Source organism: Thermobia domestica, chromosome 10 (genome assembly GCF_964235325.1).
Source record: "Thermobia domestica chromosome 10, izTheDome1.hap1.1, whole genome shotgun sequence".
In the NCBI taxonomy this organism is placed as follows: domain Eukaryota; kingdom Metazoa; phylum Arthropoda; class Insecta; order Zygentoma; family Lepismatidae; genus Thermobia; species Thermobia domestica.
The window spans coordinates 269,041,042-269,111,867 of record NC_137463.1 but is presented as its reverse complement, the minus strand read 5'-3'; the positions used below and the strand labels follow the sequence as shown (position 1 = coordinate 269,111,867).

General features: G+C 36.8%; 1 protein-coding gene across 3 annotated transcripts; it reads right to left on the bottom strand.

Annotated features, from left to right (window-relative positions):
- Positions 1-13,613: 13,613 nt before the first annotated feature.
- Positions 13,614-52,876, bottom strand: LOC145663217 (ankyrin repeat domain-containing protein 27-like). 3 transcript variants are annotated; one of them, XM_081729573.1, is made up of 12 exons: positions 48,156-48,281; positions 47,711-47,816; positions 44,719-44,755; positions 38,978-39,116; positions 37,936-38,051; positions 34,900-35,133; positions 32,929-33,094; positions 26,521-26,650; positions 20,763-20,910; positions 17,392-17,509; positions 15,034-15,227; positions 13,614-14,165 (listed from the first exon to the last, which is right to left on the bottom strand). In XM_081729573.1, the coding sequence occupies exons 1-12, from the start codon at positions 48,264-48,266 to the stop codon at positions 14,090-14,092; spliced, it is 1,575 nt and encodes a 524-aa protein (XP_081585699.1). In that variant the 5' UTR covers positions 48,267-48,281; the 3' UTR covers positions 13,614-14,089. The 3 variants fall into 3 exon arrangements, with proteins under 3 accessions (XP_081585699.1, XP_081585701.1, XP_081585700.1); XM_081729575.1 differs by lacking the exon at positions 48,156-48,281 and adding an exon at positions 52,630-52,716 and having other exon boundaries at positions 13,615-14,165; XM_081729574.1 differs by lacking the exon at positions 48,156-48,281 and adding an exon at positions 52,726-52,876 and having other exon boundaries at positions 13,616-14,165.
- Positions 52,877-70,826: the final 17,950 nt, after the last annotated feature.

Below are 70,826 nucleotides of genomic sequence, written 5' to 3'. Positions count from 1 at the left end.
GCATCTTAGTTCACATCTTTAGATTAATTAATCACGTGCTAGTTTTGTGCTGGATTTTGATCTGGTGCAGAAATTTTCAACCACTGAAATCAGAATTAAAAACATAAAATTGTAAAATTTGTACTGCTCACAATGACTATTTGTAAGTACAAATGTTACCATGTTATATACTAGTACATATTTTTAACTGTATTGGACATGGTCACACGGACAGTATTAAAGAATCTTAAAGCTTCTTAAATCACTTGGAAATGAGGAAATTAAAATTATATTTTTTAAAAATCTAGTTCTGATGTTGCAGTACACTGTAATATTAGAAATTGCTATTTAGAACTACAAACTTTGTAGCACTTTGTAGTAGAAAGTAACTTGTACATTATAAAACAGGCTACATAATTAAGTAAAAAATAAGAAAATACTTGACTTTGTACTAGAAATGGAAAAATGGAATTTTCACTAAACACTTCATAAAATTTATATAGAAAATTCAATTACACTAATTATCCAGAGTTATTTGTATTTTTTACTACACTTACTTCAGTGTATCCAGTTTGTTATTACATTCACCTCTCTTCCTAATCTCATTATATTCACTTCACTTCACATTAATAAAGTACGACACAATTAATAAGAAATCATCCAAATTTATATTGAATTTTAAGTGCTATTTTGTGATTTAAATAATTGATTACAATACGCATGATCTTTCGCAAATGCTCAAGAAGCTGGCATAGTAAGAACGAAAGTCCCTAGACGAACAACTTAGTCGAGAAGGCTGCGAACAGTTGGGGTTTCAGCACTAATAGTTTTTAATATTCTGATGGTCGTGAGTGACTCAGTCGTCATCAAAGTAGGTGGAAGCAGCCTGAGCTGATTTCATAATCTATCCAGGTTAAAATCCAACGAGTGAAGTCCCAATTCCTGCTTCAAATATTACCTTGAGAGAGGAGGACCACCAGTCCATATAGCTCCTTCAGAAAGTATCTTCTAGAGTTTTATGAGTTGTTTGAGGCCTGGCTGATTGAAACGACGCTGCACTTCATTCAACAAATAGTCAATGATTTCAAAGTTCATTTTTGGAGGATCTGATACAGGTTCTAGAGTAGCTGCTATAGAAGGATTATCAGTCTCCTCCAACCTAATTGATCTTGATGAAGTGGACAATTTTAAGTGTAGTCTGTCTGCATTTTCCTTTGCTTCCTTATAAATGTTTTCAAATGCACTGTTCGTTCGTAGGTTTCTCAGAGTGTCCTCTAGATAGAATTGCTGCTGTTCTTTTAGCTCCAGAAGCAGAAGCTTCAGAATTTTGAAGCACTTTCGCGAGTTGTCCGCAAGGTACAAAAGCACGTATACTGACTATCAGAAAAAAATATTCCGAATTTGTTCATTCTTTTCAAATACCCTTTTATAATTACTTTTTGATCATCATTTGGACCACTTGTATTACTGATGATTCTTTTCCAACGTGATTTGAATTCGTTTGTAGTAGTTTGAAATTTGATTCGAGATTTTCGCCTAACACACCAGCGAGTAGGACAAACAGGCAGCAAATGTTTAGGATTACTTTCGTTGATAGTTTTACAGGGTTCAAGAACAATGTCGGCGTGCGTATATTGTCTATCGTTTTGCAGAATCCAGGTTGTTGTTTCAAACGTCTTTCACTATGGCCCGCACGTCACACAAAGTTTCGCATTTTCGTGCTACTTCCTGCAATGGAAAATCTAATGCATGATTAGTGCAATGAATGTATACAGGTTTCGGATGTTGAGTCGAAGTTATTTTCTGCACACCATTCACTCGTCCTGACATGATAGCTGCACCATCATGACACTGTTCGCGTATATTTTCTGCATTCAGGTTAGGTTTCGTTAGAATATCTTTGATCGTGAATTCTGTTTCCGATTTTGTACCATGTGGGGTGATCATTTCTATAAATATTTTGTTAAGTTTGATGAATCAGAGTCAAAACAGCGCACACAGAGACAACTGTTCTTTCTTTGATATATCAGTTGTGGAGTCAGCTATGATTGTATAAAATGGAGGCTCTTTAACTTCTGGTACCAAGTCTCTCTATATTGCATGTCCCATAATCTTTAAAATTTCATTCTTTCAATCAGCATTAAGCCAGTTATCCTGTCGATTAATCCATTGGTTGAGAACAGTCACATCCATTTTTCTTTCATCCAGGAGTGACATCAAATTACCCGTACTATGCAAATGTCCACTGATTGCTTGACCACTGCGAGCTAAATATCTAACACTACTAGTTATAATAAGCAGTGACTGTCTTCCTTAGTTTACAAACTTGGTCTGAAAGGGGAGCTGAAATAGGTGTTCTGCTTCTGCACTCATATCTTAACCCTTTCATTACCACTGGGACATATTGTCCTAAGATACATTCTCAGAGGACCCCTGGTAATTTACCACATTTTATTGCTATGAATCGATGTTCCACTAGTAAAGAGAAGCCTGCTAATGGTTCACAGAATTCTTATTAACATTATCAAATAGACAGTAGTCGAAGTGGACGTGAACAATGAAACTGATAATGGAACAGATGGAAGTGAGGAACAATGTGCTAGTGATAAAGCAGTGGTTGCATGTACTGTAATTTGGAAAAGGATGCCGAAATGTAAAATATTTGTAATCATAAATACGACCCAATTGTTATTCTGGCAATATACGTTTCATAATTGAAAATACAAGATGATCATTCATGTCAGTACCACTGGGACATATAGGTCCAACGTAAAAATATCAGAGGGATACATATTGTCCCACCCTTCCCACATCAAAAAACGAAACGGTGGAAAATGTTTTTTAATATATTTTTATACATTTGAAAACAACTTAAAATAGCCATATATTAATGTTTCTCACTCCGAAAAAAAAAAAAAATGGCAGTGAAAGGATTGAACAAACGGAACGACAATAGAGTTCGCATTTTTCATATGCTCTGAATTATTAATCCTACCTTATACATTTTTCCTCTCACTATAAAACCTACTGCACTCTGCATATTGTTTGTAAGAACATTAATTTAACTTTATGGAAAATGTATTTAGGCCCTAATGTCCTGTTACTCATTTAAACTGTTATATTTTTCAAACTTTAAAATTTCGCTCAACGACTCGTTTCATATTGCAGACTTACGATTACTTAAACAACAATTTTAAAAGAATTTACAGTGTTTTGAGAATGTACACCAATGGAAATAAAGAGAATTTTCAATTCTTTTTCCTAACTCTTTCTGTCTAACATGGGGGCAGGAAAAGCGCCCGGTCCCTTGTTTCGAAGAGGAAGATGAATCTGGAATAGAGAATTTTTTTCACATTACTATAAAAAGCAAAACTTAGTTCATATAATCAGTGTTCTGTGATGTCTTTGCAGTCTGAAAGTGAGGGGGCAAAACTAGTATCTTGCCCCCTTTGAAAATTTCAGGAGGGGGTAACTTCCCCCCTTGCCCCCCGGTTCCGGCGCCCCTGAATAACCCTCACCATTTCAAGCATATGATCCCAGTTCTTATTCTTGATATCTGAGCATCATTCTTGATATCTCATGCGTGCGTGTGTGTGTGTGTGTGTCAGTGTATTTATGTCTGCGTATAACAAACGCTTCTGCTAACTCAAAATATTTTAAGGCGGTACTCTACTAAATATTTTTCAAAAGCTAACAATTTTTCTTTTGGTGGTTTTTCGTGAAAAAGATAATGAAATGTAACTTACCATAATAATAGATAATGCAATTCTACACCCGAAAATACGAATCGGGAGAATTTTCAGTGTTGCCATCCATAGATATGACAGTGTGACCAAAATTTGAATTACCCAAAAATCTAGGTTAAGGCAGCGACTAGAAGCATGAACTCAACGGTAATTGATGACTTACCATGTTGTCTATGTTCCTTGTACACTACTTTTTAAATAGTATTTGTATTTATTTTGTAATAACTTATTTATTTTGTAATAACACTACAGCAATAGGTTTTGGTACTCGTAATTATAACATTCTCTCGCAAATATGGTTATTTTACACAGCATTGCAAACTAACAATACTTATCATATTTTCGGAACAGTTGGTGATATCAAAGTTTTAAACGACAAAATGATTTATTCCTTCACTGAAAATTATAGAAATAATTAGATGTGATACTTGCCTAACAATTTCTTCAAAATAAAGCTTTTCGATAAACGTCAAATTTTCAACCCCTTGTAACTTCTTTCCCAGTTGTTTGAAGTACGTCACATTATGATCATGGCATCCAACACTAAGATACTTTCGATGTGCATTGCCCCGTCTGTCTCAGTTGTGCGGCAGGCACGTAGCCAGGATTTCATAAAAGGGGGGGGGGGTGTAGTCCGTGACGTGTGGTCATCTCACCAAGGGCTCGATCATTTTAAACTATTTTACTGGCAACATATATTTGTTAGTTTAGCCAGGATTTCGTAAGGGGGGGGCATGACATGAAATACTATGGTTATCACACCAGGGGCTCGGTCAATCTAAATATTTTATTTATTTATTTATTTATTTATTTATTTAATATACAACACAACAGGCTTAATACCCAATTACAGTGTTGTGTACATACAGCAAACGTTACATATATAAATTTCTTAACTATTACTACAGAAAATTTCTTGTTTCACATATGATCTGAACCTGTTTTCTGAAAGACTAAATACATCCACTTTATCAAGCTTATTTACAATATCATTGTATAATTTACACAGCCTCCACATAGGGGATAGAGTAACAATATTCTAATTAGAGTAACAATATTCTAATTTTGATCTAACATATGTAAAATAAAGTGTTGTAAACGTTGTCTCACTGGAGAAATCTTGCCCTATTCTGTAAATTAAACTTAAGTTTCTATATGCGCTGTTTGTTATCATATCTATGTGTTGATTGAAATTTAGTTCAGGATCAAAAATAACGCCTAAATCTTTGACAGTACTTGGTTTAGACAATTTAGTTTTTTTCAGTGTATAGTCAAAAGTGATAGGATTTCTTTTTCTCGTAAAAGACAGAGATTTACACTTGGATACATTTATTACTAATTTGTTGTCATCGCACCATGTTTGGACTCGCTGTAGGTCTTGTTGTAGTTGTATGCAGTCTTCAGTTGAATTAATTCTAGAATATAATTTGAGATCATCAGCGAATAGGAGAATCTCAGAGTTTTCAATAAAAAGTGGAATTTCATTAATAAGTAGGAGAAATAGCAGAGGACCCAGATGAGATCCTTGAGGAACCCCAGACAGAGTAACAAACTTTTCGGTGACATGCCCCTTGTATAGAATAGATTGTTTCCGGTTACATAAATACGATACAATATATTCTATTGCCGACTTTGAAAAGTTTAGGCTTGTTAATTTCGCCATTAGAACATCATGATCCACGACATCGAATGCCTTACTGAAATCGGTATAAATAACGTCTACCTGGCCGCCTTTGTCTAACTCCGTTGCTATAAAATTTGTTACAACTGCTAGGTTTGTTGCAGTAGACCTATTCTGTAAGAAACCATGTTGATGTATAGATATAATTGGCTTAACGTGATTCAGAATTCGTGTATATAAAATACTCTCAAGAATTTTGGCAAAAGGAGATAATATAGCTATAGGTCTGAAGTTTTGTATTTCGCTTTTATTTCCAGATTTTGGCACTGGACACACTAAACTTTCTTTCCATAAGTCTGGAAAAGTGCCTGTTCTTATGGACATATTGAATATAGTATGGAGCGGATGCTTGAATATATCAATACATCCTTTGACAACATACGGAGGAATACCATCCGGTCCACATGACGCTTTTGGTTTGAGTGCCTTTATAGCCACTTCAATTTCTCGCAGTTGAATTTCACCAAGTTGAAAGTTGTCCAACAGGCTAATGCATTCCGTCTTGTTAGATGTAAAACTGTCTACGTCATATTTTGCTGATACATTGTTATAAACAGATTGAAAGTAATGCGCGAAGGCCTGAGCAATCTCACTGTCCTTATTTAGTTCTTTCCCATTGTAAGTAAAGGAGGCTGATGACATATGCTTGGTTTTGCTTTTGACAAAACTCCAAAGTTGGCTCGGATCATTATGAATAGAAAGTTCAGATTCTAGAATGAATGTTTTATACACAATTGATATGTCGGTCTTTATCTGTTTACGTAACTCATGAAATTTTTCACGATGATATAGGCTTGCAGTTATTCCACTTTTCCATTTTTTATGATGATATGATTTGGATTTTATTTTTCTAATTATACTATAAGTGAACCAGCTCGGATAATTTCCATTAACATGTTTCTTACGGGGAATACACATACTAAATACATTATTAATCATGTTGTAAAAGTTGGATAGCACATTATTGATATCATTCATTTGCGAAAGACAGCCCCAGCTTATTTTGTGCAGTTCCACGTATAATTTTTTGAAATCAGCCTTCTTAAAGTTGAAACCAGATACTTTAGTTTCTCTGTTTTCTTTCTTTGTAACGTTTAATGGGATAGAGACACTTATTGCGGGATGGTGTCTGTCTTCCTTAGTAACAAGAGGACAGTCTCTTTCAACGAGAACCTTATCAATATTTGATAATACCAAATCTAAAGTTCGGCCGTTACTGTTACGAATATTATTAAATGACGCTAAATCATATAAGGACATAAAGTTATATAATTGTTTACAATTTGTTGTTGATGATAAGAAATCAAAAGCACAACCTGTTATTTCAGGAATATTGAAATCCCCTATGCAGAGAATGTTGCTACCTATTGGGCAATTAGTCTCAATAAATTGATAGAATTGTTCATATATTACTAAACTTGATTCAGGAGGAATGTATACTGCACATATGAATAATTTAAAACCGTGAATTACAAGTTTGACAAGAACACATTCAAAATACAAGTCATACGAATTAACAAGATATATATATTATGATTATAGTGTGTTGCTATTATTACACTCCCTCCCTTACATTGATTAAACAGTTCGAGATTTCTATCCTGGCAGAAGACTTTGTATCTATTTTCAAAGAACTCTGTATCGAAATGATTTTCGGTTAAGAAGCTTTCAGTGATTATAATAACATCATAATTATTTGAGAGTACAGTTGTATAAAATTCTTGAGCTTTGGAACGCAAACCAAAAGTATTTTCATAAAACACGGAAAACATACATATTTGCTTCAGAGACTTAACTTTCTGAGAGGAGGGTTCATGCATGTTATGTTTACAGAATCCGGATCTCGAATTACACTCAGTATTTCCTGGAATTTCTTTTGGTGGAGGAACGCTATTTTGGTTGCTACAGGTGATCAATTGTTTTGTTCTACTTACATGTTGCAGTTCCTGAAAACACAATTCTCACTGGTTTCTGGTCAGTTTACGCTTCACTGACGCAGAGGAGGAGGAGGGTTGGGTTCTGGAATTCTGTTGTTTTCCATGTTGAATGACAGGTGCCTCGGGGGAATTACCAGTACGATTGGGTGTTTCTTGCAGAGCAGTAGGGGGTGCGGTCACATCTGGTATTTCACTTTCAACACGTTGCCTTCCTTCTTTTTCTAGCATTTCTGAAAGTGTGTATTTTCTCCCGTCAATGTATAAATAGCGATAACTTATATAGGAAAGTTTTCCTTGATTGCGAGCTTGTGACATAAAATATCGAAGACTTTTCCTCTCATCTCGCACTGCATACGAATAATCTTGTTCTACATAGATATTTGATCCACGCAACTTTTTCTTATTTTGTAGAACTGATTCCTTTTTTTATCACTTAAGAACTTGCACACTATTGGACGACACCTGCCTGGAAGTTTTCTGCCTGCACGGTGACATCTCTGAATGTCCTCGTCTGATAGGTCCAGCTGGAAACGATCCCGTAATAAATTACGCACTTTATTTTCAGTGTTGCTCCAATTTTCACTTTCTTCCTCATCAACGCCATAGAACACTAAATTCTGCCTTCGACTACGATTCTCCAGATCATCCAGTTTACTCTGTAGTAATGAATTGTGCTGTTGAAGATTATTTAGTTCACTTTTCACTAATACGAGTTCATTTTCCAGTACACATACACGATTCACTAACGTCGTCATGGTTTCACGTAATTGTCGCACTTCAGACACTAAGAGTTCATTAGAGCCCCGTAGAGAGTTAATCATTTCTTTGATTTCTGTTACATCATTCTTTTGAGAATTAGTTGGTCCCGGATTTTGTTCTACTCCAGAAATGATTAGCAATGTCGCGATTACCAAACCGTAGGCATACAGCACGTTTGAATTTGTGGCTGCATGTAGCACTTTTATTTTTGTCCTTTTTATTGCTGTACTGGCGAACAAACCTATTCTGCATCTCCAGAGGGTTATTGAGATACCCATTCCACGCTTGAATGCACCACGGAGCTAAAGAAAAACACGTCCGACTGCTTCGACGACTGAGAAAGAGTTTACTGGCAACATATATTGGTTTGTTAGGACAATAAAATGAGGATATGTTAGTAAGTATTTTAATAATAAACTATGAAGAAATCTCGAGTAAAAGAATAAAAATATTTGTATCGAAAAAGATTTTACAATATTTACGTTCCTTCCTTTGTTCATTCAAAATTAACAATTTTTCCTTCATTATAACCTCAACTATTATGTTTTTTTTTTTTTTTTAAGTACATATCCAATAATGTCTTGTAAAATATTTTACAATATTTGCGTTCCTTTCTCTGCTGAATCAAATGTTAACTGAACTTTCTTTCTATATAGCTTTTTTGTTTTCATTGTTCCGTCAAGCGTCAACTACTGTCTCTTCCAAATGACATGTCAAAGGAGCAATAGAAAACTTTCTGAAATAACATGTTTCATACTGCAGAGACGCGATGACGAAAAAATATGATAAAGAAAAAAGGCCACATTCTTACAGAATGGCACTATGCTTTCGAAAGCTTGAAATTTTCCTGACTAGTAGCAGAAATTCTTAAAATTCCGTAACTTTTCTAGAAATTTCAAATTCCCTAACTTTTCCAAGATAGGCGCGCATTCGCCACCATGTATTGCAAGTACATATCTCCTCATAAGGAAGAATAACCAAAAGCTTGTTGTAGCTTTTTATTTTTAACGCTGATTCTTCTTTTTCTCGCTTCCTTTTGTTTCATCCATCCTTATTATTTTCATTTCTGGTTTTGTGGTGGTGGAGGCTTCCAAACTTGGAATGTTTGTGATATTGTAGTATCCTTAATTCGCAGCACTGAATAATGAATGTGATATTGTGACGTAGTGCCATTTGAAAAAAAAAAAAAAAACTTTATAATGAGTTGACAACACTGTTCATCTGTTGGTATTGCAAAATATATTAAACAATTTCCCTTCTTGATATTAGCTTCATACAAAATTCTAGTTTTTTATCTATTAGTTTAGGAGTTACAAGGTTGTCTCAAGTTCTAAAAATCTCACCCTGTCAAGTAAACTGGTGTTATAATACTGTGGAGCTCATTCTGTATCAACCTTCCCGCAAAACATGCAAAAGAAAATTATAACTGTGTCGCAAACTAAAACGCAGTTTTGCATTGCATGGACACAAATCGTTCCAGAATGGCAGCCTCCCTAGTTGCCATTAGTCAAAAAGTAAATATTAAGAGTTGTGTGTGCTTAGGGAAAACTGCAACGGAAAGATTTGAGGTGTTAAAATTCTTTATGGGTCCAACTACCTTTCCCGTTGCGTATTTTTGAATGCTGGCAGTGAATCTGTGGAAGATGACAAAGAAGTCACGCTTTCCGTTGCTTTAAACATTTCGTTATTACGAGGTAACCAGAAAGTTCTTGCCATTTTTGACGTTCCATTAATAAAGCTCACAGAGAAAAAACAAAATGACCCATGCGATGAGTAGTTAGTCTGACCACCGACCTTCAGTAATAAAGGACGTTGCGCACGTACAGCAGTCATAGCTCGTCTAGTGTCGAAGAAAAATTAAGGTATCAAAGCAGCTTGTTCGTGTTTGTTGTGTGAGTTTAAAATGGCTGCCACATCGTCACCGTATATGCTAGGCATTTAGGGAGAATGCCATGAACGAACGCACCTCCGGCTATTGATTCCAGAAATTCCATTTGGGAGATATGAGCCTTTCGGATGAAGCTCGTAGTGGACGACCACATGTGTTAGATGACAAAGGCCTGAAAGCAGCATCGAGTAGAACAGTGGTCTAACGTGTAATGAACTTGCAGAGAGGTTACATGTTTCTGCTGAAACAGTCACTGCACTTGCATGGGATAGGGAAGTCACACAACTTAAGCAAGTGGGTACCCTACACATGTCCTACAGCCAATAAGGAACAAGAGCGAGTTGCAGCCTGTTTGCCTTTGCTCACTCGGAACTTAAATACACTCATCTTTGATCGCATGCTCCGGGTCCTCTATGATACTCTCAAGCGTACCAGACACTGGTTGTCACCACATAACGCAGTTTCTCACACTTTCAGACCATTTCTGCGCCCACGAAATGTTACTAGAATTGTCAGGAAGTGCTGCATTACGAACTCCTTCCACCTGATCAGACCATCACTACTGACCTCTACACTCAACAGTTGCAAAGAGTGCACCGTGCATTGCGGCAGAGGGAGCTGGCATTGGTGAATCGCAATGGTGTGCTGTTCCTGCACGAGAGTGTCAAACTACATGTGGCAAAGAGGACCCAGGAGACTCTACATTAACTTAGCTGGGAGACACTGTGCCATGCACCATATTCACCGAACCTTCTGCCAACAGATTACCATCTATTTCATTCCCTTAACAACTATCTCCGTGGGAGCTCAAGTGACGAACACTTGCGGAACGCAGTCACGGAAATTTTTGCATCCACGACTGCCGAATTTTATCACCAGGGTATTTATTGTGTAGCTACAGGAACTTTGGGAAAAGGTGTTAAGTGCTGATGAAGATTACTTCGAAGTCTAAAGGTAGGTATCTTTACCGTCCACTGCATTGCTCTTTGTTTATCACTGCTCTAGAACGGCAGAAATGTTTTGGTTACTTTCTACTAGTGACCTGCACGAGCCGAATTTTTCCGCCTGAGTCCAATCCAGCCCGAATGTACCTAGGCCGGGTTTTGGAGATTTTCGGCCCGAGCCAGGCCCGGCAATTTTTTTAAAAAAAATCTTGGGTCAAGCCCGGCCCGAGCCCGACAGCTTTTAAAAAGTTTCTGGCCCGACCCCGGCCTGATATTTTTTTAAAATTAGCTCGAGCCCTAATCTTTCTCAAAATTTAGTATTAAACTCGACCCAACCCTCAGAAACATTTTCTAAACTCCGGTTCACAACTTGACACTTCCTCCCGAATGGTACCATTGCCTCCTAGAACTTTGCCTGTCATCGAGGGAACAAAAACTCTATTTTCTGTAACAAAAATCTAACTTAATTGATTTTTAGCATAAAGTGAAGATGGCAATATTCTTTAGCGACAGGCAAAACTTTCCCTCCCCTTCTTGTCATAGTTTGGGTTCAGTGAAGGTCAAGATCAGAGCTCAATTTACCGCGCAATGGCTGCAATCCTCTATAGTGAAAGTGGAGCCGCTAAGCAACACAAACTGTAAATAGTTATTGCATTCTTTGTAACAATTTTCACGGGCACACTTCTTCAACGTTTGGCTTTATTCTAATTATCGTTTAAGGAAAGTCAATAATTATTAAAGAATTACAATTAATCGGCCCCAGCTCGGCCCGACCTGAAGAGAAATCAGTGTCGACCCGCCCAAGCCCGGCCCGTGCAGGTCTCTACCTTCTACTTGGCAAAGAGACACCTTATTCATTCCAGGAGGTTCGATATTATCCGGAAATTTACGTTTCCGTCGTTTAAAATGGTATCTCGAACTTCGTAAATTATTTCAGTTGTTTTAGTGGACCCTGACATGGGTTCTCGCCATCTTCCGCAAACTCCCTTGTAGGGATAGATCTTTTATACTGTTCAAAAAGACAACAATGAGAAAGGCAATTGTTGCAAAAAAACATTTTTCAACATGCCAAATGTTTCCACTGGAGGTTCCCCTGCATACAGAACTTGATATTTACTCTCTTCCATTGTTGAGAAACGGTAACGAGGTTATCACAACACTAGTCCATACCCATTCACATCACGTTCCACACTACGAACCAGATGTAAGTGCTGTAGCACTAGTCCATCGTGTCCCGCCAACAGAAAAGAAAGTAAAAATAATTCTCATTTCCTAGTCGCCGCGATTCTATCTGTTAATACAAAACATTATTAGAAGGAAATGAGAAACGGTTGTATAACAATTTGTACAAAAGGATTTTCCCGCTTCTACCATCTGATTAAATCCTTTTCATTGCATCAACAATAGAATTATACTTTTGCAACAAGGTAATAGTATCGGCACGTTGTCTGCAGAAGTAGCGGTAGAAATGTCAACGGTATAAATAAGCACACGTGCGAATGTTCTTTTGCCTATGCTCTTCAGTTTTATCCAAATATTTAGGAAATCAATAAATATAAGAACCTCTATATTTATATTTATTGATTTAAGAGCATCTACTACTTTTATGAGTGTTCCATATCTCACACCATACCATCACCTTTTCCGCACCAATTACCCTCGAGGCATCTGTCCATGCAGAGTTTGTTTCTGACCTCACCGTTCACATGGAACAGACCCTCATTACTAAACAACACACTAAAAGGAAATGAGGGTCACAGCCCATTCTGCAAATTGCATTCTTTTATCTGGGTAATCCTCTATTCAGTGTTTCTTCCAGACATATTTTTGGGGAGAGGGGGCACTGCCCCTCGGAGCTGAAAGTGCCCCCTCGCCCTGGAGAAGACCAAAATAATACGTCTATAATACAATAATAAATAGAACAGTACCAGCAGTGTCCCCCGGAATATTGTTTCTGAAAGAAACACTGCCTCTGTTAGGTATTGCTGCATTTGGAGTTTGTATGGATGCCACTTGTTCGTGTGCAACACACGGAGTATCCGTCTCCTTTACCCTAGCCGGCATAACTGTGGGACGTAAAACTCAAAAGATTTTATTTCATTTAATTTCGCTCTCTGTCTTACACATGAAACTGCAGCTACGCGTCTGGTACTGCATTTCGGGCTTTTCACCAAGAATGCTACAACCCCGATAGCAAAACTTTCTTTGCCTTTCTGCGATGAGTTTTTTGTAAGTCAAAAATTTTCCGCAGAAGAAATACTTGTGATTGTTAAAAATACGCTTTACACGACGTAAAAAACACAGCTCAAACTATATTAATGCGAGTCGTCCGTGCATTTAAGGATCTACACATAGCAGGCATGTTTTTACACTTTTCTCTTGGCTATACTTTTTTTCCCCCTCTGGCAATTTTTCAGCGATCGCGGCACGTTCTGCTGTGAAGCTACAACCGCCCTTGCAGCTTCCTCATCTGTTGCAGTCCTCGGGCGTCCACACCCAAAGTCTCGTCATCTTCCCTCAAGCCGTTTTAAAAATACAATGGTAGTGCAGGACTTTTGCCTTATCCTGTATACTTTATTTTTCAAGACAACTGTATAAAAGTGGATTTTGCCAAGTCTGACTTGACATATTACTCAAGGGATTTCCATAAACTTTAAAACACCAACCATACAATAGAGAATGCCAGTTTATTAATTACTGCAAAACAATTTCAGTTGAGAAGATAAAAGCTTCTACATAAATTCTACAAATTATTGTAATTATCACCAAGAAGGAACTTATAATTTAATAATAAAACAACTATTTCGGAGGAAAATTATATTGTGTTTACTGTTTTTTCATCTTTGTTCCATAAGGTCCTCAATTTATATCATAAAATAGTTTTAATATAATCGTCGTGGAAGTATCAACAACTCTAACTTATATTTCTATTCTAATTAGTATCTAATACGTACAGGTAAGTACATTGTGTTATTAAATCTACTGTAATTTAATTGCTTCAAAAATTAAATTATTGCATTTTGAGGACGGTTTCGTCAACTTGTAATTTACTGTTTAATTTCTGTAAGATTACAGAGTGCTTGTACATCGGAAGGCTTTGAATTGCTTCCCGTAAAACTTCTATGGACGGATGCGTAGAGCAGCGCTGACAGCTTCTAATCCGGAGGCTCAATTACTTCCTGTTTGCCAAAACACGTTCCTAGGTTACTCTGAATACTTGTTAGGAATTCCCTGAAAAATAATACAAAATTATATCACATACACTGCTCGTGGCTTTAATCGTCATACTTTTTACACAAATAAAAAAGTAATGTTGCGTGAAGAACAACACATATATGACATTATTCTAATTTCGAGACCAACTAACTGTCTCTAATGGAATGGAACGCATTCGCTTGAAAATTTATATGACAAACTACACAGCAAAAAAGAGGTGTTGAGACAACTCAAAATGACTACCATGTCAGCGTGTAACTTGTGTGTTAATTCAACACCAAGGGCATCGTGCCTTGTTACTGGCTGTGAGTATTTGCATTGGTTTTATTGCATGGTGTGAACAATGCTACACACAGTATATTTGGCATTTATACCAAGTAACAAATAACGTCTATTTTCTGTAATCGATCACAATAATAGTTTTGTAAATTTGTGAATTGTCTGACAACAGTTATATGAGTAGCAGTTCTGCCATCTTCTTTTCCTTACGTGCTAACACATAAGAATAACAGATAAGGAAAACAGATGGTAGCACTAGTATCATGTAACTGTTGTCAGACAATACACAGGTGCGTGAAGCATTGCTCACACCAAACAATAAAAACCAATGCAAATACTCACTGCCAGTAACTAGGTATTTCTGATATGGTCGAAGGCGATGTCCTTGATGTTGAATTAACACACAATACGCTAAAGTGGTAGTCATTTTATGTTGTTTCAACACCTCATTTTTTGCTGTGGTCATATGGCACAATCTTTGCACAACAAGAAAATCAACATTACGAATAACAATCAATAAAATTAACCTGAAGCAGACAAAACGTTTATTACTGATAGTATAAAGTATAAATTATGTTAGAATGGAAGTGAAAAGCTGTGGTACCCTAGCTTAGGCTTTGGAGTTGTGAGGCTGCCTTCCTTCTTTTCAGTGGCGTTGATTTCGTTCTCATTTAACTCCCTGGTAGAGGCTTCTATCATCGCTGTTATTCTCTCTAACTGGCGATCCAAAGGCGACAGAGGCGTTTCAACCACTCGAGTGCCATCCCGTCCAAATCTCTGGTCCACTTCCTCCGTTACCTGCAAATGTAAACCTCAAGCTTTCACTAACACTCAGACTAATTTGTTGCGGAATTTTTTACTTTGAAAATGTAATCCCTTAACGAAAAGTTCCTGAAGACTTTGATAATGAAAATATTATTAAAATATGAGCAGGGTTACATTTTCTAAGTATGATACTTGATAGACGTAAAAATAGCAGTAATTAACTCTAAAAATGATTCAAAACTTCTCACTCCAAATTTCGCATTGGATTGAAAATGTCATATCAGTAATACAGGGTTCGTCCGGGAAGTAACGAGCCCCACTTGACTGTGAACCGACTGTACAGCGCCGAGCGATGCTACCGGTGAAAAGGAACGGGGAGGGACCTTAAGCTTTCCAGCGATCCCGGGGTTGGTCACCTTCGTGTTCTCGGCAAGACAGGAGGTGCTGCGGCGTGAACCAGTGCAGAAACCTTGTCGTACTTACGATGGAGAAAACGTTAGAGCAAAGTTACGCGTTAAAAGTTTGCTTGAAGCAGAACAAGACCCGACATGCTGAAGGAAGCCTTTGAGGATGACTGTACGTCCTATTCACAGGCAAAGAAATCTGTATGTCCTATTCACAAACCGTTCCGATGAGAAAGCCGGGAAAACGTCAACAAGGAGGCCCGTTGCGGACACCCGTCAATTTCGCGAACAGAGGAAAATGTCACCTGTGTGCGCGAATTTATCGCATTAGTGTTCGTACGATGGCGGAACAGTTAAACCTGCCAAAAACCGTTGTCCATGAGATTGTATCGGAAGAACTGGGCATGCGGAAAAATTGTACAAAACTTGTGCCGAAAGTCTTGACCAACGCACAAAAAGTGAATCGTGCGGAAACGTGTCAGGAACTGCAAGAACTTTGTGAGAATGATTCCAACGATTTCCTGGACAACGTAATCAGTGGTGATGAGTCATGGATTTTTTAATGTGATCCGGAATCCAAGAGGCAAAGCTCCGCGCCAGAAGAAAGCTCGAATGAGCAAATCCAAAGTCAAGTCCATGGTCATTGTTTTATATATATGCATGCAAAAGGAATCATGCACCACGAGTTTGTCCCCGCTAGCTAGACTGTCACTGCTCAATATTACAAGGGAGTGCTTCTGAGATTGAACGCCAGGGTCACTTGAGTTGGAAAGGGGCTCCAAGGGTCATGGAAACTGCACATCATGACAATGCGCCCTCTCACAATGGCTTTGTTGTGACGTCCTAACTGACCCGGATCGTAGTAGCAATGGTTCTCCGCCCACCCTACAGTCCCGACTTAGCTCCGGCGGATTTATTTTTGTTCCCTCGATTGAAACAGATGCTTAAAGGACATCATGTAGGAACTGTGGAGAACTTCCAAGCAACCACGACGGCTCTTCTAAAGGACATCTCGGCCGAGCACAGCTTTCGCAAAAGTGTATTGATATGGATGCTTTACGGACTAATGCATTCGTGTCTTTTTTGTATAACCAACTACGTTTCGAACTTTGATGTTCATCATCAGATTTTCTAAAATAAATAAATAAATAAAATAAAAGGGAAAAAGTAATTATAATTACCAAGGGAACTTCCACAGATCTGTGTCACATGTAGACTGACTAAATGTGAATTCTAACTTTTGAAAAGTATCTGCAATCGTGACGGACTTATTTTCTGTCTCCTTTTATTCCTTCAAAAACTTTGACGATGAACCACGTGTAACTTGAAAACGTAGTTGGAACATACAATGGTAAATACAATGATATTTCTATTATGAATCACATCAGCATATTAACCATTTTGCAGATGATAATATATTTTATTTGTCACACTGCAAGACAGATACAAAAAGCGTTCGAGACAAAATCAAATACTCGAAAGATTAAGACAGAGAAGTAATTGTTACGTTCTAACACTTCTTTGTTTGTGTCAACAATTTATTTGAATAATTAGAATCCCCGTTGACGAATATACAGCAGTTAGTTTTCCTAGACATCAGCACAACAGTTATTAAAGTAGATAAGCATTATTTGACACCATATTCTTCTAGCGCTAACCTTAAAGTGAGACACAAAGTACACGAGAAAATTTATTACGTTATGACTTTAACAAAAACATCACAGTTACAGGATAAGCGACAACTTTTTTTCTGAAGATGAGTGTATGAGTCTCTTGTGTACATGTATAATCACCTTAATGAGATCCTCCAACGCAAGCTCCCGGTGAACCTTCTCACTGCGGGGACGTAACTGATCAGGCTTCAATATGACTAGTTGCTGAACAGCTGCTTTAAATGTGACTAGACTGAAACTGAAAAGAAACAAAGAAAGAAAAAAAAAAAAACTTTATTCCAGACCAAGAAATACAACTATGATCAAAAGCTAAAGTTCCGTAATATTAGAATCGGGTATTATTAAACAATTTTTCTGTTCTTTAAATGCATCATAGTACTTAAACATTTTAACTACACTCGAAATGAACTTTTTCTATTAGCACTTACTTTGTTGTGCTGTGAAAACTACAGCCTAACAATAAGAAATACTCTGGAAAACACAGTGATTGTTTAGCATACAAGCGTCTTCACTTTTGAAAAGGGCCAATTCACCCCAGGCCGCGACGTGAGCCCAATGAGTATGAAGTATCTCATGTTATCAATTTTTCATTCCGTCATCACTTACGGTACTTCTCATTCTATTAGAGTATTGTAGTTGAGAAATATCATAGGTGTATAGTTTCCATTCCTCTCTCTTTTAACACTTTTTGATAATCAACACTTCATCGTTGTTTGTATTTATCTGCGCCTCATCCTTTAGCTTTCTGGACTTACCATGTAACGTTACATTAGATATCGTAACTAAGTGATTAATTTTAACATCCATTTTTAACACCGAGACTATAAGATATTGACTTATATTGTAACGTGCGATCCGAACTACATGCACTCATACCATGTAATTCATTTGAACTTATTCATAACTTATATGACTTGATAAGCAGAATATGAGTTCTCAATTAGAATACATGGCTTTCTATATAGGGTTTGTCCGGAAAGTAGTAGGACTGAATCTGTTTCAAAAAATGTATTCACAATGTTGACAGTTTTCAAAATATGTCCCTTCTGCATCAACACAGCGTTTCCAGCGAACTCTGCCAATCACTTAAGGCTCCCTGGAACGCTCTTCAGCTCCCTCGTTACGGACTCTTGAATGGTCTGGACTGACCCGTAGTGCCGTCCTTTCATGACCCTTTTCAGTTGAGGGAAGAGGAAGAAGTCTTCAGGAGCGACGTCTGGGCTGTAGGGTGGCTGGGGAAGCTGTGTGATACCAGGTTTGCTCAGGAAATCCATGACAACGAAGGCGGTGTGGCTCGGCGTATCGTCATGATGAAGCTTCTATGATCCAGCGATTGCTGGACGGACGCAGGTGACTCGTTTTCTGAATCCTTCAAGTACTTCTAGGTAGAATGCAGCATTCACAGTCTGACCAGGCGGTACAAAGTCTGTGAACCACTCCTGTGTAGTCAAAGATGATCAACATTAATTTCATTTTCGACCTGCTCATGCGGGCTTTAATCGACCCAAGAAGTCTTGATCATGTTAGGGGTCTCACTCGCAGCTTTACCCAGTTTGACGCAAAATTTCACCGCGTAATGCTGCTCTAACAAACGATTCATTGTGGAGAAGACAAGATACGTTGAAAGGGGTTCACCTTAAACTCGATCTACACTCCATGAAGGCTTGGAGACGACTGGCGACTGATGCGCTGGTAGCTAAGACCCCTCCCCCCCCCACACACACACAACCAGCACACAAACATCCCCATCTTTTACCACATTTTTGGTGGGGAAAAAATCAGTACCCTACTTCCTGGACAAACCATATATATATATTATTCAGACACTTTTACCTCTACAATACTGTAATTATTACAGGCCTCCCAGCAGGACACTGAAAAACTACAGGACAATTTGGTTTATACAATAGAATATTATGTTCTAAAGCACAAATAAATAAATAAATAAATAAATAAATAAATAAATAAATAAAAATAAATATAAAAAATGTATTGTAAGAAAAGGCCACACCCTTCATCACAATAGGCAACTGGAAACAAGATTTAGATTCATACAGAATAAGAGATTATAGAACCTTTTGCTTTTTAAACTTAATAGATCTGGTGTATTGTTTTGGAAAAATGAAATTGATTGAAATAAATGACTTGACTTACTGAGTAAAGAAAAGTGGTCACCATATTTCCCTCTCAAATAAACAATGCAAAAGAATTTCATTCATCATAGCTCTGCAAATTCTATATATACTTCTAACAACTGTTACACAACATAAATTTCAGACCTTTTCCGGTTCATAAATAATTTCCAGGATTTTCACCCTTTTTCTGCTTTCCGTAACTTTTCCCGGACGTTTTCACAATACACTTTTATTTCCAGGGTTTGCAGGACGCGTGGGAACTCTTCATATTATGTAGAACAATATTGGAAGGTGCTGCGAAAGTTGGTAAATACCACCACACCTCAATGGCCAGCCAATACTGCTGCAAACACTGCTGAAAGAAAACGCTGATACAGCTTCCGTTATAAGACATGACAAGTTAAGCTTCGCTGGGGAAGAACAAGAACATAGGAAACACAGAAAAAAAGAGTGGATATGGGAGGATAGGAAAAAGCAAATTTAAAATAATAATAGTGAGAATTAGTGACTAGTTCTCAGAAAAGAATGCTAAGACACATTTAGCATATTGCTAATATGTAGCAATTTAAATCATCACTGGAACTGGCCTTGGCTTGCATTTTTAATAATTCAATGACCGAAAAATACAGGAAATAAAGGACAAGATTAAAATATAGGACAAATATACACAAATTTCCAAAATATAGGAAAATAGGACAGCTAGAAAGCCTGTTATTAAGTTCTCGTTATCAAACAAGCAACACTTGTCAGAAAACACAATGTCTTTGGAAATTCTAACGAATAAATGCGACTAATACCAGTATTTAAGAAACGATCTCAGTATTTATGGTGTGGTTATGAAGAACTCTCTAAAACTTAGGTCAGCCCGTCACGATACCCGAACTCGTCGTTTACAAAGTAGACATTATTACCTATTCTAGAAGAACCTTTTAAACATTGCGTAAGTTTACGAGTTAATGAAAGAGTTTATTCGAACGACAAACATAAGAAGTTAATAACGTTTAACACCGTGAGGTTACTGTCCATTATTTGAACACTCTTGTCTATATGAACGAGACACAAAAAGGAGAAAATTAAATGCAAAGTTTAGTTTCACGACCTACGGTTATGCCTTGAAGGTTGAAATAATAATAATTTAAAAGAAAGAAGTGCATGATGAGCGAACTGATAGAATGAGAAAGTAACAGGAAACGGGAAATCTCTCACATAGCCTGGAGTTGAATCAGAAATCCCACACAGAAAGGAACGCCCTACCACCAATCAATCTTCCCCATTAAAAAAATATATATATATATATAACCAACATATTGACTTGAGAGAAAAACAACTACTTATTGAGGGTAAGAAGGTATTCACCTGACGGCATCGCTCGGAGAAAGTGTCCACTGGAAGTTCTCCATGTAATATAGGTTGGAGGCCATGTGAAGGGGCTTTGCTTGGATAATCACAGTCTCTAACAATGGAATGAGATCATCCGACGTCAGCTTCGGCACCTGACAATCATCTAAGAAGAAAAGGAGACTTATAACATTAAACATCCTCATTTACAGAAAAGAATTTAATAAAGGTTTCAAAAATTTAAGAAATACGTTTAGATTTTGATTCTACACAAGATAAAAGACCTTACTTATTTTAAGCAACCTTCTGATTGAATGCATATTCCTATTCCTTTTCATGTTGAAAGCGGAAAAAATAAATTGTCAATTTCATCATTCACATTAACTACGCAATTTCGAATACATTTCAAGGCACCACAGGCTTCTAATGCACTTATCAAGTAAAATTAATTAATTAACATTACGAGCAAGAACCAATAGGTCAGTGCCCTGGCCCGCAATTTTTATTTATTTATTCCGTTGTGATAAAAGCACAAATTACGAGTGATGATCGGAAAAAGGTTACAAAGCTTATTTTGGCTTGCGTGCGACATAGCTGAAAAATCAACACACTCGGTGATAGAGAGCACTCAATACAGGTCCTTGATGTTATCACCTTTTTTGTTCAAGAACTTGTAATAAGATAAATGAGGTTTTCCATTTCCATACTAGTTATACAGAAATCTGCGTCAAGTTCCGGTAGTTACCATCTGGCAGCGGTTTTGACATCATCATATGGCAGATAATGGTCGCCAGCCATGTTCTACTTTAGAGGAGGGAAAAGGTGAAAGTCACTGGAGACTATATCAGGGCTGTAGGGGGGTGCTCTAGTCGTTCTCAACGTAAATGCTGAATGCCCTTAACAGTTTTTAGTGCTGAATAGTCTCTCGTCCAGAAGAATCATACAACGACGTAAGACGTTTTCCTCTGATGGCATCCCACAACTTCGGAAGTGTCCTGGAATACTTTTCAGCATTCACGGTTTCTTTCTGTTCCAAATAATCGATCAGTATCATACCTGATAGGCCACAGAATACAACGCATTTTCTGGACGAAGCAATCACCCCGAATTTCTTCCGTGAAGAAGCTGCATGCTTTCATTCCATGAAATGAACAAACGTGATATTTTTTCATCACTAGTCACTGCCGGATGAGGAAAATTGTTCTCCTCCACTGCAGAATATTCAGCGACATTGCCTTTTGTTTGTTTTATGGTTCTTTAATAGTGCCCGTGACATCCATTTCGCGCACACTTCCCTATCCTTAAGGATATTGTCCCCAATGTTGTGCACAATACTATATGGTAGTTCTAGCTCAGCTGATTTTAAACGTAATGTTCTTCTGTCCACACGAATACACTCATCCACACGAGCACAGTCACGGCAGTCGTTGAGGTACTGGGTCTACCGACAACACTGGTTCGTCCTTCTTTGAAGGCACTACTTCGCTATACGTTGCTCTGAAATTTGAGTCCTCCCCACACACTTCCACAATGATGGCAGGTGTAGTGCTTTTGACCCACACGAACCGCATCACTGACGCAACTTCAACATTTTTCCAGATAACCCACCATTTTAAATGTCCGCTCAACTGAAAAACATACTCCGAATCCGAAGTGTTTAAACTTGTAACAAGACAAACATGTTACTAATCTACAAATAAATTTTCGTTACGTTATTGTGAATAACACAAAAGTTATATACTTTGTAACTTTTTTTTTTTCAAATCATTCTTCATACAAGACCTAATGTACATTGTGCTAATGCTTTGGTGTAACGTAAGGTTGCGTGGACCTAACTGCAGCGGATTTTCTAAATAAATCCAAAGCCGTAGCAGAATGCCTGTCCACATTCACATTGTCTCTTTGTTTAAATTAATTAAAAAAAAATTCATTTACTTTTCATTCAATATTATTATTAAATTTTAGCCAATATTTTACATTATGCAGAATGTTACTTTTGGAATAATGAGACAGTCTCGAAGTGGGAATCCTTGTCTAATCTCTGCTTGGTAGCACGTTTCTTTCTATATTCCAAATGTAAAAATCATTATACATGAGAGAAAAATTCTACTGTTCTGTAAATAGTCCGTAAGTTAACTCTTTAAAGCGGTTCACTGTTTTTCAAAGTTTTCACTTGGTTTAACGGTCATGTTAATGGTTTCCTTTTCTTTTAAACTGCTGTTGTGATTGTAGATATGAGATACAACTATCCACTTTTGCGATCGAAAACCACAACTTATCATTATAGAATGCCTGTGGTTTCTAGGGGTAAAAAAAGGTCACGTGATTTTCAGTCCTCTTTTGAAACTAACTTAACCATTCAGAGTGTTTTCCAGAGACCGAAACAAATTATAATATGACGGTACCAGGTCTGTGCTATCCGGTGGATGCATTAAACCTTCCAGCCAAGTTTTTTCAATTTCTGATGTGTCGTTAAAGATGTATACGGTCTGACGTTGTCTGCGTGGTGTACGACACCCTTTCTCTTGATAAATTCCTTCGAATTGTTAGGCGCACTCGCGCTAGCTGCTGACAATACAGGTCCAAGTCTTAAGTTCTTCCCGATGGCAGCAGCTCGTGATGCACGATGCCCTTCCAATTCCATCAAACGCACAGCACAACCTTCCTGGGCGTCAGTGTGGGCTTTGTCACAGAAGGTGGAGCTTTTCTTTGCTTCGACCACGATGTTTCTTGCACATTGGTGTCACAGGTTATTCACTTTTCATCACTTGTGATCAACAGCTTCAGAAATTCCCCGAATTCGTTACGTTTCAGTATTCACAGATAAAAATTCGATCGAGCAAATGTTTTGAGTCAGATTAAATGGTACCGAAACAACGAACTTCTTTTTCCTAATCAGCTTTCTCCAAATAGTTCAACACTGTTTGGAGATGGATGTTTAGGTCATAACTGCTTACATGCGGTCTTGCTCGACTTTTGGTAGAATATCGTCCACTTTTGCTGTAAGTCGTCGCACATTGAGAAGCATCTTCAAGATTGAAATTTCCAAAACGAAAGCGACTGAACAATTTTCTGATTGTTGCTTTTGTTATCTTGCCCATAAATAGGACAAATTTCTTCACGGGCCTCTGCAGTATATGTATCTTTTACGAAATAAAATTATAAAATGTAGCGCAGTTTTGCGGAAAATTTACTTTCCTTCATGGCGCAATATCTTACATCTGATTAAAGAATTCCAACTTCTTGTATATCTACTAGCTTCAACTGTCAGCTGTAAAATTACATTAAACCTGATGGGATTTGGGACAGTAACGCCACCTCATGCGCAAAAGGCTCAATATTTTTTTTAGACTACCTGACAAACGTTGTTACGAATGTTTATGTAATATTTTAGTATACTTGTTTCAATTTCTATTGTTTTAATTCCACCTATTTAGTGAACTATACGTAACTTGACAAACTACTCACGAACGTAGTAACGGCTAAAATTCCAAATGCTCCTTTTAAAAAAAAAATCTACCTACCAGCAGCATGCAGTAGCCTATCTTCAGTTTCTTTTTTGTAGGACATATATTTGATAAATTTTCCTGATTTTTCCTGACTACTAACAGTATCCCTAACTTTTAAGGTCTGCAGAAATACTCTAACAGTAAGTCAATAATTTATTCTTTCGCTAGAACAGCTATTTTTATCGAGTAACCCGTCCCTCTACGTTCTCTATTCCCTTCACTTTTCCCTTTGACGATTTTAGCAAAACAAAATGGAATATTACGGAAAAATGCAATTTGAATACGATCTAAAAACTGTGGGAATAAATTGAACTCTCTGTTCAATGAGAAATGATCAACAAACACATTTCCCTAAAGAAATAGACCGAAACTGCCACTGATTATTCAACTACGGTCAATCTGCAGGCAAAACATAATTATTCTGTCTCTCAGCACCTCAATACTTATTAAATCGATTTTAGGTTCTTTCCTGAAAGTAATTAATTCAACTGAGCATTAAATTGTATTTTAACCGCAAATGATTAACAAACAAAAATGCACTTTAGCCTTTAATTACTCTTGCATCAACTATTTCTTTCTCTATTCAGAAAAAGAAATTAATTGAGGAAATAGACAACAACTCTTTACAGATTGAGTCAGTTAATAACTAATATGAATGGGGCTGGACCGCCCCCAAAGCTCCATTTGTACTTTATTAGTAAAACTATACCTGTTTAGCAAAGAAGTGATTGATGCAACATAAATATTTCATATTCAAAATTAAAAGAAAGAAAAAAAAAAAAAAAAAAAAAATTGGCTACTTACCAATGAATCCTCCCCTGAAAAATTTAAAGATTTTGACGTTTCGGAACTCTCAGCTGGTTCCTTCCTCAGTGGCAAGGTAAAAAGGATTAAAACGGAAAGGAGATAAAAGGAGTAAAAACAGGAATACATACCACTATATAAAAGTAACGTACAAAAAAGATCCTGAGATGAACAGAGCAGAGTGAAAAAAGGAATGAACTGAATAAAAAAGAACGTGGTGTCTATGTTAGGCCACTATTGCCAGATCCAAGGTATGCATCAAAGGTAGGTACCCAAGCTCGATCAATGTTGCCAATATCAAGGTTCAATGCAGGTTTGTATTTATGAATACCTTTTATCTCCTTTCCGTTTTAATCCTTTTTACCTTGCCACTGAGAAAGGAACCAGCTGAGAGTTCCGAAACGACAAAATCTTTAAATTTTTCAAGGGAGGATTCATTGGTAAGTAGCCAATTTTTTGTTAATTTTGAATATCCCCCCATGCGACCATGTAATTATAATTTGATATTACGCTTCATCTGTACTCTTTCTTTTCTTATTTAAATAATAATAAAAAAACGGAAGAAAGAAAAAACAATTTAATTCTATAATTTAGGTGGCAGTACGTAACAATTACACAATTACTTATTGTCTTTCGGTGTGCAGTGTAATACTAATTTATACTACATAGAAGTACCGTCTTGAAGTATTGGACCGTTCCTCTCAAACTTGGGACCCTTCCCAACAAACATTTTAAGTGAACGCATAAGCTTGACAAATGAACTTTATTTGAAAAACATATAAGATCACCTTTCAACTTATTACTTACAACACTTTTTCAAATATAACTCTCACAAGTTAATCCCTTAAAAACAATAGAGAATTTTGAACAATACATTTAAACGCCCAGAAACTACTAACTGTTCAGTACTAAGCAAACTCTGTCTAATAAGAAATGATTATTACGCTCACAAAGTAGTACATTTTTTATTACTATTATTATATTTTTATTTTTATTGTGGGAGTCTCATCGGGGAAAAAAACTTTTGTCCATGAACCATAAATTGGTCAACAGTATTTTCAATTATAAGCTGACCTTACAAATATCCTGAACTTAATCTTGGATAAGAAGTCTGCATGTATGTGAAAATATCTCCCAAAAAGACGAAGATAAGCTTAATATATAACGACACAACTGAACCTTGTAATAAAAACAGAATTGTATTTTAAAGAAAAGAAAGACGGGTGAATGGTAGTTTCCGTTGTCATTTGATCGAGCACTATAATTTTGCAGGGCTGAAATATGAAGGAAAAAACAATACTGAATTTTAATACAAAAATAAACGCATCCACTCACGAGTCAAGGTTAGACTCAGATAAAATCAAAATTATATATGTAGAGACGAGCGATTGCAAAACATCATGTCTATTTACAAAAAAAGTCCACTTAAAAATGTTTCCTACTTATCTTAAAAGAAAACTTACTGAGTAGTTGGGAATGTGCATCCACGATTGCTCCTTTGATCTCTGCCAAAATGAGGTCTAGCGTTGTTCTCAAACAAGAAAGCTTGTCTACAGGGCACGTCAAGCTGTCCAACGAGGCAAGCTCCACCACCTACGTAAAAGCATTCAAACAGTAACATGCAACACTTCATTCTATTAGCAGAGAGAAACAAACAACATGCTATGATAGAGAACTACACGTTACACACCGATAACAGACACTTGAACAGCGATTTGGAGAAAGTGGATGTAGCCTTGGGTTAACTGAGGGAAAATAAACTGAAATTTCTAGAGTTACGCCTCAGTTTACATCCTTTAGAGTAGAGAAGACGGATGATCAATGAAAGTGAACGATTATGAAAGATTTAGTGGAATGAAGAAAGTGGGAGGAAACGGGAGAACCCCGAGAAAACCCACCCACACGGTGTTTGTCCACCACAAAGTTCACTTAGCGGGGGCGGGGATCGAACCCGGGACCCCAAGCACCGGAGGGTGGGAGGAAACGGAACAGTCCAACAGACACGATATTGTCCCCCATAAAATCTCGTAGCCTGTGATACCTCGCACTAAAAGTGAGCACTCTACAACTGAGGAGTTCCTTGCGCAGAGTGAGGATCTTTTACTTGACAAATTATTGGCTTTTTTCTTTCTTTTTTTTAACTTTTGTTAATTTGTGCTCAATGCAGTTCGCAATGTTTTTATCGGAAGTAGATTGCTGTTAGGATTTCGCTTTCTAGGCTTTCGGCATCTATGGCCATTTAGCCCGTCACGTTTGAGGGTTGACGTCCCTCGGCAAGCACATTATCTGGGTAAAGAGAAGGAAGAACCCTTCCCTATAAGTTGGGGTCCCTGGGACCTATAGGTTGGATACCACCCCGGCATTTGTCTGGTGCGAATGAGGAAAACCCAGGACAGCCTCATTCACGGTGGCTGGCCTGAAAAAGCTTTTCCACTTTTTCGACCGAGTGCTCCCACCGGGAATCGAACCCGGGATCACCAAAGGCGAGAGCGTTAGCGACTATGCTACGCGGAGCCACTATGGCTTTGTTGTGTGTACTCCATATTCAACTACCGATGATAGGTCGCAATAGAATGCTCCGTATTCAACCGATTTTGGATACAAATTGTATGCAACTGGGCAGCTACTTGAACAAGATGACTTACGCTGACTGAACTTAATAAAAGCTATCTGGCCAGATTTTATAGACTACATTGTAGGTTTCATATTCATGAAAAGAGTTTACGTTTCTCACACTGCGACTCGTGTGCAGAGTTCGCGAAATATATTGAAAGAGTAACAACAGCAAAATCTCACTTCTCAGAAGGAAACGATTGATGATTAACAGAGTACGCTGAAAATCTATTTTTCAAATATCAACGCATTCCGACCTTTAAATTTGAGATAACAGGGAAAATAATAAAACTTAGAAGGCAATTTTAGATAAAAAATCGCATGCCAAAGTTTCAAAATAACGCAATTTATAACAGTTATTTTAAGAAAATTGTACCTCTTTAATGCGCCATGTTTACTTTCACCAGGATTTCAGTTCTGTATGAGAAAACAAAATATACATACAACAATATTTGATCATATACATGAAGCCAATAGTTCTTTACAGAATTTAAAGACTCCATCCACACCATGTTATCGAGAAAGTGAAAATAAACAGATCAAAGTCCCACTTAAGCACGACAGTCTTTAGATGTTCTTTAATAATAATAATAATAATAATAATAATAATAATAATAAGAAGAAGAAGAAGAAGAAGAAGAAGAAGAAGAAGAAAGTTTGTTTTACAGAGACTTCCAAACTATACGAATTCAATATTGAAACAGAGCTATAACTCCCGGTTGCAAGACGGGGATAATGTTAGAAACCTCTTCATCTGAAGCTGAATTCATATCAAAAACAATTTCTTACAATTATTACTATACAGGAATTAATATTGAAAGGAACACCGTCGTCTAGTGGTTAAAGGGTTGAACTCATGTCCGCGTGGTCCGATGCTTCCCAATTTTCAGCGTCCACCCAGCGTCGTGAGGCAAACTGGGGAGTCACGTGAAAACAAGACGTGATGGCCATTAGGTCTAGAAAGCTCCTGATGCGTCTGTTAGTGACAGGGCGTCACAGTGCGCTGATCACGTGCTCGCCGCTAGAGTGGACGTAGTTCAACCAGTCGCTAGCAGATGGCGCTGGAGGAGGCTTAGGCCCACAAATGGGCCGTTACGCCACGTGGTTAGGTTTTTTAATTATTACTGAAACCCAAAACTCTACGATTTCTTAGATTTCTATGATTTCAGGAGACCAACAAAAGTGAGAGTAAATCTATTCACCAGATACTGAATCCATATTTTTAAGAGGGCAGCGGTGGCTCAGTGGTAGTGTTCACCTCTGGTGTTTGGGGTCCCGGGTTCGGCCCCCGCCATCTGAACTTTGTGGTGGACAAACACCGTGTGCGTGGGTTTTCTCGGGGTTCTCCCGTTTCCTCCCACTTTCTTCATTCCACCATTTCATTCATTACTCATCATCACCGTCTCCTTTAGCCTAACCGTGGAACGTAAAACTCAAGGATTTCATTTCATTTCCCATATTTTTAAAAAAATAGTTTGTGCCTCCTATCACAGTTTTCGCTCTATGGAAATCAATATTAAAACCGGGGGCAATTGTATATTTCTACCGTTTCCGACTGCAATAAAGGCGGAGATGGAAGTAACTTTACGGTATTGAATCTATATTAGAAACCTGCTTCTCACTTTCAATTACCGTTTTTCATCATGGTGATCATATCAAAATCGAAAATGAGATTCCCACCAGCTCGGTTTCAACAGAAGGATAAAGTCGGAAATGAAAACTATTCTTACGATATTAACTCCATATTAGAAGGAAGAAAAAAAAAAGAAAGAAGAACTGGTTTTCATCATGATAGTTTTGAACTATAGTGAGCAGTGTTGAAACAGTAACTCATACTATTTCCACCACGTCCAGCTGACATGATGGGAGATCAATATATAAACCGGAAGTAGCAGCCAACTTCCGATGTTAGCAGACAGATACAGGAGATGAAATCTTTTCTCAAGACGCTGAATCGATTACAAAAAGTTTGTCGCTGTCTATTATCGTTTTTGTTTTATGGCGATCAATGTTGATACCGGAAATGGTTGATTTTTTTATATTTTCGGTTTGAATAAAGCGTTAATGGACGATATGAAGCCTATTCCTGAGACGCTGAATCAATTCCGAAAAACCACTTCTCAATATCAGTAACTGTCTTTGCTGATACTGTTGACAGACAGACGGGTGGGCATAGCCATATAGGACTTCCAATACCCACGTGATCGTTCTTAAAGACAAAGACGGAATTACTGTTCCATTCAGTATATAAACAATAAGATAGATGTATGACGAAAATTCTACAACACCGATTCATTTTAGACAGTGAGTCTTGTCAAGATCCCAATGTATTCTAACGTTTTTGCTTTTTCTTGATGACAAGTGTGTGTGTTCACTCAAAATACAAGTATATTGAGTAAAAGTGTATTGTTAGTGACTGAAGGACAAAAGAGTTAAGAGTAATCTTATTTTCTTTCTATTAAGTTATCTAAATTTTGCAACATCAAAATTTTTGGAGTTTGCAAAGGATTCACAACTGTGTAAAAACTCTGGGTCTTCTTCGTCTGTTTTGGTCCGGGGCGACAGTCACATAATATGTTCAATATATTCATTATTTTCAGGAAGGTTCGATGTAGGAATCTCGCATTTTTAAAATAATGAAAATTAAACTTGAACTACGAAAAACTAGCTAGTAAAACCAATGCGTTCAGTATATCAAACAGCAAGCAGAATTTTCATGCAAGAATGCAAGTCAATATTTAAAATTACACGTAGAACTCTCTTCAGCTCCATATAAATTACCTATGTGGACTTATTATATACATACAACCTATATACATACATACAACCAGTCACACATACATATTAACTTAGCAAAAATTATCACAACAAGAACTTTAGGATATATACAATGCAAAATTAATTGAGATTTAGCAATATTTTCCGAACTACAAATTTACGAGATCACGAAAATTCTGGAATGATTTTGTACTTATTAGGTATGCTCATTTTTCAATTCTATAACAATATCTGAGTTGGATTTAAGTTTTTGTTTTGCATTCTTATGAAGTGTTGAGTTTACGAAAGCCAAACCCTACTATTAAGGTGTCCTTTGAACTACGACCAGGGCTTGAATGACATGAAAAAGATGAATCCTCACAGTACAGGCCGTTCCCCACTACAATATCTTACCATCAAAAGTACTAAATTACAGGACTACGTCACGGCTCCAGCAATATCATCTCATATACAAAACCCATTCTATCTAGATACTCTGATCAAAGTATCAAATGCGTTTAAATTTTTCGTGTTTATAAATTTCTCTGGTAAGTATCGACACACGAGAGTAAAAATTTGCCACTGAACTAAGCTTGCCAGACGTCCCGGTTTTCAACGAAATAATTAACTGTCCCGAAAAAGGCTTTCAGGACGCCTGTGTCTCCTGGTTTTCGTTCTTCAGATTGAAAAAACTTCAGCCTGCAAGAACTAATATGTATCACCTAAAAACGGAAGGTCTTCGGAAGATTTGTGCAGGCAATTGTTTACTAAGGAAACAACAAGTAGTTTGAAAATCACTTCCATTTTTTCGTCGTATAGGAGCTTCCAGAGCGGGAAAAAAGGATTTTAAAATATTCAAGAGGGGGGATATGTTATGGCAACAAATTCTTGAATACCACCTTGAATAGAAAAGAAGTCTTTCCCGGCGACGGATTTTAACTGCTAGTTACTTTATACTTCAATCGGCAGCGCAGAACTGCTTCATTGTTGGAACTCGAATCAACAATACCGATACTGTTCTCAGTCGCTACATGTTAACCGCATTTAAACTGTTTGGTATTGTAAGAATAATATGAAAGGTTAGTTACCTGAGTGTTTGTCGCATTTAGATCTGTAGTCTTACATCTAAATTTCACTTGAATAACCACTTCAATGATTACAGAACTGAGTTGCTTTTAATATACTTTCCCATGTGTGGATAAATATTTCTAAAGATGGTGTGCACGCATTCAATAATTTTCAGATTAAAATTCCGTAATAACTTACTCTAGCACAAGAAGTGGCACTTAAACACATACAGATGTGTGTCTTGTTTAATTTTGATATTAGATTTTTTTTCCTGCCGAACATTTGGAGAGCCTGTATAAGCCTTTAAAGAGATTTACTTTCTGTCTATCGTTCTGAATTTAGCGTAAATGTATCGTTCTGAATGTACTTTTTCTTGCTAAATGTTAAGTTTATATTTCTTTTATGATAGTGTTTCTGATTCAGGTGATGACGAAAAAAAAAAAAAAAGTATATCTTCAATCATAAATGGGAGGGTGTGTCGTAGTTGGCACAATATTTTGTACCTGTTAAACACAACAAATTGGAATTCGGAATAAGGGACGCCAGGCAGTTCTCGTTATGTTACTTTTCACATTCTTTATACATTCCTTGTGGATTTTATTTGTGTTGACTGTGCATAGAATGAACTGGAAAATTAGGATTAGTAACCTGAAAAAGACAGGTAATTGAATGATTCTGACCAAATGAGTAGGAACCCTAACCTTGTGTATAGCCTGAGATTGGTGTCCCGGTTTTTTCATTTACTAAATCTGGCAGCCCTACACTGAACCAAGAGTCAAAGCCTGGTCTCTGGCTTAACGTCTCGGTGCGCTAACCAACGTCACCCAGCCCCTTCATGTATCAGATACGTTTTACAATAACACTTAAGATCAAATCAGTATAAAAGTGTGTGAGAGTGCTGACTGGGCGGAGACTGGAAATCGCGTCGCCAAGCTTACTGTAACCACTACGTTACCACATCATCCCCATTTCCACTCGTTGGGTCGGTCTCTGCTGTTGACGTCACCTTACATCTGTTGCACCTGGACAAATCCACTAACTGATAATTGATGGTTAAACAACAGTACACAAACAGAAAAAAAAAAAAAAATAATAACGGATCGTAGTACATCAAATTCTCAATTATGGACATACGTGTACATAAAATAAGATTTAGAGTGAAAATGCAAGGCTGATTTCTAGAAGGACTAAGTAACGTAGAAATTTAGGGTGATGAGACAATCACTTAAATACCTGGGTTCAGCCTTTAAACTTAACTTTTTCCCCCCCTTTTAGCAATCCCCTACGGGAAAATGAGAATGAATACACAAAGAAATAATAATAAATACGGAAAATCATTCAGGTACGCCAGAGCTTCGTATTTGTTACATTTCACTCCATGAATATTAATGTTACATTCATAATAGATTAAACAGGTTGACTCTATAACTTACTGCAGCTGGAAGCGGCACAGCAAAATCTTCAGGTGCACCCAGTTGATCGGCTGTCACTCCCACTGAATATAATTCCTGAGTCTGGGAGTAGATTTCAGCATCCTCAGCTGAATGCTTTACACAGACCAAAGGAAATATATAATCGTGGATGTGGTCCATAATACAACTGCAATGAGAAGGAACAACGTTAACATCTATTATACTTTAAAAATATGGCTTTGTTAAGACTTATCAATTCACTCACATTCGTATAATAATAATAATAATAATAATAATAATAATAATAATAATAATAATAATAATAATAATAATAATAATAATAATAATAATAATAATAATAATAATAATATTATTATTATTATTATTATTATTATTATTATTATTATTATTATTATTATTATTATTATTATTATTATTATTATTATTATTATTATTATTATTATTTCAGATCTTTAGTTCAAGGTTCTCACGACGCTTGACTAAATTTAATTTCATTCAAAAGATCACTAAGAATTAAATTTAACTTATCTTTTCAAACAACTGTTTGCAAATAAAGAATCTTTTTTCCATACTAATCTTTCTAGTAAACTGTCCGAACAAACCAGGAAGATTCAAATATTTTTTCCCAGTAATTTCATGACCGTTGTCTGTAGTTTTACATGATTATCAATTAATTTATGACCAGAAGTAGTATATTCAAATTAGCCAATCACAAATGTCGAAATCACCAGTTCTTTCCCATAGGATAGCAACATATTGGCTGAATTGATTGATTGATTAGGTTTTAATGTTGGTTTTTCAGCGTTAAGGTGATATGAAGTGCTTATTTTTCATAGTTATGAAGTGCATAGGCGCCGATTTTTAAGTTCCTCAATGGGTGCTCAGGCTTCAGCAGTAACGCCTTATTATTATTATTATTATTATTATTATTATTATTATTATTATTATTATTATTATTATTATTATTATTATTATTATTATTTTGCTATATCCATTAAACCAGTGGTTGTCAAATTCTTCCTTAAAGGCGAGAAAGACTATCAAGACCCACTGGAATAAAATGAACCGTGAAATTACTTTAAATTGCAAAGGCTAAAAAATTTTAAATTTTATTTCATTTTATGTTAACACGATTTCCTAATCTTTATATTCAACAAAATTCGTAAAGAGTTTGTGAATTTCAAACGTGTTTAGTGAGGAGATAGAAAAATATTAAAATAATAATGATTACAATTAAACTTTTAAGAATATTTAAGGATAATTTGAATGAAAATAGAAAATGAAGATTCTAAAATAGGTATTGATAAATGATTAGTCAACACCTATCTATCCCTATGAAAGTGTAATTTCAAAGTTAATTCCAACGCTAAAATTCAATGGGTTCTCAGCACCCATTAAAAAACCTCGAATGGGTGCTTGAATCCCGAGCACCCATATAGTCGGCGTCTATGATGAAGTGCTTCATTAATACCGGATTTGCGCCAAACAAGACAAATTCTCATAAAACTGGTTTGCTTCACTCAGTTTAACGCCTCTTATACACGAATAGGATTTGTATTTGAAAGTGGGATGTGACCTATTACTCCGAGGCACGTCCCCTCACCAGGAATTACACCTGAGATCATATGTGGGATAGCCACTTGGCCACGAACGTTTATCAGTATAACTGATGTTAATGATAACAGAAATTTTCAACAATCTGAGCGTTTTCTTTCTTTTAGAACAATTCATTTTTCATGCCTCTGGCAATTTATTTTATTTATTTATTTATTAGAAGTTAATTATTGAAAATAAGGTTCTTACGTGAGACGAAACCTACTCCGAGGCTTTCTGCTTCTACACGGGACCGACACCGTCAGTCACTTGAATATGAAGGGAAGTAAAAAGCTACAGCATGAAACGCATAAAAAAAATGAGGTAAATATTCATAGTACTTTATCTTTCTCTATCAACCGAATAAGAATTCCTTACTTCTCCAACGCTGTTGAAAGAAGGATCTGAAAGCGAGCGTCTCTCTGATAGTCCAAAGGACGAGTCTTGAGCAATGTCATCCAATGTCTTCGCACCATGTCATGCAGCTTCTCCTGGACTTCTGGAAGGTTCTCAGGTAACAGTGAACACTCAGAAGGAAACCTTGACAATTCCTTCTCTATTTCTGCTTCTAATGTCTGGTGATGCTCGAATTCTTGCAAAAAACGATGAGCCCTACGAACACAAGAGTTTACAATTTCTCGATGAGACAACAAAATAATGTTACAACTTTTATAAGAAATCACACAGATATCAAAAGAGTTAAAGAAATGTGCCTATTGTTGTTAATCACAACGTCCACTTAAAGATGTCACAAGTAAACAGATCAGAAACGTACAAACTGAAAATAAAAATGGCATTATTTTTTAAAAAATATTTTACTTATTAAATTTCATAACGAGGAACTACATCATTTATACCGTTTACCGAACATTGTTAGAGTCATCAAATCTAGGAGGCTCAGGTAGGTAGGCCATGTAGCCAGGGATGGAAGAAAACAGGAACGCTTTCGAAGTTTTCACTGGAATTCAAATGGGAAAACTACCATTAGGAAGACCGAGGCGCAGATGAGAGGACAATATTAAGATGGATCTCACAGAGATAAGAATATAAAGTAGAAACTTAATCCAGTTGGCTAAGGATAGAGTCGATGGAGAGCTTCTGTGAATGCGGCATTAAACCTACGGGTTCCATAGGCCATAGAGTTAGTTAATTAGTTTACTTATTAAATACTGTTTTGTAAGACCTTATCGGTTATAAGCATTCAGAGAAAAAAATATTTAAAAAAAAGAGATTATACCGTTTATACGTATCACTTAACATAACACCGTTGTTAAATTATTTTTTAAAAAACAAAATAATTACGATGACAGAAATAAAATGATTACAAACCCAGAATATATATATAAGACGATCAAATATGATTACCAGATGTTAACACAATATTTATTGTCTGTAAAGTACTTTTATCTATACACCTTCACATGTTTGTTCTTCTTAATAATGACAATTACATGAAATGTTAGGTAAATCCAACGCTCATTCAAAAGTTTTGAAATTAAGTTTCAGATCGACTCTTGTAGTAAAACGGCATAAATGTCAGTTTTACAAGAATCGTGAATAAAAGAAATTTATTGAGATCATTGGCCATATTTGCCATTTTACGGCTGCTTTTTAAGTTTTGCTAACATTTCTACTAGAAAACAAGTCCCACTGTTCGCCGTTATCATGAAACGCTGTTCCTCTGAGAGATATAAAATATAACGCTCCTGAACATGGAAAGCACAGTCGTTGCTATGAACTGCAAGGTTGTGACGTGCTTCAAATATGATCCTGTCAAATAGCGAATTGGGTGTAGGCAGTAAGCAAAATGCTTTTGATACCATGCAATTAGAAGTGAACTATGTGTTGTATGAGTGCCATGGTAGGTTTTATCTAATACAAGTTGAACGTTCTTAGCATACTATTTGGTCATGGTATTCATTCACGTATTTTCTTCATAATTTTACATTTATGATAGTAATATTTCTATAGCTTGTAATATCTTTCTTTCTTTGTTTTCATCGGTCAAAGTTTTATTTATTTATTTATTAGGGTTAACAAAAGAAAAAAAAAATAATCAGAACAAGGTATTTATTACAAGTAATCTCGTCGTAAGTGAGCTTGCATACTGCATGTTTTATCTTTCAGTTCTGTGTTGTTTGTATTGCGTTCAGTGTTGCAATGTCGAGGGATAAATCTCACATCGTCTCGTGGAGAATGATTATACGAGGGACGTTCCAAAGTAAAATCCGTTACACAATATTTAAACCAAGCGAGAGCGTTTGTAATTTTCCGCATGTGCAGTGTCTTCCGCCATCTTTTGAGCACCAATAGAGGCCACTTAGAACAGTGTCGGCAGTATGTGAGTTCTGTGATGTATAATGTCAGAGTTCAGGAAGATCAAGCGGTCTGCCGCGTATGAAATATGATCTTTTAATGCGATTCTTGACTGCAAAAAACTTCTCCGGCAGAATAACTAAGTGCGTAAGTGGGTGAGACTGTTTAAGGAAAGGAGGGTCAATTCAATAATTAACCCCTTCTGCTCCAGGCTCTAATTGAGTACTCTGGCCCCAAATATCAGAACAAACGTCTTTACTGTAAATTTACGCTCTTTTCGTTTAAGTATAACAAATACGATAAACTGTCATATCGAGATTTCCAGTGATACCAGTGCTGAGACCATTCGCCTCGCAAAACTAAGTAAGAACAAAAGTAGATTCTTGGAGAGAACTTGTGACATATGCAAGTACGTCACTGGTACGGAAGGGGTTAACGATTTTGTGCATGCAATAGAGATCGATATTCGTGAAAACAGGCGATTCACATTTCCACGCCATCAGGTAATGTGCAAGCTTCACGTCCAGTTCTCTACAAAACTGTATCGGAAGAGTTGGTCTCTCAGGCGGAAAGATTTATGCCATGGGTCTGCAAAAACTTGTCCCCCAACACGACAAATGTTTCAACATGAACGGAAATTGTGCTGAAACATAGCTGCAAGTATGCACAATTTCCTAAAAGTATAATATACTCGAAATGTTTAATAATTTTTTTCATCTTATAAAACAGACCTTACTTTAAAAATGTGCAACGTATAATAACCCATTATCTCTAGAGATCGTAACAACATCTCTCTCTCAAGAGGCAACTAGGTTTGTATTCTTAGCAATGTACTGACATTTAATTTATATAGGTCATTTCTTACAGCGTACATCAATACTTAAGATGAAGTGACACTTTTATTAATTCGTGCTGTTTACAATCCTTAACACAGATTATTGCATTTAAGGTGAGCTTTTAGTAAACTGATCACATAAAAATGCAATGAATCTATTCATTTTTGAAACATAAACTGTTGTTTTTAAAATTTATTTTGTCATTTTTCCTGGTATTTTCGGTATTTTATTTTGCAACTGCCAGTTTTTACCCATTACTTACTCTTCTAATGATGTTATTTCTCTGTCCAGTTCAACGTGGTCTGCGTCTGGTGGCCTAGTCTTCAAATGAGGATTTAGCGGCCTGTCAATGACTAGAATCTTATACTGATTGAAATCCTGAAACAGGAAATAAATTTATATTATGACACAGTCAATAAAAGCTCCTACCACATATAACTTCATCTTAAAGCACATATGAAACTACCTCCTGTAAATATCACGGATAAAACTTACGGAAGAAGCTGAAGCGTCGTTTCTTTCTCCTAAAACAGTTATAATTAACTGAAAATATTAAAATATATATATATATATATATAATCCTCCTCGTTTCTAATCCAGAGAACTCACTCAGGTTAACATAATTCGTGTTAACTTATGTTCTAGACGTTAACCTCAACTTGCAGCTAAATGAATTTTTCTGCAATTGAAACTAGCTGACACGAGCATCCGGGCTTCCTACCATTCAATCCAACCTGAATTTGTTATGTATGTCTGTCTGTTCCATGCTTCAGGAGAACTTTCCATTATTAAAAACATTTTTATTTGCTTGCTAGTTAGATTTTTCAAAAATAAGACCCAGGTTCGATTCTAAGTGGAAGGTCATGTGTTTCGGATCCCATGTTAAGTTACAGGGCCGTCTCATACAGCATCGCTGCTGAAAGGGACACTACTGTCAAGTCCAACAACAACGATAACCGAAAAGTTAATTATTATCTAAGTGTATTTCTGGGAATATTACCCACATAGTTGACTGCCAAATTAACCTGGAACAAAATCCCTACACGATCAAAGCTACAGTGAACAGAATAGTTAATAAATTCTATATATTAAAAATTCCCATTTTCCCTATTAAATGAATCATAGAGTAGCCACGGAAGTATTTCAAATGGCAATACGAATACTAAATACATGTGAATTGAAAACAGTGCAATCAAGTAATTGAAGAATTTGGAAGCATCTTGTTCCAAAACTAGTGTTTTTGTCTATATGTATTTCTCACACTGACTGAATGAATGAATAAATAAATTCGAAATATACCGTACCTTATTGTATCCAACTTCTTCGCTCATTATTTTCACCACATGCCTATCTTCAATAGATTCCGATGATTCCTGCAGAATTAACTCATCACGTTTTAACTGAAAACAGAATTTGCTGCCTTTATCTATTGTAACATAGTGACTGAAATAGAACAACATTGAGCATAATTAGATACGAACCATTCACATACATATATATAATATATAATGTATTTACAGACACATACACACACACATTATATGGCGCCCACGGACTATACAGCACTATTCTACAGGACAAAATAAAGCGAAAATATTATATGATGGTATGCCCTCCGGGGCCTCCTTCAGCAGTTATGGGAATCAAAATTTCACAATGTGGCAACGTCGCAGATTAACTTGGAGCCATTAGCAGTACTCTACGAATACAACAAGCGGTTGAATCGATTGCTACAACAATAAGTGATGCTAGTGTCAATCAATATCGACTTTAGCTGCCATCTGGTAAGAATCGATATAATTATTTGATAGATTGATAGATCTCATCTATGTTTTTTTTGGTTTTTTTTTTATTTGCGACGTTACCACATAATGTAATTTGTGTCTCCAGACAAGGACTCGAAAGGTATACAAATATAAATATATTTTGCTTTATCTCGACTTGTACAATAATAATAATAATAATAATAACTACAATATAAGATCCTTGTAAAATCAAGGAAGATTTTTCGCACTTATAAACAGAACATTCTACCAATTATTAAATACAGTTAATAATAAACAAAACACAGTCTTACTTCTATTGTATTATTATTTTCAAACTCCGAACCTCCCGACTGTGAAGAAAGAATATTAACCAATCAACTATGCCCCCCTCCAGAAAATAAAATGTTTAATTTTACGTCCCACGAATACTCCATTTAGCCTAAAGAAGACATATAATTAATAAAAGTATGAATATGAAATTATTGGTGGAAAGAAAGTGTAGTAGCATGTTGTTCCATACAAACTCGCTGGTTGTACGCCCACTTTTTTTTCTTTCTTTCTTTCCTGCTACTATTACCATTCTAAACTCTGGCGAAATAAGATCACATTCGAATATGAAATTTGTAACATATTCCCTTCTCCCAACAATTCCCGAATAAATTTTTAAAAAATGAATTGCAATTTATTTTAGTTTAGCGTCTCACACTTACGCCCTTTACGGTAAATGAGGATCAATAAAAGATTAAATGAGTGTGAAATTCAATTTTTGTGAAATCGAACTCGGGACCGTATGCACCAATGACACACTTTCTAGTCATTAGACCAGCAGAGATGGTTTCGTTAAGATTTTCTGTCACTAAGGAAAAGTAACAAAGAACATCTATTCAGTAGAAATCCACTTCTGAAGGTGGGTGTACAAGTTTAGTTAACATACTTGAAATCTACACTATCTTACATCAATATGCTAATAAGTTCACAAATCTTCCCTGCCGTGTATTCATATATTGTAGGAACAGAACTTCGGATATCAAATTCGTGTTCATAGAATTTATACACGAACTAACCTCCTTGCCTACCGAAATAACCATTCACATATAGTTCTCTAATAAAAGCAACAGATGATTTTATTTACGCTGGAGGTTGACAACAACTCATCCTTGAAAATTTTCATCACTAACAAACAAAAAGTTATTCTCAAGCCTCCAAGGAAACTTACAATATGTTCCTTGAATATTTTCTTAAAGTTGAGAGTGGACTCTTGCACTTAACTGATTACACTAAGACATACGTCCTATTGGGAAGAGTCAAAAGAAAAGACGCGCCACGTGCTATAAAAATCCAATAATGTCTACAAAATTACCCATACGCAAGCTCTTTTTCCGAGATGGAGCGAATTCGTGCACTTTTACTTCTCACCAATTTTAACCCCATTTTAGTAAATCTTAATTCTTACACACATGCTATGTTTCATAATGAATAACGAGGGATCTATTTGTTTCAAAACTGAAGCATCAACTAACAAACTTACCATGGACTTATGTTAACTCTAAAGCAATTTTCTCCATTTGAAGGACTCGAAAAAAGCACATGCCATGATTAATGAAAATGTGATGATTTCTACAAAAGATGTTTTTAAAGATTCAGAAATTCCAGGCTTTCCAATGCTAATGGAAATATATATATATATATAAGAAAACAAGACGAAAAAAATTTAGGAGTTTTCGTGAAGTTGTGAAAAAAGAACATTTCAATTATGCAATAGGTAGAAATAAAAAAAATCACATGGAAATTACACCAATGAACATACATTCTACACTGAATATAACTAAATTGGTAACTATTTGGTTGCAAAATTTTATACGAGTTTTTGTACGTAGCCCACTAGTACTAAGCAACGACCATAAGGAAAGTGTATAAAGGATCTGCATCAGAAAATCAGTGTTTGTAAGTATACGTCTCCAAGATGTGAATAATTTCATTTTTTTTTTTTTTTTTTTTTTAAATAATATACCTAAGTTGTAAAAATCAATACACAATTCATTTTAAAAAATCGCAAAACACATGATACAAAAAGTTGATTTGTTAAGTATCTAAATACACATTTGCACACAGAACTTAGTGCATCTAAGGAAATATATCCAACAGTAAAAGTATCAGTTACACTTTTATTTTCTTCAGTACCTGAATATGCTTATTTGCCATCTTCCGATTCTCTTTGTTCTGATTGTAACGTGAATTTTCGTTGATCTCAAACAAAGAAAAAAGAATGTAAATGTATTCAAAGAGAAAATCTTGCAGTATGTTTGTGACAGTAACTGCTCGCCTTAATTATTTGGTTCGCGTTTTTAACGCTCGAGTGAGCGGTATCTTGGCCTTGACTAACTCGTCACTGATTGACCTGCCATCTTCTGGCTGAGTTATAGACCTCGTGTAGCGGGCGTTTGCAAGCCAGTTCGATTTGTCAGGCAAGACCTGGAAACACGCATTTTTTTGCTTCCCTTTAGAATTTGTTGAAAATGAGTTAAATTGAGAGAAAGTAAAAATGGTTTGAAGACAAGGAAAGGAATATTCATTACAATAGGATGCTAAGTATTTAGGCTAACGCTTACAACATTTTAATGTATTCTTCTTTTTCCTATTACTAGTGAAATTCTTTTTTGTGCTTCAATAACTTGTTTGGACATGAATGTTTTGCGACGAATATTTAGTAATACTTTAACTACGTTTTGGTTCAGATTTAAAAGAGTAAAAATTAAACGTAAAATATATTAAATTATAGTATATTAGTTGCCGGCTTAATACCAAAATAATCAACGCGTGCAATTACTGCAAATATGATATTTCTTGTCCTGTTGAGTGACTCAGAAATTTTGCTCCTGAATAATACGTTGTCATGATGACACTTTCTATATTCTTGTTATTTGTGTGTTATTTGGTTTTTATATCAGAAATTTAATTACATATATAGTTATTGTTGAATTGGCAGTTAAAAAAAAAAAAAAAAAAAGACAATCAAGGTTAGACACATGTATTCGTGGAGTTCTAATTTAACTGAACCGAGGTCCTATGCACGCGGGTAAATTATGCTGCATGCTCGTCTTAAATTTTCTGTAGTTGATTCATCTTCAAGAATGCGGTCTGGATCATTCCCTTGTCTGAGCATCTATCATCAGTCTAGTAGCTACTTCCATTTCCTTCTGTACTGTTTACTCCATTTCATTTAATTTCTTCAGAGACGATTCATTCTCAAACTTCCTTTGATAATGCTTCTTGCTTTGCTTTCTTAACGCACTTTCTTCTCTGGAAATCTCTGCCACTGCGGCCTCTTTGGATCTGTACTCTTCTAAGTAATCTTTATACTTTTTCCAGGTGTTCTGCATAGCATCTATTAACTGCTTTGTAACAGCTATGTTTTCAACTTTTCTTCCATAGATTCTAATGCTGTCCTTTACAGTCCTCAGAGTCTTTATACAAGATGGAATCGATCACTTCCTAAAATGTGTCCGTTCTCTGAGAAACCACGTTCCACATCAGCACTATCATGAAATACTGACAAGTAAGCTTTGACCACTTTAGGCCACTGGATATTTAATTGTTCCACATGAACTTCTTCTATCACATACTCTTGCCCAGTATTGATCCACGGACAAGTATCTGAAATCACCACACTCAGGATTTTCCATAAACCAAGAATCTTCGATAAGTGGCTCCACAGAATAAGAGTTTCCACTCGTCCATGAAGACATTGATGTTCTTATAATTTGCAAATACATGCTTCACTTTTTTTTTGCCAAATTCCGTGCAAGTAATCTCCTTTCTGAATAGTGGATGCAGACACTGCAGGTACTTCAACAATGGTTTCGATATTGGTAATTTCTTAAGCAATTTTGAAACCACACAAATGTAGAATCGCCTCACATCCTCCCTGAATTCCCTCTTTTGTAGCTCTGAGCACTTAGCTATTACAATTTGCGCTTTCACTCCAACTTCAAGTTGCCGCAGAGAGTTCTTGAAATCAATTGCAGATAAATCAGTACCCTCCTTCTCCCCCAACACACCTGGCTTCACAAACCTCAATAGCAGCATTCTGACTAGCTCTGAGCCGTAAATGTATTAGCGGGTCTTTGCGTTGAAATAAACACCAACATTTATCAAAAAATAACTGATGTACAAATGATGAAATGCAGTTTTTGGTTTCAAACAATTTCTCTTTCAGAAATTGTTTAATCCTTCTGGAACGATTATTTTCATGACATGCTTTATCTTGTGCTGGCAGATTCTCCAGAAAAGTACTTACGCAGCCTTGGAAGTTGTTCCGCGATGCGTTTGAACACAGAAGGCAAAGTTAACCATCGGCTTCAAACATGACGCATAAAGAAGTGGCTTTCTAAATCTAATACTGACTGGACAAGGCTCGCTAACTGTATATTGTTTGGTGTTATTATCTTTAGACAACAAGCACAAAAGAATGAAATAAGAAGAGTCTCCATGCAGTCACTCTACTGTGGAGACAAAAGGCCCTGTAACCACCCACACCTTTTTTCCTTATGTTATTTTCACAAGTGGAAGTAGCAATGCCACAAAAATATAGGAGGTTTCGTTAAAATATAGGAAATATAGGAGCATTGGAAAGCCTGAAATTCACTCTCTCCCTTTGGTGTAATGTTAGTTTTAGACAACTGGGACAGGCCTTGAGTTTCAAACAAAACATATCATATGTTCCACAAAAAAACATGGAGTATATATCGTGGAAACCATTTATATATTTTAATTGTTTGTCTCTATAGAGGGGAAAGGGTTAATGTATCGGCTCATACTTGGCTTCTTTCAACCCCAACCAGCGAGAATGATTGAGGAACCCGAAAAGAAAAAATACTTCATACCTAATCAAAAACGACCATTTTTTATGAGATTTAAGAAAATCTGATAATTTCTAGACAAGATATACTCAAATTCAGAGAAAGGGGATGAAGTGCATTTACTCCTTTGTCTCTAATTCAAACCTAAATACTTTTTATGGAAGTTATAGTCTTGTCATTTTATGTACACGTGGAAACTTCTAAGTTGGGATGAATTTAATCCTTTTATCCTTTATCCTTGGCCGATTTCAGCCGCGACGATGAGAAAGTCCTAAAGGAACTATAGAGAAAATTGCGTTGAAATCGAACAATTTTTATATCTTTACATGAATTTGATTTTACTCCCTTACTTCTGACGGATCTCAACCTCAAACAAAAAACTTGATGTATATAATTCCATATTCAGAGCACTGTTCTTACCTTTGGCAGTGAGGGGACGGTTTCAGTATATGAGTATCTGAAATAAAGAACAGACAGAATAAGAATAATATAAAACATTTTTTCCTACATACAAATGGTTATTGATATAACATCGACTTACGTACGTTAATACTTTTACGTTTTCTGAGTATAATTTTCAAAAAATATTTCGTGTTTTCAATACTGATTAGTTCTGATTTAATCCTTTAATTATTATGCAACCGATTGATCATGAAGTTATAATCACCTATCTAATGGCGTCTAATATACCGTACAGAAATTATTCGACGTGACAGGGACATACGAAAAGCTGCAAGTCATCCGCTAGTACGGCCAACGAAACTGCCTTGAAGCCGAGACGGAGGTTCCTCGCCAGACGGACGACTGCACATGGCATTCCCACAGGTTCTCAACTGAGATTCCGAAACCTTGGGAATGCTTGCAATGGCTAAATGCGTTATCGCCTTGGAGCATAACTCTCCATAGGGCACGTCTGCCAGAACACCAACCATGCGTTCATCTACCACTATTTTCTTCTTACCATGTAAAGTAAACAGACCCTACACCACTAGCCTATACTGTTGACACCACGCACGATGACTTCAAAGCGTCATAGGATTTCTGCTACACACGCACAGAGTGAATAAAACTTCGAAATTCAGGAGACCACCTTCGGAGATCTTCTTATATAGTCTAAGTTGTTTGTTTCAACAGGTGAGTCGACGCGCGCTAAATCAGGACCAGATGCGGGGAACGTTGGGGCCATCTGATGAAATATATGTGCGAGTATACGGCGCACTGCCATAGGAAATATGTTTTCCGGTTAACTACGGTTGTAATTGGCAGTGACGATTTTATAGGGTGGACGAAGGAAAATTTCCCCTGGGTATTCTACCGATTGGGATGAACTAAGATCAATAGGGTTTTCGCAATACTACTTTCAACCGTTTATGCAAATTCTCCAGGAAATATGAAACCATCACTAGAATTGAGTAATTAGCTCCTCCAGCGGACAACACCTCTGCCTTTGTACTAATAGTTGAGATGGTCAACTTGATAAATCAGCATTACGCCCTCCCTGTAGTTTTGTGGACTATGCGTCTCTTACTTCTGATGACTTCCCTATGACTCCTCTCCAACCTCTCACTAATGCAGCTGCTTGTGCAGTCGAGGCATGGTATTTACACATCACACGCGAACTCTGATTACTGTTTGACTACCTAGATCAGCAGCTATGCACTACAGGAGTATGAATCTCATGTGGGAATACGTTCGAAAATGAAATTAAATTAAATTTTTTGAGTTTTACGTCCCATGGTTATGCCGGTTAGGTTAAAGGAGACGGTGATGATGAGTAATGAATCAAATGGTGGAATGAAGAAAGTGGGAGGAAACCCACGCACAGGGTGTTTTGTCCACCACGAAGTTCACTTGGCGGGGGCTGGGATCGAACCCGGGAACCCAAGCACCAGAGTGAACGCTCTACCACTTAGCCACCGCGGCCCCTGGGGAATCCATTACTCGAAAGGGTGGTCATAATAAGAGATCGGCCGTTATATATATATCGTGTGTTTTAAAAATGGCGTCCACAGCCAACAGAGCGCTATTCTTCAGGTCAAATATAGTGAAAATGTCGTACAACGGTACACCCTCCGGTACCTCCATCCGCTGCTATGAGGAATCAAAGATTTCATTGTATTGCAATATCGTAGATTCATTTGGAACCGTTAGCATCGCTCTATGAATCCACAAAGCAATTGCATCGATTGTTACGCTAATAAATGGCGTGAGTGTCAACGTCTACAAATTTTAAAGAATCGATGTAACTACTGGTATTTGATGAATAGGTAGATCCACTCTATGATTCTTTATCTACGACTTTGTCACGTAGTGAAACTGCGTCCCCAGGCAAGGAAACGAAAATATACAAATGTATATTTTTTCACCTTATTTTGACTTGTAGCTTAAGGCTCTGTAATTAGTGAGCGCCATTTTTAGAACACCCGATATATATGGTTTTTCTCATATTTAAAACTCGTTAATATGGACCTTTCGCAGTCACCGGCAAAAATGAACTTATTTTATCAAAAAAAACTTTGGATTTGTCAGCCGATTGGAATAGAGATTGTTGTGTTTTGAAAGGAATCATATCCCGTTTAAAAGAGAGTGCCTTTCAATTTCTTGAAGAAAGAAATCATGTACATGGATATGGGCTTTCATACCAGTTGTACACTTAATTGTCTATCTGAATTAAAATTATTGTTGGTTTTCGGATTTGTCATTGTTGGATGAAGTTTAGCGTTTCTTTTCAGGACTGACACTGTGTGAAAAGTTGACCTATAGTCTAAGGGGGAATCCAAGCGACCGTAATGTGCTCAAATTTAAAAGCTCTCTTACACCAAGAATAAATCCGAGACCCCGAGCACCAACGTGGTTTCCAAATTCATGTAAATATTTGTAAAGGTCACGAGTGCACAATAACACACAAGAGTGAAAAAGTGAATAACTGGATTGGGATTCGAACCCGGGATCTCCGGCATACCATGCCGACGCGTTAACCACTACGCCACGCAGTCGTCTTCTCAGAACAGCCACACACTCTCATCTCGACTTCAGCAGTGAGAAAATCCCTTTATTTAATATATATTCTGGATTGTACTTTGAAGTTTTAATCATTTATTTTTTAAGCATCTATATTCAAAAGCCCACACGATCATTTACCATGGAACTCTCTTTGGAGAACCAATTTTGCTTGTATTTAAATATCGTATATTAACTCGATTTCTTTGCGCTTTACTAACTGTGAAAGTAACCCATGAAATAAGCTAAAGATGACGGATAATTAATCAAAGTGAATAATTCGGAAATTGAACTTTTTGTGCTCTCCCTCAAACTCCGGATTATAAAGCAATACATGTCAAGAAAGGAAAATTAACTTTGAGTAACGAGACAAGTAATAATTACAATTGCAAAGCTTTAGAAAATGATTTACCTGTAAACTCGCTGGTAATATCCAATCCATGTAAAGCTGAAGAACATGGAATGCATATGATCCAACATTTCTCTTGAGCTAATTCGTATTTTCTCCTGAATTTGTTCTGTAAATTAAAAGCATTTCATTATGGTAATATATTGTTAACAGTAATTCTCATATGGATACAAAACATGAAATAAAGAAATATATAAATAAAAGTTGAAATCAGTCAAATTAAGTAGATAGTGTCAACAGACACCAGAAAAGTCCCAAAAATTTAGTCTGAATCATCAAATTTAATATATCCTTATGGAAAGGTTTATAAATGACTATCTATAAACAAAAATACGAGCGTTTATATAGGATTCCTATCATTTATTTGGAAAATCTGGCAGGTTACGGATAATATTTCTGTGATTCTTACATGGTTATTGAAATTTGTTCACATTTACAGGTACCTTACCTCAGCAATTAACCTTGGGGCAAGGTGGGTCACTGGTAAAACGTTTATCTCTGGTGTCTGGGGTCCCTGATTCGATTCCTGATCAAGTAAGTCTGTGCTGCACATCATCATATTCCTGTTTTTTTTTCTTTTTTTTTTTTCGGGATACACCCGTTTCCTCCTATATTCACATTCCACCGATTCTTTCATCATCATTTACTTGCAAGATTACTGTATCCGATACCATTTTCCACCGTCGAAGTATTTCTGCACAGTGTACAAAAGAAATATCCTACGTTCACAAATATAATGTTATTAGTGTGAAATCACACTTGCTCTAGTAACCTAATCTAACTTACGATACTGTTCATTGTACTCTAGCACACGTTGGTAAGTGCTTTTGTATGAAAAATCAATTTCGTCTTTCGTGGTATATCAGCTTGCACTTATTCTGGTAGTAGCAATCTTAAATTTTATTTCGAATCAAATCTTATTCTCATTTTAGTTAATGAAACATAAGAAAATACAGAACTAAGTCTACTTGTAAACGAATGTGAGTAAAAAATTAAACCACGATGTAAACTCTGTTACATAATCATGTCTTTGAATTCGACTTACACGCTTATAACAGCTTTCTTACATAATGGAACTCATTACGAAAAGCTTGCACACACATACTTCTTTCTTTCTAAATTCCGAAATTTCTTCTGGAACTTCTGAAACCAGGACTCGGAATACTTTTATTACTACATATGGCTTTACGTACGTCCACGAGCTTTTAGATTATCAACCTCAGCAGAGATCCGCTTATAGATATAATTGTTAAACTTTGTCCGTGATTGTACTTTTAACATTAGGTAATTTTAGATTTCAGGCAGTTCTAGCAGTTGTGGCAGTTCAATGGATCTCAAAGGATAAGCAATGTAAAAATATATGTCCACTATCATCATGGACATAACCTAAGTTCTGTACTCTTCGTTTATCTAACATCAATTTAAAACAATATTCATCCTAAGTTTAACGCCACCGAAACGGAGGGTGTTCGGTATAACCACTGCAGAACTAATAAAAGAATATTAGTTATCAGTACTTCGTCTCCAATAAGAATCCGCTGCCTAAGACCGGGGCTTAAATGACAATCATAAGCGTGGAACTGAATATTCATCCTGACCCCGCGTAGCGTAGTCGCTAACGCTCTCGCCTTCAGTGCGAGGATCCCGTGTTCGATTTCTGGTGGGAACATTCGCTCAAAAAAGTGTAAACCGCTTTTTCACGTCAGCCATACTGAACAAGGTTTTTCTCATTCCCACCAGGCAAATGCCGGGATGGTACCTAACTTATAGGTCCCAGGCCGCTTCCTTCCTTCCCTTTCCCCGGATAGTGTTTTCGCCGAGGAACGTCATCCCTCATACGTGACGGGCTAACATGGTTATAGATGTCGAAAGCCCAAAAATCTAAATTCTAAAAACATCCTAATCCTGAATATTCATCATCATAATGATCAATCACTATGTGTCAGAAAAATCTGTTTATGCTTGGCTTTCCAAGTGCATAAGACGATGCACTAACAGACACCAGAATTATCATTCAAAATTAAAAACCTATTAAAACTCTTTTAAGATTAATTTATACATTTTCATTATTGTACCTTTCGCAAACATAACAAATTAAAATCTTAGAAATAGAGATAATTTCATATTTCAGCAATATTATCAATCTGTACGCAATTATTTAAGCATGCGTCATAAAAGAAATAGCTATCCAGAAAGTCTTTTACAATCAATTAAAGTAAGAAAAGTAAAAGGGAAACATTTGTTTGATTATAACGAACTATTGTAAACCTGCATGTAATAATAATAATAATTAATAATAATAATATAGCTTGTCAATCACTTTGATTCCGTATGACTTTCTGGACTATTAATACAAACGGCTCTTGTGCAAATAACTGCGTACAGATTGGTAATATGCGTGCAAGCTTACATGTCCAGAAAACGATTAAGTGTTAACCTATTATATGACATTATTTCATCACGAAATTCACTCCTACAACCTTAGAAATTGCTTCTTAGGTTTACAGTTTCATTAATGGGTGCAGATTCACTTCACGAGGTCTTCCCTTTATGGTTATAAATACGCGTCCGGACATATGCCCTAATGACTACAAAACCCGAAAACAACTTGTGCTAGATGGCCACTAAAAGCGAGAATGCTATAAAACAGAGGAGGGCAGGAGCGCATAAACAAAGGCCCCGCAGGAAGCAGGCGTGTCAGCGACAAAAAATATGTGCATAAATGAGGATAGTGAAAAAAAAACTTGAAACCTCATAAAATAACATACATCAGAGCACTTGTAATGGTAACAAACTTCTTGCTCTACGCTTGTAAACATAAAATAAAGATTTCCTACTTCGCCGATGGAAATTAGGATGCTGGTCAAGTTTAGGCACACCACATTTCGCAAAGAGATGTGTTAAGAAGGAGCAAATATCTGTAGGCGGCAGAAGTAAATACTAAGAAATACAGTTGTTTTGTGTTTGCAGGTGTAGAGTAACTAGTGCAAAATCATCACAAATGTTTTATGACATTTAAAATGAAGGAGTGCACATGAAAAATGACTATTAGATAGATACAATCGTGGCCAACCTAAGTTTTCAGTGACGTAATTTCAATAGCCCCAAATCACTAACCATAAGTAATTCCAAGTAATGTTGGAACGCAAAGATTATGAAAGTTTCCTACTACAGAACCTCATTTTTTACATTTACCTACATATCGTTAAAATTATTAGTACTTTGAAGTAACAAATCGTTATACATAATGCATGCTCGCAAATACGCAATGATGTTGAGTTATAGAAACGAACACAAGGCTGCAACATTTTGTGTAACAAGCAATGCAGTTTGTCGATGCGCGCAAACAGATAATCCCACATTTCAAAGATTACTCTTTATGTAGAACAAATTGTGCAGTTATGATGGGATAAAATACCTACAATATATTTGTGAAGTACAATATTTAATACATATGTATAAAATAGCTTGTTTTCTGCTGTACAGGTGCTATATGGCGTCGTGTGTAAGGGAAATTCAGTCTGTTCACCTGAGTGTTATTTTCGATTACATAGAGGTGGCAGTCCATTAAATAGCCAAGCAAGGCAAACTGTCTTAAACGTGTATTCATATTTACGAAGTGCCAATCCCTGTAAAGTGTGAGTGATGTTGTTAGCCTTACAGCTATGACAAATGACTTTTTTCATTGAAAATTGAAAAAAAGAAATGAAATCTTTAGCTTTACGTCCCACGGTTATGCCGGTTAGGCTAAAGGAGACTGTGATTATTAGAAATGAATGAAATGGAGGAAGTGGGAGGAAATGGGAGAACCCCGAGAAAACCCACGAGCACGGTCTTTGTCCACCACAAAGACCACACGGCGCAAGCTGGAATCAAACCAAGGACCCCAAGCACCGGAGGTAAACGCTCTACCACTGAGCCACCGCACCTACGGCAAACCGAGAGCCTTCATGTACCGAGAGAAAGGTGCTAAGAACTTCAGAAGGTGGGTCCGTGTCTATAAAAAAATCCTTCCCAAAATGGTTCATGGTCGTTTCTGGCTACTGTTACCGAGGTAAACTGAAGATTCGTAGGCTGGCGAAGAACTTGAAAATAAATTCACAGTATTTTCAGGAGCAGATCATGCGGCCGATCTACGACCATGAGATTCCATACACATGCAGACATAAAGTACAAGTACGTCCTTTTTTGTTTTCGTATCAATCGATAAGTAAATAAAAGTCGCTTTGTTACCCCTTTTGTAAGTTCGTACATACTCAATGAATAATCGGTAATAGTATACATGAGAACCCCTGATCTGCGTTTCTTCTGTGTTCTATTACCACTTCTACATGAAATACCATAAATTTTCTACGTAGTGCAATAGTAAGAAGTATCCATGTGCACAAGAAATGCGATATGCGTTAAATCTCCCCACACACACACACATAGTTATAGATAAAGTACAAGGGCACTACATATGCAGATATAAAGTACAGGTACGTTCTTTTTTATTTTCGTATCAGTCGATAAGTAAATAAAAGTCGCTTTGTTACCCCCTTCATAAGTTCGTATATACTCAATGAATAATCCCTAAAAGTATGAGCGTCCTGCTCCTTCGGGGACTGATGCAGCTTCATGTATACTATATCCATGAGTCGAAACTTGCTTAACCTTAAGCTAGCCAGTTTTTACTCCTACCCTATTTATCCTCTTACTCTACTCTACTATACCAATTTAAAGCGGCTCTATTTATTGATGCGCCGCTGGAGCGTGTAAAGTTTTCCTCTGCACCCTTTGCAGGAGTTCATTTCCTGCCAGAAGAAGTTTATATTTCATGAATATAAGCGCGCCCCCATAAAACAGGATAGAACAAATAATAATGATGTAATTGTAAAGCAGTTTCTACTGCAGTCATAGCTTTCACCCGAATTCAGCATTACCTTCAAGGTTAGTAATATATGAAAACAATTCTTTGTAATTTGAGCCATCGTAATATAACTTAATTTCTACATGACATATTATATCTATATAAATACCTGCAAGATGTGATAATAGGTATTATTCTGCAATTCGTCAGCTGACATTTTCTTCTTCAACTATTTCGTATACAAAGTTGCCAGCCCCCAAACATTAGAAATATTATCCCTTTTGCAAGAATGAGGGGCTTCATTCTGTGTGGGATTCACTCTATACCAATGTTCACAATATTCTACGTACAGCAACGCAACGAAAAATCATGCAAAAGGTCTTCATAACTGCTATACTGGTTATCGGAAATTAAATAATTGCATCAAAATGTTATACAAAGGGAATGCTGAAGTTGAATTATTTGAATTCATGCAGAGTCATAGCACTGAAATCAGTACCTTTTAAAGTGCTCAACCAGAGGATATGTAATAAGTAAGGCCCGGATTTGTATATAAAAGCATATTTTTTCCCAAACATGTACAAACTCAAAACAAAGTTTATTATCCGAATTAAGAGTCTGCAAGTGTCAATTACAAATTTTATTTCGCATAAAAATACATATTTTCTTAAAAAAAAGTTACGTAAATAAATATTTTGGACATTTTTGTAACAAATACATATTTTTAATAATTTTAAGTTATTTTTTCTAAATTTCACAGCGAATTGATTTTTCCTTTCTCTCGAAAGAAATTAACATGGAAAAAAATGGGCTACATAAATCTATCCATCATATTTGCAGGAATTTCCTGCCTGCAGAAAAGCGTCATCATAAATTCTGATATCCGTACTGGGGTAACTTGTGCCCAACCAAGAGCTTATAAAAGAGTGCTTTGTACCTTGAAGCCAAAACTGAGGGGAGGACGAGTGACCGTAGGTGAAGGGGAAATTTGATATTACTAAACAAGGAGAAAGGTTTCGTTGAAGCAGGAGCGTCATTTCAGATTTTGCTTGGGGGGGCAAAACCCCTTGATATAAGTAAAATTTCGCGTATTTCACTGATTTACTACTATTTTATTGATAAAATCTATAGAAATCTCAAACTCAGGGGGACAATTGCCCCTCCCTGCCCCCTAAATGACGCCCCTGCGTTGAAGTGCTTTATCATTGCCTTCACCAACGTGTAATTTGTTAGTCGTGATGATGCTAGGGCTTCCAGTCCGGCTTCAAAATCCCACCTAATTGTCGCACTTTTACCACAAGCTATTTGCTGCCAAACGTCTTTTTCCTTCGTAATATTATCGCGTTTCAGTCTAGAAATTTGACGCCAGTGCCTTATATACAGATCCAAGTTGTGGAACTCCTGTTAATTGAGTCATTGTTATACAGTAGTGAAGTTTATATTTTTGGATCTGTGAATTAACTATGTCCAAAGTGAAATCCAGTGTGCGTGAACGTTTAGAAAACTACTTACTGGAATTTAAAAACATTTTTACCACTGACGGTAAAACGTCTAAGTGAAAATTAACGTTTCCAGGCACTGCAATACTTGTCAGGTAGTAAACATATCGCTGCTGCGTCACGTGTTTCATCGCGACAAACTCATCGGAGAACATACTGCACCCTCACACTGCAGGGTCCCTCATCTTCCAGTGTCACAACAAATATACAGTACTATTTAGATTTATGTAAAGCGTTCGTCTCTGCAACATGCCCCTATATAAGATAAATAATCCTGAGCTCCGAAATTTTCTTAACAATTATACGAACTTAAGTTCTCCAGATGAGTTCAGGGCCGGCGCTAAAAGTTTTGCCGCCCTGGGCGATACTTTCACATGCCGCCCCTTTATTATTTTCTTTTTCAAATTTTGTCGCCCTGGGTTTTGGCACGGCTCGACCCCCCTTCGCGCCGGCCCTGGTTGAGTTAATGCTTCGGAAAAACTATCTAACTAAATGCTATGAAGAAAATTAACATATTAGGCCCGTATATGAAAACGAAATAAAAATTAATGAGCATTGATGAAACTAGTGATTCTGTTAGTGTTAGAAAAGTGGGGAATGTTACAGTAGGTGTACTGAAAAATTATGAAATAATTTCCAAAAAACATTTCTTGCTAGCCTCTAAAGAACTCTCAGTTACGAATCACGTGACAATTGCAAGCTGTTCCAGTGGCGGATCCAGGGGGCGATCGGGGCGATAGCCCCCTCAGAAGGGGAAAGTTTTTTATTTTATATATAAATTAAACCCATCCCAGAGTGTGGAGCTCTTAAAAGTAGCTCTAAGTAGCAGTATTACAACCCACCCCCAGAAGTCCGTCCTGGATCCACCTCTGGGCTGTTCAATGAATATTTATACACGTTGTGGCCGAATGGTGTGAAATATGACAATGTTTTGTTTTTCTGATTGATGGTGCTTCTTATATGAGGAAAACTGGTGAAGCTCTTTCTGTATAGTCGAGTCAAAATACGGTTTGACCTGGGAAAAATTGCAACCTTTAGTTTTACACCTGTATTTTGTTTAGGTACCCCACCTGATGAAAATATCCAAAATCCGACAAAATCGGACCACGGGAACACCTCCAAAAACGGGTTTCAAAATGGCGGACCATGGTTTTTCGAAAAAATCGTAGACCTTTACGTTGGCGGCTCTAGTAGTCCTCTTATTTGACACAGAGACATGAATGATACCTCGTTGAAACGCTCATAGACAACAAATTCCAACGAAGTGACTTTTGTACCCATCATGTCCAACCCCTAGAAAAAGAAGAAGAAGAAAGTTGATTTTTTTGTTTTTTCTCTTCTAAATTGATATTTCTTGGACCCTTGCAACACTGTACGTCCTCATACGCCTTCACAAAAATTCTCACGCGTAGACCAGATATTGGTAACAACAACATTAAAAAATGAAGGACGTAGGTTTAACAGTAAGGGAGATAAAAATTCGGAACCACGGACCAAGGAGGGTCACTCTGTATATTTTTTACAGCGGTCTAACTTATGTTTCTTAGATCTAGCATCCTCCCTAATTGTCACAGGGACATGAAGCATACCGCATTGGAAAGCTTACAGAACCCCCTTGCCAACGACGTATCGTTTGTGCCCCCTGTGCCCAACATGCAGAAATAGAAGAAGAAACCTTGAAAAAATTGGGAAAATCTACACTTTTACCTTTCTTGGGCTCTGGCAACCCTGATAATCATTGTACGCTAGAAAAAAATCTTGTTTCTTTCTTTAAATCAAAGGTCGCTTTAATATAAGTACTATACATAAAACAAAAATATTCTTAAGCAAAAGAATGGGAATAACGAAAGACTTTGGGAGGAAAATTACACATCTACATCGTCATTGCCTAAGCTAACACTGTCCTCACCATATTCATTTAAACAGTTAAAACATTCAGTTTCTTGGCACACACCACAAGAAATAGCAAATAGAAGGTCTTACCATAATACAGTGTACAAGACAATTCGTTTTATAGAAACATAACACCTATATATAAAGCAAAAATATTCGAAAGCAAAAGAATGGGAAGACGAAAGACTTTTGGAGGCTAATTACACATCTACATCGTCATCGCCTACGCTAACACTGTCCTCACTATATTCATTTAAACAGTTAAAACATTCGGTTTCTTGGCAGACACCACAAGCAATAGCACATGGAAGGCCATGCTTTCTGCAAGTACAATGCGTTGTTGCACACCCGGTAACACAGTTGCAATGAACAATGGTGAGCAAATTCGCTGGAGCTGGTGGTAGATCACATAAGATTGGGTGGAGCTCACCATTCCTTTCTTGCCAGCCCCATTCTGTAGCGTTTGCAGGTTTCGACTTCCACACCTGGACCTGGTGGTAGGTGCGAAGAGAGTGGAATTTGGTGGAAGACGCAGTTGGTGGCAGTCTTTCTGGAGCTACGAAACATTTGACTGTTGTGACTTTTGCACTGAACATGCGATGTCTAAGACGAGTGAGGTCGATGTGATCATCACCCCCAAACAATAGAACCATTGCTTTATGCCCGGCTTCGATTATTGCGCTTGCTGGCTGGCCAGGAAAACAAAATGCAGAAGCTATTTCTCGAAGTCTAGAGTCTTTCTGCATTTTTATAAATGCCTTCTGCTTTCCAAGCCCATACACTCGTGATGTGCTGTCGCAACCAGTAAAGGCATGCAACAAGAGGAGATGTTCACACAAGCTGGGACTGAGACTTTCACGAATTAGGTGTATGTCATAATCGGGCTTAACGTTTTTTCTTGTATTTATGTCACTGCGGTAGACGAGGCGGAATGGAGTCGGTTGTGAGTAATATAGGAGTAAAAGTAGTACGTCTGTGTCTTCTCCAATCACAAAAGTGTGATAGGTTTTGGAAGCTGTGGCTGCTGTTGTGGCTATCAGAACATCAGCATCTCCGTCAGCGTGAAGCACTGTGCAACCTACTTTCTCTAGGTGGACTGTTATGAGGTCGATCATTTGCTCCTTATTACTTTTGTTGGACAAGAAGCTGTCCTTTTTGCCCACGAATTCCATCGATGGCATAAAATGCACTGTTGGATCAGCACAGGATCCAGCTCGACGGTGGTGTGTGACATCTTTCGTTGATCGTGATCCATGGCCATCAAACACGATGGTTGATGTGCCATATTTACGAACTATATACTCAGCAAATGATGCAGCGATATTGTTGTACGAACTGCCTTTACACCATTGTAGTCTATGTAACAAAGATCCTCCGTCTAAGACATACAGAATATTGTCTGGCTCCGTTTCCTCAAACTGTGCGGTCTGCTGCTTGCTGAGCTCTAGTATCACATGGGCCAGTGGGGCTTTGTCTGCCTTACGCATCATGCTGGGTGACTTAAATAAAGCTGGTGGGTGGGCACATAATTCATGAGCTAAGGTCTCCTCTAAAGATGTGCTGCCTGCATTAGCGACAACTAACAGTCTTTGAAACAAAAGATTCGAATCGACGGAGATATCGTTGCTGATTGTAACACTACTCGCGGATGCTAGAGTTTTGACTTTATCAGCACGCTTCCACTTCACAGTGAACAGGTCTTTGCCAGATAGTTGCTTCGCAAGCTCTTCCCCAACTGAAAATAAATTATGGACGTTGACGGAGGAATCCGCTATGACGCCAGTGACAATGTTTCTCAATGATTTATCTCCGTCAAATGGTGAGATGGGCTGCAGTCGTGCAAGAATGTGACGTGTGTTACTGATATCACGTGACATTCTTGACGTTTCGGCTTCTTTGTGTTGTTCGCTAGTGACATACGCTGTGTGAGTAAGAGTTTGCATCACCAGATTATACTCGGAGCATGCTGGCATTGAGAGCACCCACAAAGATCATTGCATTTCCGACATTCCCTCCCATGGGTTAGACCTCCAGTGGATTTTAGCGATCTCATCAGAACCTGCTCTATGACTAGATCAGAAGACAACCCAGCCCAATAACGGTTGCTTCTTCTAATAACTCCGAACCCATTTTGAAAGCTTTCGTGAACTGTTGGATTAACCGATGGCAGCGTTAACATTGTTTGCAGGTACAAGCATGTCGACTTCAAATAATTGAAGTGTCCTGCTGCAGCGAATATGGGAATGCACTCTGCTATAGCATCAAGGTGATCCTCCCAGCTTCCTGTTCGGTCTGCTGCCACAAGTTTCCTTGCTGTAGTCAACATGCGCTGGTATGCAAGCCACAACTGACTTGTTTTTGATGTGTTAATAAGTTCTGACTTTCGTTCTTCTATTTTTTCTGGGCTTCTTGAAGAAGAGGTGAAGAACTAGCTCCAGTTACATTAATCTCACCTGACATCAGACTCTGGTAGAGAGAGTAAGCATCGTTGATAGTTCTGTGTATTCCGTTATTGGTCTCCAGAAAAACATTCTCCACAAGCAATGCACTTAATGCGAGGTCAACCATCAGGTGCGCACGGAAGGCTCTTGCTACGGACTTGCCACTTAACATATGTTACCGAATTTTCTCCATAAACCCCATGCAAGATTTCACGTAAGCCTGAACCATCCATCAGGGAACCAATTGCTCCTAGAAGGTTCATCAGAGTATGAAATGAACCCAACAGGAGAACCGTGTCCTTAATACTGGTGTTATGTGCTCTGCCATGCAGGATACGTGAAGCTTTCCAAAACAGTGGTTGGTCTAAGTTGATGATTGGTGTGACTTTATATTTTCTCGCAAGATTATTCAGGTACACTAAAGTGAAATAGATGCATGACATATCAGATGGAGGGAGGGCAATAATCGGTAAGCAGAGAACAGTGGATTTCCCTGGATGATGAAGAGATGGATCTGCGTGAATGGCCTGCATCATTCCTGACCAGTTTGGAGTGCGTGACGGAAAGTGCCAGGAAAGTTTCCACAAAATGTCCAGGGAGCTTTCGTTCGGTGATGGTGCTGTTACCAGTTCACAGTTGACCTTTTCAAGAATAGCCCTGGCTTCAGTGTATGCATGAATGGGAACACTGGCAAGGGACTTCACATCAGCATCAGAGACAGGCTTCCGAAGAATGGTTAGACTGGTAGTAGTGGATGGAGTAATGGCCGCCAACATTCCCATACCATGGAATGTGCCTAAACCACTCAGCGTTTGGAGATTATGGTCTACATTATCCGCTACAGAAGTGTGAAAACAATTCAAGAACTATGAAAATTGAAACATGTTTACGAGTTATTATTGAATCGCCTTTGCTAACGTAGTGAAACAACATTGCGGAACACTTAAAGTAAATGTAACATCCATCTTGGCTTATTAAACTACATAGTTACTATGGTTTATTCTTTATGATTTTAAGTACGCTATTCAGTACTGATTTGTAGAAAAGCTTAAAGAACCACCTTTCCAACGACGTATCGTATGTGCCCCTTGTGCACAACGATTTTTAAGGTTTCCAGAGCAAAAGAAAATAAAAGTGTAGATTTTTCCAACTTTTTCAAGGTTTCTTCTTCTTCTTTTTCTACAGGTTGGACACAGGGGGCACAAACGATACGTCGTTGGCAAGGGGGTTCCATAAGCTTTCCAATGCGGTATGCTCCATGTCCCTGTGACAATTAGGGAGGATGCTAGATCTAAGAAACATAAGTTAGACCGCTGTAAAAAATATACAGAGTGACCCTCCTTGGTCCGCGGTTCCGAATTTTTATCTCCCTTACTGTTGAATCTACGTCCTTCATTTTTTTAAATGTTATTGTTACCAATATCTGGTCTACGCGTGAGAATTTTTGTGAAGGCGTATGAGGACGTACAGTGTTGCAAGGGTCCAAGAAATATCAATTTAGAAGAGAAAAAAACAAAAAATCAACTTTCTTCTTCTTCTTTTTCTAGGGGTTGGGCATGATGGGTACAAAAGTCACTTCGTTGGAATTTGTTGTCTATGAGCGTTTCAACGAGGTATCATTCATGTCTCTGTGTCAATTAAGAGGACTACTAGAGCCGCCAACGTAAAGGTCTACGATTTTTTCGAAAAATCATGGTCCGCCTTTTTGAAACCCGTTTTTGGAGGTGTTCCCGTGGTCCGATTTTGTCGGATTTTGGATATTTTCATCAGGTGGGGTACCTAAACAAAATACAGGTGTAAAACTAAAGGTTGCAATTTTGCCCAGGTTGAGGGTAAAATTGCTCTAGATTTCCTGGACTAGTATGCTACCCTAATATGATTCACGTGACATGTGTCATACACGCTCTACATCGATTGTGTGAAAAAATCCGAACCCCTTATCCTAATAAGACTATTATTATTATTATTATTATTATTATTATTATTATTATTATTATTATTATTATTATTATTATTATTATTATTATTATTATTATTATTATTATATTTAAAGTATAATCAAATATCATGACATTAATATTAGTTTTAATTAACTGAATTGAGCTGAAAATTAAATCTTGATCTCGAAAGATTAACTATTAAATTTATGCGAATGTACCTTTCTAAAGTAATAAATGCTGGAATTGGTTTCAAGGCTGTTTCTGAGTGAATACTTTCTTTGAAATAATATTAAAAATTATAAAAAGATTTTCGAGACATTCGAGTCGAGTTGAGATTTTTACAAGCAGTCTCGACTCGAAAATTCAAGTGGAGAAATACATTTGTCTCGTCTCGTCTCGAATTTTACAAAGTGTGTTTCGACTCGTGCACATCCCTATGCATATGTGGATGGCATGAAAACAAATCCAATAATTTAACAGATGGTAATGTTTTTTATAGTAGAATGAGCAGAAAGAAGAGGTTTGTACATCAATGAAAAGAAGACAGTATTTGTAGCTTTTCGGAAAGCGGGCAGACTGCGGAAAGTAGCGATGAGCAAATGCAAGACCAAGACCAAGACCTGGGTGGTCTTGGTCTTGGTCTTGCACTTCCAGTCTTGGTCTTGGTCTTGGTCTTGCACTTCCAGTTTTGGTCTTGGTCTTGCACTGGAACACTTGGTCTTGGTCTTGGTCTTGCACACCAAGTCTTGGTCTTGGTCTTGCACTGGAACACTTGGTCTTGGTCTTGGTCTTGCACACCCAGTCTTGGTCTTGGTCTTGCACTGGAACACTTGGTCTTGGTCTTGGTCTTGCACATTCAGTCTTGGTCTTGGTCTTGCACTGGAACACTTAGTCTTGGTCTTGGTCTTGCACTGGAACACTTGGTCTTGGTCTTGGTCTTGCACTGGAACACTTGGTCTTGGTCTTGGTCTTGCACATCCAGTCTTGGTCTTGGTCTTGGTCTTGCATGCAAGAGTCTTGCAAGTCTTGCATTTAAGAAATCTCAAGCTTTTCATAGGTAAATTTTACTATGGATATAAGGGACAATAAACTCTACAATGCACCAGTAGTAACGGAAATACAATGTATGTTTGTAAATGTAATATAATTTAACGTCGTGTAAGTATGATGATAATGTACAACATAGCTGATGACCTTTATTTTTTTTTTAATGGGTGCCCACGCTTCACTACTTATAAGATATGCCTAAATCACAACGTTTCGTAATCTGTTTATATTTTTTAACAGATCCAATACTCCAGTGGTTACCAAACTAGGGAAGTTACCCCTGAGGTGCATGAAAGAAAATCAGAATGCACAGATTATTGAAATACCATGAATTGCAAATTAATTTTTATACTCTAAAGGCGTCAGATTTTTCTTTTCAACCACGATTAGCTAATCCTTGTATTAAACAAACTTCCAATTAAATATTGAAACTTTGTTTTACTGATTCCATTATGTACCGGTAGTCTATGGAGCAGAAACATTCACATTACGCAAAAGCGATGAAAAAATTGCAGACTTTCGAAACATTGGCATGGAGAAAAAAGGGGAGAATTAGCTGTGTTGAACGAAAACAAATGAGAAGGTGTTAGAAATATTAGCAGTAGGAGCAAAAAAGAAGAATTTTTGATATTGTTAAGAGAAGGAAGAGGAACTGGTTAGGATATTAGTTTAGGAGGAACTGTATCATGAGGGACGTGCTAGAGAGTATTGTGGAAGGAAAGAGATGGGGGAGCGAAGCAGACTAGTTGATGGAAGGTATTAAAACAGAAAATTGCTACGTCAACACGAAGAGACTAGCTGAGGAGCACCGAACGTTGAACCTTGTCTGTTGAAGCAAATAACTTACCAATAATAGCAGAATAGCTATTATGATGTTGAAAAAAATGAAATGAAATCTTTAAGTTTTACGTCCCACGGTTATGCCGGTTAGGCTAAAGGAGACGGTGATTATGAGAGATGAATGAAATGGTGGAATGAAGAAAGTGGGAGGAAACGGGAGAACCCCGAGAAAACCCACGAGCACGGTGTTTGTCCACCACTTGGCGGGGGCTGGGATCGAACCCGGGACCCCAAGCACCAGAGGTGAACGCTCTACCACTGAGCCACCGCGCCCCCTATGATGATGAAGATATGTCTAGCAATATTGACCAATAAAAGAGGGAGAGAGAATTAAAATAATAATTATTATAATCAAACCTCTTAATATTTTAGAATAATTTGAGTGAAAACTGAAAACGACTCAACTGTCCATGTCTTTTGTGTAAATTCAATTTATATAAATATTGTTGACATGTATTAGAAATACAAAATAACGGCATCAAACTCCAAGTTGTTTGAAGTCTCACTCGTGAACGTAGATTACTAGCATTAAGTACCCACTTCGTTGGGTTAAACTAAAATAATAATAATAATAATAATAATAATAATAATAATAATAATAATAATAATAATAATAATAATAATAATAATAATAATAATAATAATAATAATAATAAATTTTGTTAGTCAATCACTTTTTTTACTATTAGTAAAGCGCTCTCTAATATCAGTCATTTTCGATTATTTTTATATTTCTCTCTCCTCCTCCTCCCCAAGTTGCGGGACTGAATTTGGATTTAAACGGCATCACAAGTGTCACTGTTCGTGTCAACACTGGCGCAAATCCCGGGGGGACGAGGGGGACATGTCCCCCCAATCTTGGACCTGGGGGAGACTGTACCCCCAATAATCTGACTTTAAAAAGTGCTTTTTAGGATAAGTGTAATGATTTGTGTCCGACTGCTAGAAAGGAATGTAAGATGAAATTGATTTCTCTTGGCTTTTTCATTTTTAAAAAAGAATCGTATTCTGTAGTATTTCAAACTGAATTTCGTGCTGTAGTGCGTTTAGTAGTCTCATCAATATGTATTAATTCTATTTCCGCTACTTGGGCACAAATTGCAATAAATGTCAGAGGAGGATATGCCTCTCTCCTCATGCTGGAAAGTTGTCTCAGCTGTAGGTACGGGCATAAATACCGGGGAAATGGGGAGACATGTCCCCCCCAACATTCGAACTGGAGGCTCTCCCAATAATCCGATTATAAAAGTGCTTTTTGCAGATAAGTGTGATGATTTGTGTCCGACTGCCACACAGGAAAGGGAGATGAAATTTGTTTCTCTTGGCTTTTCCATTCTTAATGAAAATGAAGGCGTGCGACTATGGTCTTGGTCTGGCGCGTGACGTAACCTGATATGAAATCTTATTTCCTCATCTCCCCTAGGCCCTAGCACACGAAGAGTATATAGACTATCCAATGTCAGTAGAACCAATCTTTTCAGTAAATGCGCATTTAATCTATTTGTAGTATCAGCCTAGGCATCTACTCATGCTTCGTAAGCTAACTAACTCTATAGCCTATGGAACCCGGATGTTCAATGTCGCGTTCACAAAAGCTCTCCACTGACTTCTATCCTTAGCTAACTGCATCCAGTTTCTACTTTGTATTCCTATCTCCGCGAGATATATCTTAATATTGTCCTCCCATCTGCGCCTAGGTCTTCCTAATGGTTGTTTTTCGATTGGTCTTCCAGTCAAGACTTTGAAAGCGTTTCTACTTTCTTCCGTTCTAGCTACATGACATGCCCACCTAAGCCTTCTAGACTTGACGACCCTAACAATGTTGGGTAAACCATATAAAGTATGTAGTTCCTTGTTATGAAATTTCCGCCATTCCCCATTCCCGTTCCTCTTGGGTCCGAAAATTCGTCTCAGGATCTTGTTCTCAAATATTTTCAGTCTATGTTCTTCCCTCAGAGTAAGCTACCATGTTTCGAAACCATACAGAACAACAGGTGTGATTATCGTTTTATTTATTTTAAGCTTCAAATTCCTCGACAGAATTCGCGACGACAAGAGATTTTGAACTGAATAATAACATAAATTCTCTGTTTTTAGTCGACATTTAATTTTTTCGTGAATAGGATTTTCGTCTGTTAATATTGATCCTAGATATTTGAAAGTATCCACTCTATCAAAAGTATTATTTAATATTTTAACGCATTTACAATTTACCATATTACGGTCCCGACGCAGTTCCATGTATTTAGTTTTCTCTGCATTTACTTCTAAACCCTTGTTCCTGCAAGCGTTTAATAAGACCTCTGCATTTCTTCCTATTGTTCTCCTATAATTCCCTATTAAATTTACATCATCAGCGTACGCATAACCTGCTGAACACCGTTCAGCTCTAGGCCCTGGTTGCTATCTTTGATTTTCCTTATAGCGTATTCCAGGACAAAGTTGAATAATAATAGCGACAACGCATCTTCTTCTTTCAGGCCATTCTCGATGTGAAAGCTCTTGGCCAAAAATTTTCCTACCCGGCCTTTACTTTGGGATTCATTTAAACATGCCTTAATTGATCTAATTAGCTTTTTCGGAATTCCAAATTCTATAAGAACGTCGTACAATGTTTCTCTCCTAACCGAGTCGTAAGCCTTTCTAAATAAATAGTTGATTTGCCGGGCTATTGTATTTCCACTTCTTTTCGAGTATTTGGCGAATGGTAAATATTTGGTCGATAGTTGATCAATTTTGTCTAAATCCGCACTGATGATCTCCAATAATTTCATCTGCGTATGGGGTCAATCTTGTTTTATAGGATGTTTTATAGGATGGATTTTATGGGATTTTATAGGATGTTGACAGAAGAGAGATGTCTCGATAATTATTACAGTCAGTTTTGTCGCCTTTCTTGTAGATTGCAACAATGATTGATTCTTTCCACTCTTTCTCCTTTAGCCTAACCGGCATGACCGTGGGACCTAAAACTCAATTCTTTCCACTCTTGTGGAAATTCTTACTTGTAGATAAGGAGAAGTTTGTGTATCTTGTTCCACAATTTTTCGCCTCCAGCTAAAATTAACTCAGCCGGAATTTCGTTTGCACCCGGAGATTTGGGTTTCTTTAATTTCTTTATAGCGATTTCTACTTCTATTCGGTTGGGTTCTGGAATATACGGTTCTGAGGTGAGTATCACGCACATTAGTTTTTGACCTTTAAATCTTTCCATCTATTTAAAATGCTATCTGTATCAGTGAAAACTGTTCCATCAACTTTCTTTAATATAAGCACGAGATTGATAGCCTTCCTTAAATTCGTTGATCCCTTTATACATGTCCCGAATGTTTTTATTTTTACTATTATCTTCAAGTTCGTACATTTTAGCTTTCAAAAAATCGCGTTTCTTTGTTCTTAAAGTTTTGGAAGTTTCCCGCCTGATGTCTACGAAATTTTGTGTAGTTATTTCATTTGGATTTTGTGGCCAACGTAATTTTGCCTGCTTTTTCTTCTCTGCTAGTTCGGACCATGTTTTTATTTCCTACGTATTTCCGCGTGTCCCAATTTTTCTTTTGAGAGAGGATACTTCGTAAGCAAAGAAAAGAATTCAATTGCTGGAATATTTTTCTCCATAATCTTAAGGTTACATCTGTTAACTAAAGAGTATATGACATGCGACAGATTTCTGTAACCATTCTTGTAATATTATTGAGATTATCGTCATTTTGCTCAAAGAGTATTTTTGCATCATACATAATTGATATTCTTTCTTCATAGTTTTGGGGAAGTCATTATTTATATTATTATATTATTATAAAACAATTTTAACGTGGATCTTTGTGGATGCTTAATTAGAAACATACCAATTATAAATATGCATGTATTCAGATTTCAGAATGTGTTCACGGCAGTGATTTGTAATACTGATATGTACTACTACTTCATTTACATCGCCTAATATATAATATACTCTAAAACAGTTGATCAGATTCATCTACCGTAATATGAGTTTCATCTCCCTTCTCTAGAATAAGGCGTATTTAGGATTTTGTTTCGAGGGGCTATGCCCAACACAAAAGAAGGAAGTGGGCAATTGCCCATCTGAGTTTGAGAATTAAATATATTTTAATTTATGCATAAATTAAAGTTATAATGGCAAGAATTGCAGACCGATAAATCCTATATGATATGATACAAAAATTTAGGAGTGAATCTAACCCTTTATTCTATTCATACAAGAAAAAGGAGCATTCTCTTGGCTTTCCTAATTTCTCGGGCTAATTATTCCCCCGTTTTGATTTTCTTTAATTCAAATATTTCCCTCTTTTAAAAATAACTAAACGATACAATATTTCCTTTGTTATAATAACTAAAGTTCTGCCATGTTGATATCCGCGCAAGTTGGTGTGGAACACCAGTTTCTCTTATCAACTCCTCTTAGTTCTGGTGTTGCGGATTACGACCGACTTGAATCACAACTGACAACGGTCGATAAAGTATGATAGTCGAAATGAAAGAAAGTAATGTCAGGGAAAAGAAACAGAAAAGTAGAAAGGACGAAAGAAAGAACGAAAGTCTTCTGGAATGAAATGGACAGTTCTTACATGGAATGAAATTTGACAAATACAGTATTATTTCAGAACAAAAAGCATAAGAAAATGGAAAGTCAATGACATTCGTAGAAATGGTAAGAAGGATTATTGTTGTACGTGGAATGCAAAAAACTAACATTTATTTCGGGGGGGGGGGGTTGGAGCCCGATAGCCTCCTAAATACGCCAATGAAGACAATTCTGCTCCCCTGATCCTTCGCAGCATTGTTTTTCAACTTCATAAATATTTTGAACATCGCTTATATATATGTATATAATATGGGAACGGTCTTATCCGTCCCTCCCAATGTTGAAGACAGATTTGCGCCGATGCGTGTCAGAGACCCCAAAAACTATGGATTCGGCACTAATATTTGGTCATTTTTGATCATTATTATGTATGTCCCTCTCCCCCAAGTTACGAGGCTGAATTCGGTCGTAAACGGTATAGGAAATCTCAGTATTGAACTCAGCGACCTCGAAAATCATGGATTAGACACTAATATTACAACGACTCACCAAAGGTAGTCATCAACCCTAGTACAATTAATATATCTTCAAATGTTATATTCACTAAGATGATCACCCTTTTTAATGAAATTACAAGCCAATGATAAATATTAAGTAATTTATTCTTTGATTACCTTTTAACGTATATTCACACAAACAACGATATAGCATCCAACAAAACAACCACTACATATATATTAATTATGTTAGAACATTCATCTTTTTTTTATTTTTTTAATTAACATTATAACAGGTATGGTGCTTGTGTAAAAGCACTTTCTGCCCGAGATATATGCAATTATGAATCGATACAAAATATCTCGTTATAGAAAATGTCGCTCGATAAAGGGACTAAATATAAAAGTTACATGAAAGCTTGGCTTTTATATTTAAGAATCACTGGTCCGTTTATAATAATAACATGATAATAGTTGTATTCTTTACATTTTAATCGTCCCTCATATATAACTTCGTTCAGTTATCTCATATAAATACATTTACAACAAAACTTTCATTCCACTATTATTTATCTTTTACCATTAAAAGGTCGTCGCTTACTAATACAATTAACGAAGGATTCGAAATCAAAAGCGTAAGAGATAATTACATTCTGAAACATAAATTACAATGATCAATAGTTCCAATCATCATTAAAAACGGCCATGTTAAAAAAATGGTTGATCTTTCCAGAGTGAATTATATAATAATTATGTATCATATCAATAAGGTGTCGGGATACAAAAGAATCTTATCCGAATATCATATAAGGTGACGCATGGGTACGGTCGTCAGATCATTAAATTAATAGAATGAGCCTTATACTAAATATAATCTTTGACAATAAAGTTTCAACACAAATCAATATAATATAAATAACCTTTGTTTTTAATCAATAATAAATCGAATTATAATTTTTCACATTAGCAAAACAGAATTAAAATCATTTGGAAATGAATATTTGTTAATGAGAATTAAAGAAAATTAAATTAAGTAAAAAAAATCAAAAATTAAATGTAACCTATGCTCGGGTGAGCGAAAAGAAGGAAATAAATTTATTTTCACACAGACTTACGGGGAATATGGTGAAAAGATAAAGGTACTAACTGATGAAAATAATGAAGCAACAAGATAGAGGACAAAATCACCCTTAGTTTCCTTCATTCTTATTTATTTGAGCAAGAATGTCAGGTGCCACTAACTTTTTTACCAGTTGCATCCATTTTTCTCTTGTATACTGGGAAGGTCTCCAAACCTTCAACTCGTCTATATTACGAAGTCCAATTGACGTACCTGTTTTAGCGTTCAACAATTCAAAAACTTTAGGGTTTATTTCCTTGAAACATAAATAAGGACCTGAGAAAACATCACAAAATTTATAAATCTTCTTTAACAACGCATTACTTTGTGGGTGTTGTTTAACAAAAACTAAGTCATTGGTCTTGATTCGATATTTTCCTTCTTGTAGAGGCTCTAATTTAGAATTACGCTTCAAAAATTTGTTGTGTCTTCGAATTTTTACCATATTCACTAAATTTGAAGAATCTACGATTGCCGAATCTTCCAACTTGATATTAAAATGTTGTTCCACAAGGAAAATCAAATCAGAACCGTTAGGTACATTAGCAGGAGACACGCCCAATGTGTCTGATATCGAATAATTCAAAAGATACGTGATTTGATTAACATGTTGAATCCATTCGGTATGTTTGTCTTTACAAAAGTGTCGAAACAACATACCAAAATTACGATGCACATTTTCTACAATAGAGCTACTAGGATGGTACGGAGTTACGAAATGAATTTTAATGTTAGCCTTATTCATTGCTTTAATAAACACATCACTTTTGAATTGTGAACCATTATCACATAATATGTGTTTGACAGGACCACAATGTGGAATGTATACATTCAAAATTTTATTTATGATAGCAGCGGAAGTTGCTCTACGCAGAGGGTAAGCTATTACATAGCGCAAAAAAATATCCATAGTGGTAAGTAAATAAGTTTCTCCTGTAGCTGCTCGCGGTAACGGTCTATATAGATCAATAGATATGAACGAATGTGGTCTCTCTGGGGTTATCGATAGCATAGGTTTCTGCACAGCCTGGTAGTTGTGTTTTATTTGCATACATTCAATACAGTCCTTGATATGATTCTTGATTTGGACTCTCATTCCTCTCCAATAAAAAGATTTATTAATCAAGGCACATACTTTCATATAACCAAAATGACCGAAATCATCATGATAGGCTTTTAATATGCGGGTTGTCAACGTAGGTGGTATGCAAATTTTATTTCTGGACTTGAACTTAAAATCTCTAATAAGCAGTATTCCGTTGGATAGTTTAAATCTGGAATTCCATTGTTTGGGGCAATTACATTCCGCACTACAAGAAGACAAATGTTTCATGATTTGATTGTATTCATGATGATTCAGTTGATGTTCCCTTAAATCTTCCATTGAAATAGTGGCTATTTCATCCTGTAAGACCTTAAATTCGTGGATAGACAATATATGTTGTTCTTCTCCAGGAAACAAACGTGATAAAGTATCTACGGGTCCATTATCTACTCCCTTGATGTGTTGTACCTCAAAGTCATAAGACTGAAGCTCTAACGACCAACGAAGTAGTCTGTTATTGTATCCTTTTATACCATTAAGATATCGTAATGAATTATGGTCGGTAAGTACTATAAAATGGCATTCGCTGAGATACGGAGCAAATTTTTGTACTGCAAAACGTACGGCCAATAATTCAATTTCCGTAGTTGTATAGCTTAGCTTTTCTCAGCTTTCTTTAGAGTACGGCTAGCACAATGGATAACGGCCGGTTCCTTGATAGTTGGATTTGGTTGCCAGAGTACCGCAGAGATTCCAAGTTGAGAACCGTCGCACTGAACATAGAAAGGAACATCGTATCGAGGATGGTTCAAATGGATGTTTCGCTTTACACTCTCCTTCAACTTAGTAAAACTAGATTCTTGAATCGGACCTCATTGCCATGGTACTCCCTTTTTTGTAATCATAAATAAAGGTTGAGCTATCTCAGCAAATCGTGGGATGGCCTTGCGAAACCAATTGAAGAGTCCTAATACTTGCCGTGTCTGTTTTACATTCGTCGGTGCACCGGATGCATCAATTTGGTAGCCAAGAAATTCTATAGAATTTTGTAAAAATTTGGATTTCTGTATGTTGACAGTGAGACCCGAACTTTCCAATCTCTCTAAAACAATATCCAGGTATTTTAAGTATTCATGAGGATTTTTACTCATTATCAAAATGTCGTCAGCGTAGGTAATTACGTTGCTGCGTAAGTCTTGACCTAAGACTTTATTTAAGCACGCTGTTTATTTAAGCTAATTAAGTTTATTTAAGCTAACGCCGCACTACCATTGATAAGCCCAAAGACTACACGGTTGTACTCGTACAAATGACCTTCAAAACTGAACGCGGTATAAGGTTTCGAATCTTCATGCAATTCGACCTGATTATAGGCTAGTATTAAATCTAAACTTCCGAACACTGC

Excerpts from the sequence above, each read along its gene's own strand:
- LOC145663217 (XM_081729573.1), bottom strand. The coding sequence starts at position 48,266 with ATGATGATGTGCAGCACAGACTTACTTGATCAGGAATCGAATCAGGGA. Across the intron at positions 26,651-32,928 it reads CTGTGCCGCTTCCAGCTGCA|GTGGTGGAGCTTGCCTCGTT; the intron begins GTAAGTTATAGA and ends GCTTTTACGTAG. Across the intron at positions 20,911-26,520 it reads TGCACATTCCCAACTACTCA|ATGATTGTCAGGTGCCGAAG; the intron begins GTAAGTTTTCTT and ends TTTTCTTCTTAG.